This window comes from Dipteris shenzhenensis, chromosome 12 (assembly GCF_047967505.1).
Source record: "Dipteris shenzhenensis isolate YYH24624 ecotype China chromosome 12, Dip_SZ_1.0, whole genome shotgun sequence".
Taxonomy (NCBI): domain Eukaryota; kingdom Viridiplantae; phylum Streptophyta; class Polypodiopsida; order Gleicheniales; family Dipteridaceae; genus Dipteris; species Dipteris shenzhenensis.
The window spans coordinates 26,785,308-26,846,255 of record NC_141607.1 but is presented as its reverse complement, the minus strand read 5'-3'; the positions used below and the strand labels follow the sequence as shown (position 1 = coordinate 26,846,255).

Sequence of the window (60,948 nt, the reverse complement as noted above, 5' to 3'; positions counted from 1 at the left end):
ATTCGGCCTTGCGACACACATAGCTTAATTTGATGGACAAAGGGAATTATACATATAGCAAACAAAAGTGGGGCGAGCGGGCAGCCCTGGCGGATCAACTGTCTGAGACTGGAGGAGGGGACAAGTTAGTCCTCGGACCTCAACACAAACGTTTTCTCAAGGCTGTATTGGGAACATGACGCACGACAAAATTTTTGCATCACTTCCATGAGTGTTTTGACACTGGACTCCTCTTCAATCGCGAAGGCAACCATATCATCTACGAAGAGTTGGGTGACTAGTTGTTGAACCAACAGGAGAGAAACACCCTTGATTCGGCCTTGCGACACAGAGCTTAATTTGATGGACAGAGGGAATTATACATATAGCAAACAAAAGCGGGGCAAGCGGGCAGCCCTGGCGGATCAACCATCTGAGAGGGTAGGTTCCTACAACCCCGCCATTGAGATAGAGAATAGCAGACATATTGCCAAACAGCGTGGCAACCATTCTAGTAAAACCTGAGTTGAAGCCCAAGCAATCTAACGCAGCTAGGATACTTAGACAGCATAATGGTGGCTATCTGTTGATCCTAAGTGTTGGCGAGAAGGATTTATTGCAAGATGTGATGGAGCATATACTAGAGAGTTGGCCGAGCAACACAATTCCCTCGTCTCAATGGCGAGAGGATCAATGGGTGGTACAGAGAACTCACCTCAGGAAGTTTTCAACTAAGGTGGTGTATCATAGGATGCAGTTGAGCCAGCTGATCTAAACTAGGCTTAGTGGGCACACAGATTTGGAAGAGTTGTGTTGGGTAAAGTGAGTTTTCTGCTATGGAAGGTGGCTCACCAGTGGCTCCCTGTTCGGGCCAAACTAGCCAAACATCTCCCTGTATCTCTTGTATGCCCGATGTGCAATAAATACCTTGAATTCATGGATCATTTCCTTTGGCACTGCCCAATTTCTCGTGAAGTTTGGTATAAATTTGAGAGGGTTAAGCGTGAGTTTGGTATTATGCGCAAATTCTACTTGGGTTTGAATTGGAGGATGGTGTTGCTTGGGGAGGACGCTCGGATCGCGTTGACGCTAGCTGTGTGTTGGCCGTACATTTGGGCAGGGGTTTTGCTGGCCATGTGGGAATTCCGTAACAGTTATAGCCTTCAATCACGCCGAGGGTGGTGACAACAAAGAAACAATGATCGTGTTGCAAGTTAAAGGTATCCACAGGGACTTTGCTTGGGTGCTTACTCACAAGGCACCGCTTGTTAGTAGAAACCTCCTTTTGATCAGTGCAGCCCTGACAGGGTAACTTTTTTGCCACGTGTAGTGTAGGCAATGGGCGTGTGGCCCTCCAGATTCTACCAAATTTTGTACCTAGTCTTTTTTTTTTTGCTTGACTAGCCCCTTAATATATCCGGCTTGGTTTTTTTTTTTTAAAAGTATATACCAGAGAGTTGGCCGAGCAACACAATTCCCTCGTCTCAATGGCGAGAGGATCAATGGGTGGGTGGTATAGAGAACTCACCTCAGGAAGCTTTCAACCAGGGTGGTGTATCATAGGATGCTAGGCAATGCAGTTGAGCCAGCTGATCTAAACTAGGCTTAGTGGGCATGCAGATTTGGAAGAGTTGTGTTGGGTAAAGGGAGATTTCTGCTATGGAAGGTGGCTCACCAGTGGCTCCCTGTTCGGGCCAAACTAGCCAAACATCTCCCTGTATCTCTTGTATGCCCGATGTGCAATAAATCCCTTTAATTCGTGGATCATTTCCTTTGGCACTGCCCAATTTCTCGTGAAGTTTGGTATAAATTTGAGAGGGTTAAGCGTGAGTTTGGTATTATGTGCAAATTCTACTTGGGTTTGAATTGGAGGATGGTGTTGCTTGGGGAGGACGCACGGATCGCGTCGACACTAGCTGTGTGTTGGCCGTACATTTGGGCAAGGGTTTTGCTGGCCATGTGGGAATTCCGTAACAGTTATAGCCTTCAATCACGCCGAGGGTGGTGACAACAAAGAAACAACGATCGTGTTGCAAGTTAAAGGTATCCACAGGGACTTTGCTTGGGTGCTTACTCACAAGGCACCGCTTGTTAGTAAAAACCTCCTTTTGATCAGTGCAGCCCTGACAGGGTAACTTTTTTGCCGTGTGTAGCGTAGGCAATGGGCGTGTGGCCCTCCAGATTCTACCAAATTTTGTACCTATTCATTTTTTTTTGCTTGACTAGCCCCTTAATATATCTGGCCTGTTTTTTTTTAATAAAGTATATACTAGAGAGTTGGCCAAGCAACACAATTCCCTCGTCTTAATGGCGAGAGGATCAATGGGTGGGTGGTATAGAGAACTCACCTCAAGAAGCTTTCAACCAGGGTGGTGTATCATAGGATGCTAGGCAATGTAGTTGAGCCGGCTGATCTAAACTAGGCTTAGTGGGCACGCAGATCTGGAAGAGTTGTGTTGGGTAAAGTGAGATTTCTGCTATGGAAGGTGGCTCACCAGTGGCTCCCTGTTCAGGCCAAACTAGCCAAACATCTCCCTGTATCTCTTGTATGCCCGATGTGCAATAAATCCCTTGAATTCGTGGATCATTTCATTTGGCACTGCCCAATTTCTCGTGAAGTTTGGTGTAAATTTGAGAGAGTTAAGCGTGAGTTTGGTATTATGTGCAAATTCTACTTGGGTTTGAATTGGAGGATGGTGTTGCTTGGGGAGGATGCTCGGATCACGTCGATGCTAGTTGTGTGTTGGCCGTACATTGGGGCAGGGGTTTTGCTGGCCATGTGGGAATTTCGTAACAGTTATAGCCTTCAATCACGCCGAGGGTGGTGACAACAAAGAAACAACGATCGTGTTGCAAGTTAAAGGTATCCACAGGGACTCTGCTTGGGTGCTTACTCACAAGGCACCGCTTGTTAGTAGAAACCTCCTTTTGATCAGTGTAGCCCTGACAGGGTAACTTTTTTGCCGCATGTAGCGTAGGCAATGGGCGTGTGGCCCTCCAGATTCTACCAAATTTTATACCTAGTCTTTTTTTTTTTGCTTGACTAGCCCCTTAATATATCCGGGCTGTTTTTTTTTTTAAAAGTATAGGAAAAACAATAATAGATCCCTTCAAGAAGATGGGTAATCAATTTATAGATTGATATGTTGATGCATTATTTATAGAGTTGTGCAAGAAACATACAATGTGGACAAACCTGGGCATACCATAGAAGAACCATAGACAATCTCTTGGAGCTAGGCCCACTGGTTGAAAGCTTGAAAGAACTCAACAAATGCAAAAAATCCTTCACAAAAAATGGGTGCACCTCTTCTATTATGGTACAATGGGGCAATAAACATGGTAAAAGCTATGCAAATGGGTTGTAGAACTCTCCCAATGGCATCAATCTCAAAAAACTAGGGCTTGAATTATTAAAATTAGCTAAACTTAGCTTTCAATACAAAACCAATAACAAGCACATTGTGCCATAGTAAAGCTATCACTTTGTCTAATTTTAATAAAATTAAAAAAGTTTCATAAATTGACATAAATCTTTTTTAGAAGAACACCTCACAAAACATTGCAAAATGAGTTGTTATATCGATGCATTGTCAATTTAAAAATGGGCACGTGTGTAGAGTCATCAGAGGTGCAGTTTGGAGTAGTGACTGTACATCGGTGGGACAATTATCCCATAGTTTCCTCTAAGGTTCCTTTGGCTTTAAGTAACTAACTCATACCACCAACCTATATACTTGTATTGTTGGTGCTTTTCGACACCATGTGCCATTGGTTACTACTGCCATGTTAGTGGTTGTGATTTGGTATGCCAAATATTTGTATCTATTGGTGGTTTTAGCAGCATGCGCCATTGGTTTGCAAGTGCCATGTAGGTGTGATGCATAGGAGGGGAAGTGTGAAGTGATGGCCTTACTCCCATAGGAATGTGAAGTGATGGCCTCACTCCTACAAGGAATGTGGAGGATCACAAATATCTTCAAATTTCCAGCATGGTATTTCAAATATTTTCAACACAATTCTTTGAGATAACTCGAGAAGCGCAAATTTATCTGCTCGGCGAGGGGATAGTAAGGTTGTGTCGTTTGAGAGGAGAGAGAATTCCTGGGTGTGCCATGCAAACATCGGCTTGGTAAGAGAGCTCCATCTGAGGGCCAAGTCTGTGAGCATAAGATAGTATAAGAGTCCTTAGAGTCTGAGAGAGAGAGAGAGAGACAGAGTTTGTTCCATCTGAGAGGCAAGTCTGTGAGCATAAGATAATACGAGTAATTGGGCAGTCTCTTAGAGCGTGCAGTGCTAGGCTGATTGCTTTCTCTGAGAGAGAGAGAGAGAGAGAGAGAGAGAGAGAGAACTACTCTCTTAAGCTTGCAGTGAGGCTGATTGTTTTCTGAGAGAGAGGGAGAGAGAGAGCCAAGTGCTCTCTTAGAGCTTGCAGTGAGGCTGATTGCTTTGTGAGAGAGAGAGAGAGAGAGAGAGAGAGAGAGAGAGAGAGAGCCAAATGCTCTCTTAGAGCTTTGCAGAGGCTGATTGCTTTGAGCGAGCGCGAGAGAGAGAGAGAGAGCGAGCAAGCAAGAACACAGTTATCCTCACGAACGGACCACGATATAAAAAGTTCTTGTGCTTCTTGAGATAGAAGTCTGTTCTTTGTGCTCAAGCCACACATAGAGAAGCAATCTGCAGAGAAATTGAGCCACCCATTTTGTATACAGCCATGCCCCACGCTTTGGGAGCCGGGGCAGGGGCTTCTTCGTCTCTTACCTTCAGCATCGGTCCACACTTCTGTGCCATCTGCTTCCCAGCTCGGTTGGCAACCTTCGTAAACTCTAAGACCACCAAGAACCCGTCTCCATTTGGGTCTGCATTCCCTGGCGTTCGCTGTGCCGGCACGCTCACTGCTAATGGCGGACAACCGCAGGCATTGCAGCCCAAGGCCGCTGAAGAGTCCGACTTGCTTAAGTGGATGCACGAGCAGGGCTTGCCCCCTTGCAAAGTGGAATTGAAAGAGCGATCCTGTCATGCCTTCGACAGCTACCCCATTCATTACGTCGTTGCCAAGGAGGACTTGCAGGTCTCTCAACTTTCTCCGTTTTCTCTATTAATTCTAGTTTTGTGGTAATCGAACGTTGCCCAGCAATTTCTGAGACACGCGCTTAATACACATCACAAGGCTGACTTTGAGGGCAGTTTTGTTACGAGCCTATGTCTAGCGCAGCCCGGGGACGTTGCCTTTGCAGTTCCCAACTCGTTGGTGGTCACTTTGGAAAGAGTATTGGGGAACGAGACTATTGGTAAGCGGATGGCTAACATCTCAACATTTTACATCTTACATTAAGACGTCTTTTCTGCTTTCTTCGTTGTTCATTAAACAGATGTTTACGGCAATGGTAAAAGTTCTCTAATTCCTCCAAGGGTTTGCGCAGCTGAACTTTTGACCACCAACAAACTGTCGGAGCTGGCATGCCTTGCTCTGTATCTGATGTACGAGAAGAAGCGTGGAAAAGAATCATTTTGGTATCCCTTCATACGTGAACTGGACAGGCAAAGAGGGAGGGGGCAACTGGCAGTGGAGTCTCCAATATTGTGGTCTCCTGAGGAACTGGAATATCTCCAGGGGAGTCCAATGAAGGTAAGCTGCCATCGAAAGACAGGTTTGGAATGTGATTAAGGGATAGAAGGCTGCTTGAATCTGGAATCAGACTTTTCCTGGGATGTATTGTTTACATAACATTATTTATTATCTGGATGTTCAGCAAATTGTGTCTGATAGATTAGAAGGCATCCGACGGGAGTATAAAGAGCTGGATACTGTATGGTTCATGGCTGGATCACTTTTCCAGGTGCTATATCTTTTTTCTGTTTTCAGGTTTTTTGTGAGTTGTTCAGAGAGGTTTCCATCAAACCTGGGGAGGTTATGTGAGCACTTTGTGAACCTGTTTGCTGATGTATGACTATGTGCTGCAGCAATATCCATTTGATATACCAACAGAGGCCTTCCCATTCGAAATATTCAAGCAAGCTTTTGTAGCTGTGCAATCATGCGTGGTCCACTTGCAGGTGTGTGTCTCTCACACGAGTCCTAAAAGAATAATGCAGGCTAGTTCACATGTCAGCCTTTTTTTTAACTTTGACGATTTTTTATTTGTTCATACATGCCCTGGACTTTCAGGAGGTTGCTCTTGCAAGGCGATTTGCTTTAGTTCCATTGGGACCACCTTTGTTGGCATACAAGAGCACCTGCAAGGCCATGTTGAAGGCTGTGGGTGATGCTGTCCAAATGCAGGTGGATCGTGCTTACAAAGCTGGAGACCCGCTTGTTGTATGGTGAGGGCTTTCAGTTGATAGTGCTTTTTGATTATGGTCTCATTGGTTTTAGCTTTTGAAACCCATGGAGGAGCTCATCTGTGAGTATGAATGAGAACCTAATCAGTTGCTAAGTAGATTCTATTTTCTAGTGTGATTTTTTTAATTGTCTGGCAAAGGAATGGATAGTGGCATTTTTAGTCCCCTCCAAAACCCTTTTTAGCCCTGTCTAGCTAGAGTGCTCACATACTCTAGTGCCATGCTCCCATAACTTTATTATAGCCATTCCCTTCCCAAAGCGTTTTGCTCTCAATTGTAAGGCACTGTGCCTAGACTGTGTTCTAAAGGACCCAGTCTGTGAAACCCACCGTGTCTAGACTGTATTCTGAAGGAGCCAGTCTCTGAAACCCACGGTGTGCTTGGGAATATAGAGAATGTCCCTGCTTATCCATCTGTTGCAGCTCAGAAAAAGCTTGCATATTCTGATGCACATGTGGTTTCAATAAGGTCACATAAAACACTCCACTCATGTTACTTTCAACCTTTCGGATAATCCACAAAGCCTGTGGGGCCAGTTGGGTATGGGTGTAAGAAGCTTCAAATGCACAAAATATTTCTCTTAAAATTCCACGTACATGCTTCTGCTTGGCCTGGGCATCCTCATATTCTGGGTGGCCAACTGCAACATTGCTTTTATGTTCTATACGCCATCTCTTATTTGGTGAATATCCCAAGGCAATGTCTGCTAGTGTGGAAGCCATCCCAACCTTGCATATGTACACTGCATCAAATGGGCTTGCCTTAATAGAGAAATGGTTGATGCTAGTTCGGGCTTTTATCCCAAGACTTGTAAGAGCACAAGTGCCTTAACAAACTTTCCATCCGTTTGTCTACTCTCTGAGACTGATGTGATGTACATGGAGTGATTATGGTGCCCAAGGTTGTAATTCTTACTGAAAGTGCCTTTCCTTTTTTTTTGGGGGAGAAAGAACTTTCTATTAATCCTTGAAAAACCAACCATACAAATCAGCAATCTGATAGGCACTGATCATGGGAAATAAAGAGAAAACTGGCTGTCAGAAAAACCAGCATGTTTCCGGAGAACCCAGCTCACTGCCTAGGGAATCTCTGGAACAAGCAGGGGGAGGACTATCCATCCAGCAAATACCTTGCTCTGTAAAAGCATAAAAGATACCTGCAGGCCAAGCCTTGCAGAAATGCTTACACCTTTTGATTGTCGCCCTAGATCCTGATGTCCCGCGCTCCCAAATGGCGCGTAGGGTGTAGAACCAAATGGTGATGAGAGTGGCCGTCGGTGGGACTTGGTGGCCTCCCGAGTTGGTTCAGAAGTGCTTGCATCTTGTTAAGGAAAGTTCCCAGACTCTCAGCTTCCTCCATCTGCAAGCTAAAGAGTTCCTGTTTCAGCATGGTCTTGGAGTGTTTCATCCGCATACCAAACGTTGTCTCCAAAATAATCTACTTCTCAGCTGCAGTTTTGCCTGTATCAATATGATGGAAATAATCAGCATCAAGTGCACGTCCCATTAAACCAATGGCCTTCTCATTCTTATTTTCCCACATTGGTATTCGATTAGCTTCATGGCAACCGCTTTTTGGCTTCTTCTTAGTACCTGCAACAATATTCCACAACCCTTGCTGCATAAAGAGCAACCGAGTAGTGAGTTGCCAGCACGGGGATTTTTTTCCATTGAATATCAATGGTAGTCTCTAAATCCTTTTCCTTCTTCATGGACTCCATTTCCACGACACCGAGGAGGTACTTCTTTGATTCTCAACACCTAAATGTCTGACGATGACCAACACAAACACTACACACATGCTCATTGAGTCGATCTGGCTCTGATGCCAATTGTAAGAAAAATTAACGTTATTCACCCAACTCGTAACTTTTCGGATGAAATGATAAAACTGTAAGCATACAGTGTTGGAAAGGTCACCTCCCCATCTGTAAGCCCCCATATGAGGAGAGCATGGGGGGGGTGAACCTAGGGTTTGAGGGAGTGCCACATGGGCAGCATCCTGGCTGCCATGTGGTGCTAGTGAGACAACAAAGAGTGAATTACCTGGAGAGATCAGCATGGCTGCGTCAGAAGATACCTTTGTGAAAGGGAGATGGCGGGGACAGGATGTCTTGGATCTGCCCTGGCAGAAAGGATCTGATGAGGAGCATGATTGCGTGGTGATCAGAAGAAGAGGCGCTTGCAACAAGGATCTGATAAGGAGCATGATTGCGTGGTGATCCAGAAGAAGAGGCGCTTGCAACAGGTGTCTGCAGCAGCAAGGCCAGCACATGGTGCATTAATGGCGGGGGGAACCAGCAGGAGTGTCTGCCATAGAACTGGCTGGTTAGGGCTGGTTGGAGCCAGCCAACCAGGCCAGCTATTGGGCAGAACTAGGGGCTGGACCCGGCCTTGAAGTGTGGGCCAAAGGCCCTAGAAAAGAGGGCCCCAAAGGGGCATTTATAGGCAGACCAGGTCAGGGCCTGGTCGGCCTGTTTGGGTCGGCCATAGGCAGACTGACTGGTCGGTTTTTTTGCCAGCCCCTTGGGGCCTATAAAAGCAGAGGCTCTTGGCCTCATTCCATATCATCTGGAGCAGCAGAGCCTCAGTAGACTGGAGCAGCAGATCAGCACCTATAGGGCCTACATCCAGGAGGTGTATAGGAGGCTGAAGAGCTGCAGACAAGCTGAGTTAGGGCTGCACACCTAGGCTGACATCCAGGGCAGTGTAGAGATTAAGTCACGGTGACCAATTCTACAGAAGCTCGACAAGGAGCACGCGGGCTCGAGTCTAGAGAAGCCGGCAGATAGGAGAAGGACCTTGTGGTAAGATCAGAGGACCACACCATTGGTGGGACTCTGGATCTATCTTTTTTGTATTGGGTCCATAGCTTTGGATGGAAATATATTATTTTGGTGGTTTCTCTATTTGGTTGGTTCATTGTCTATTGATGAGTCTGCACATCTATGTGATGCACATTAAGTAAAGAAGTTTGTGATTCCACACACCCACACCACACTGTGTGAGCTCCTGGGCATTACTATCAGTCTTTCGCTGTGTGTACCCTCTGTTGGGTTATTTCTAACATACATATGCTCACAACTCGAATGTAAATTTAAACAGATTGGCTGAAATTCAAAACAACACTATAAAGATATCAAAGAGACTCTGTATTCAATATGCGACTCACAACAAAGTTCCATGCTCATGCTTACGGGCCTTTTTGCAGAATACATCAGAGTAGCGACACCTCTATGGACCCTAATAGCCAACGCTGCCTCGATTAATGTACTAAAGACCAACAATAGCTATATTGACTCTCATCTGGCTGAGCTGCTACAACTGACAGGGCCATTGACTGAGCCTCAAAAAAGACTCTACACACCGCCATCCTTCCAAAATTATAGAAGCCAGAATGAACCGTCTTCTCAGCCATGTCCTAACTATGTTCCAAGTTGTCGTCATGCAGAGACTTTGTTCCAAGTGGTCTTCTCAGCCATGTCCTAACTCTGTTCCAAGTGGTTGTCATGCAGAGACTTTGTGCCGCGGATCCAGCTCCACGTGAGATATGTGCTTGCCAGCCAATCCCTGCAACCTATATTGCATGACCCAATAAAACCACAAGCTGCCTTTTGCGTCTATTAGATCATCACACAAGGGAACCACCAAGAGGCTTCCCTCTAACAATGCTGACGATGTAGCCGACCTGGGCCAATCTGCCACATAGCAGCTGTGCCATGTCATTGGCTGACCTATCCACTTCATCCCCAGTGCCTAACACATGGCTGCTGCCGGTTGGCAGTAGGTTGGCTACAAGTCGAATGCTGGTTGGTTTTTGCCTAGCGCTTGTCGGCCAGCTTTGCCCATTCTGTGGACTACATATCGTGGGGGCTGGACTCATCATCACACTCACAGGTCTACTCTCCATCAGTCTCACAGGTCTCTTTACCTTCTGTCTCAGAAGTTGTGCAAGAGTGTTTAGGCATTGTGCAAGTGTGGCACATTGTTTTCCTTAACCTTCCATCTTAGGGGTTGTGCAAGGCAGAGACTGCAATCCAGAAGAGTCGAGTGTGGTTTCCAAATTTGTATGTGGTGGAGCTCCAGTTTCCAGCCTATTTGGGCTGTGTCTATATAGACCTGTATTATCTCATCTACCTCTCTCACATGTGAACTATTCTTGGTCAAAGGTTGCTTCTGCTGTAGTTCATTACATGCATAGTGAAATCTCTCACAAGTGTAGTCTCAATAATGTAAAAATCTGAAATTGTATGATTGGATATATTGTAGTCTTACAAAGGTATCATAGTGAAATCTGTAGGCCATCTTCTGGTGGTTCTAGTGATGCCCTATAGGCCATGGTATGTGCCTTGTAGGCATAAGTGTAAGCACTTATAGTGTTAGTGCCTTTTTAGGCCACATAGGACACTTAGTCCTATGTGACACCTAGGACACTTAGTCCTAGGTCTAGGTACAAGTACTTTGTACTTGTGTGTAATCTTTTAACGTGACTACTCAGCAATCGACTCGTTACGTACTTGCACTCTCTCCTTCTTCGCACCGTACCTTCAATGGTATCAGAGCGCTACTGGACCTGTTCCCCTGCCTCCGGATCTGCATCACTCACAGATTTCAACAGTCTGCGCTCCATCCGTACAATCCGTACGATTGTACGGACTTCCATACAGATTCCGAATTCAGTCTCCCAGCTACGTCACTAGCCTTTCTGCCTGTCGCACCTGCTTCGTACAACATCACCTACAGTGATAGATCCGCCGTACAACGGTACCATCGCCGTACAATCGTACCTTCAGGATCACCGTACGTTGCACCGTATCTTCAGTGGCACTGCCGTACGTTGTACCGTACCTTCAGTTGTACCGTACCTTCAGTGGTACATTGTACCGTACCTTCAGTGGGAGCGTACCTGCATCGCTGTACGTTGTATCGTACCTTCAGTGGCATCGTACACCGTACAGCCACCGTACGTCTTCCGTACAGTTTCACACGTGCGACTCTACCTACAGGTTCCGTACCTGTTTTGGCATTGGCTTGAACCAGGTTCTTGGTTCCTGCTTGCTATAACCCTTTTTGGGTCTCACTGCAGTCATCTACAAACATTTGCAGTTTTGGGGCTTCTGCAAGACATTGGCAAATTTGGGGCTTTCAGTTCCTTTCACCTCCTTTGATTGCAATTTCTTGCAAGAATATTGGAGTTTTGGGATTTAGTCTGCAATTTCTTGTTTAGATTGCAATACATTGGGTCAGATTGCAGGACATTAAGTTACATTTGCAGGACATTGAGTCAGATTTGCATACATTTGGTCACATTTGCAAAAAATTTCAGCAAAATTTGGGGCTTTTCTGCATTTGCCCTCTTTTTGGCCTATTTGCCCTCAATAAATTTGGGGCTTGTGCCAAATTTGCTGTTTTTGCAGTGAACATTGCCTGTCACAGTCACATTTGGGTCAGATCTGCATTTGTCCTTTGATTTGGGTCAGAAATTTGCAGATATTTGCTGTCATTTTTGGGACAGCCAGCTTTTTGCAGTGATAGCCTTGAGGCTTTTGGGTTTTCAGGTCTTTTTCAGGGTATCACAGTTGCTATGGCTGGGAACAATCAATATAACCGTCCCCCCCCCCCCCTTCCTTTCGCTCCCCGCTACACCTTCACTCAGCCACTACCCACGTCCCTCCCTCCCTCCTCCTCTTTTTTTTTTTTTCTGGTGGGTCTCTTTTCCGTGGCGGGGGGGAAAAAAAAAAGGGAAACCACAACCACCTTAAAAAAAAAAAAAAAAAAATCCTCACCATCTTAGCCTCTCCTCCTTCTCCACCTCTTGGCTGCCTCTCCACTTCAGGCTTCCGCACTACCTCTCCACCACCTCGCACTGGACGTGCCTCCCATTATGGGGGGGGAACTGGTGCTCCCGCTCCCGGCTGAACATTAACACTAAGATCTGCACCCGCACCCCAAGAGAATGGGGGACAAAGCCAAGAAAGACGAAAGTAACAACAACAAAAAAAGCAAACGACACAACTGAATTTGGAGGATGTGAACACACGTTACAACCGAAGTGGACTCAAAAGGGTATGCCCAACAACAAGGCATTGACTTTGAGAAGACATTTGCTCCCACATCCAGGATTACTACCATTCGATGTGTCATTGCCATTGCAGCCCATCATCATTGGCAAGTGCACCAACTTGACATCAAGACCGCTTTTCTTCATGGGGATCTGCAAGAAGAAGTCTATGTCACACAACCTCCTGGCTTTGAGGTCGTTAATTCTGAAAATAAGGTATGCCGGCTTACAAAAGCCCTTTATGGTTTGAAGCAGGCACCCAGGGCATGGTATGCCAAAATTCATGCACACTTACTATCCCTTGGTTTTCAGAATAGTTCCACAGAACCCACTCTTTATATCCGTGGGAGTGGATCTGATTTTTTAGTGCTGATTTTATATGTGGATGATATGCTTATCACAGGCTCAGATACTCAGCAAATTGCAGCTTTCAAGGCTGATTTGCAGCAGATTTTTGACATGTCAGACATGGGACGGCTCCATTATTATTTGGGCATTTAGTTTGCTCATGTTGAGGGGGGTATCATGATGTCTCAGTCCAAGTATATTGGACAGCTCCTTGATCGTTTTCAGTTTGAGGATTGCAAGCCAATCTCTACTCCAGTGGACCCTGGCTTCAAATTCTCAGCTCATGATGGGAGCCCACCATGTGATATCACTCTTTATCAGCAGGCTGTTGGATGCCTTATGCAACCGACAGTTGCCACGTCTAGTTGTGAGGCTGAGTACAGGGCAGCTTTCACTGCTACAGTAGAGTGTGTTTGGCTTCGACAGTTACTTACAGATCTTGGTATTTGCCAGACATCCTCCACTATTGTCTACACTGACCGCCAGAGTGCTTTGGCCAGTGTGCGTAACCTAGTGTTTCATGCACGTACCAAGCATATTGAAGTTCACTATCATTATGTTCGGGAGCGGTTGTCAGCAGGAGACATAGAGTTGTCCTATCTTCCCACAGAGGACAACATGGCAGATATGTTTACAAAGGCACTTCCTCGTCCCAAGTTTGAAGTCTTCCGACAGGCTTTACACTTGGTTCCCTTTGCTACATGATCTGACATTCCTTGTACATTCATAGGTGGCTATATCCTTTTGGATGAACATGTGCCACCATGACCAGAAACTACCAGGTATTCTGAGACGTTTCCAGAGTACTTCAGCCCATCCCATGGAGGGGGGTTTGTAGGCCATCTTCTGGTGGTTCTAGTGATGCCCTATAGGCCATGGTATGTGCCTTGTTGGCATAAGTGTAAGCACTTATAGTGTTAGTGCCTTTTTAGGCCACATAGGACACTTATTCCTATGTGACACCTAGGACACTTAGTCCTAGGTCTAGGTACAAGTACTTTGTACTTGTGTGTAATCTTTTATCCAAGTTTTGACGTGACTACTCAGCAATCGACTCGTTATATACCTGCACTCTCTCCTTCTTCGCACCGTACCTTCAAAATCTCTCACAACTGTATAATTGTAGGAGACATTTGATGTGACCTTGCTCTCTCCCTATTGTCTTCCATCTCACCCTGCTTCCTATCCTAGAGTACAGAGTCAATGCACAATACAGGTTCTGACATAGCATCAGCCGTGTGTTAGGCACTGCGGATGACCTGGACAGGCCAGCCGATGATGTGGCACAGCTGCCATATGGTTGTTACTAATGTCAGCATTCCCACTTCCGATATCCTCAGGTGTTGTCACCAACCAATTTCCTCGATTGACTATACATGTTAGTGTGTGAGAGTGTGTGTGTGTGTACAGGTCGGCTACATGTCACCTGCTGGTTGCTTTTTGCCTAGGGCTGGTTGCCCTGTGCGGTCCATTCCATGGGCTATATATAGTGGGAGTTGCACTCTCCATTACACTCACATCTCTTCACCTCCTATCTCAGGAGTTGTGCAAGTGTGTTTCGGCATTGTGCAAGTGTGGCACATTGTTCCTTCACCTCCCATCTTAGGAGTTGTGCAAGGAAGCTACTGACATCCAGTAGACTAGAGTGTGGTTTCCAGAATTCGTATTGGAGCTTCACTTTTCAGTGTAATTAGGCTGTGTTTATACAGATTTACGTTATCTCATCTATCTCTGTCTCACGTGTGAACTTTTTGGTCAAAGATTGCTTCCGCTATAGTGCATTACATGCGTCACAAATTATCTCACAACTGTAGAATTGTAGGACTTAAATCTCTCCTGCTTCTGCTGCTTTTTCTACATGTGTTTTCTTCCTCTCCTAACCCTTCCCCTCATTAGCATTTCCTTCCCCTTTTCATCCCCCACGTTCTGCTATCTAGTTCTTCTCCAAATCTGCTCCAACCCCTTGCTTACATTTATATCAGAGCCCTTTATTGGGTTTAATTTCAGAAAGTGTGTCTACTAGTATAACAAATAATCTTTTGTATGTTGCAAATAAGGTAAGGACTGTTCGTGTTAAGGATTCATTGACTGCAGCTGCATATTTGTGATAACATCAAGCAAATGAGATATTAAAGTCATAGTTGCCTAGATATAACTAAATTAATACTGTATTTATCAAGGATTATACCTTGCTACTTGTTGAAAACGTACATCTCCTGCATGCATTAATTTTAGCTAGAGTCATTCTCCTATTCAGGTTTGAGTGCCTATGTATATCAGGTCAATCTATTACGTCAAATATGCCGTGTATTTGTCCATAAAGTACTCATTCAGTGGTTTGCAGGTGTGGCCCTCAAGCAAATGCCAGGCTGCTACTGAATTATGGTTTTGTTGATGAAGACAATCCTTACGATCGATTGTCAGTGGAGGTGACCCATTTATCTTAAACAAATACAAGGCTGCTGTTTTGAAAGTTTTATACTATCATTTCAATTAATGTCTCAGCATTCGATATGGTTTGGTTGCTTTATTCTTGTTGTACAAAGGTAGCACTGGACACACATGATCCTCTATATCAAGACAAACGGTTGATAGCCCAAAGGAACAACAGATTAGCAATCCAGACTTTTCAGGTATAAATATTTTAAAACAAATTTCATTGGGCTTTTTCAAGCATGCACGCTAAAGTATGAAAATGATGTGCCAACTTAAACAGTTGTGGTTAATTGTACATTCGGATCACCTTTTCTTTCGTAGTAGCTTTATGTGTGCAAATCTGCCCTTCATTTTTGAAGGAGAAAGATATGTTAAGCTTTCGTATTTGTGCTATATGTGTACTCCAATGCATATGTGTGTGGCTATACCACAAAATGCTTACCCCAATTTAGTGTGTGTGTGTGTGTGTGTGTGTGTGAACACTATATATGCGATCATAGGATACTGTCTACATACATACATATGTACAATGGATGTATCCAATACTTCGTGTATGTGAAGACTAGATATGCATTCATAGTATACTATCTACATATATACATATGTACAACTGTCACGGGTAAGCTCCTACAAGCCCTCCTCCCCTCGCCATCGCGTCTACCTCCCCTATCTCCCTCTTCCGCCCGTCGCCTCGCCTCGCCATCGCCTCTCTTCTCTCCCCCCAACCCCCGCCCCTCGCGTGCGTCTGCTTCTCCCTCTCCGTCGCCATCTCCTGTTCGAGCTCGCACTAGCCACCTCTCCCCCCCGTTCAGGGCCTCGCCACGCGCAGAGTCTCCTTCAGTACGCCGCTGCCGCTGCCGCCGCCGCCTGCTCATAGCTCAGGGCCTCCCCCCCGTCCAGCTGCTCGAAGCCGCCCAACTGCTCACTGCTTCGCCCAGGTGTTCGAGGTCCCAGTTCGCTGCAGTGCGTGCGGCAGTCCGTCTGCTGCCTCGACGACATCTCCCCCTGGCGTGGCCTTGCTCGGTTGCTGGAGTCGCATCTTTGTGAGCCTCGTTCCCTCATCCACCCCCAGGCTCCACCCCTCGTCTAGCTCTCCTTTTCGGTGGCAGCCTCTTCCTCATTGGAGTTCTCGCAGTTTGTCTCTGCGGTATGGCGGCCCCCTGCCCGGAACCGGAGGCCCAGTCGGACCCCCCCTCTCCAGAAGCCTACCGCGTGATTCTGACAGAGCAGCAATCTTCCCTGGTAAAACAGGCTGCCAATGACTTTGCCCACACGTCAGTTTATGGCAGAGTCATTGGACACTCTCTCTCTAGGCCAGCCATCAGGGATTGGCTACAATCCACCCTTTTGCTAGAGGATAGCCACATCGAGGAGGTGGCCCTTATGGGAAGGGGCATCTTCTGGCTTAAACTCTCCACTGCGAAAGCTGCGAGCAACCTGATTGCTGGTTCCCCCACATCTGTGGATGGAAAGATCATCATGATAGTCCCTTGGTACCAAGGATTCAGCGCAGCGGACTTTGATGCTCGTCTCCGCATACCTCGCCACCCAGTGACGCTAGTATTTCCAGGCCTTGCTGTTGAGTTGCGACCGATAGTCAGGGACCTGGGTTCCCACTTTGGCTGGGTGATGCATGACACTTTTGTCGACGCGGTTGCTGCGGCAGGAGCTCCCAGAGTCCGTGTGGCTGTGGTAGATCCTGCGTCCCTCCCTGCAGAGATCGAGGTTGTGACAGATGCTGGCAGCATTACTCCGAGCATGGTGGTCACAGGACAGCCAGGCAAGTGCCTGCGTTGTCATGGCTTTGGGCACCTGGCTGCTGCTTGCCCGCGCTTCTCCAGCCTCTCGCGCCCCCTCCCCCGCAGCCCCCTCCCCCTCCCTCCAGGCAGCCACGCCAGGCAGAGCAGAGGCAACAGGAGTCCGGTCCAGAGGTGGTTGGTGGCTGGACCGAGGTCAGAAGGAAAAGGGGAAAGAATAAGAAGACTTCTGACAAAGGCAAGGAGGCAGAGGTAACCCAACCTGCAGCAGTGCCTCAGAGACCTGACAGGCAGCCGCCCCAAGGTCTAGGGAGAGCTTCTTCTTCGTCTGTTACCCGCCCCCCGTAGCTTCAGGTCCCCCTCTCTCCCTGTTCCCAGCCCCCCCTCACCCAGTCCCAGCCCCTACCCCAGCCGCAGTCCCCTTCTTCCGCCCCTCAGCCTCAACCCCCGCCTCTTCCCCCTCAGCCCCAGCCCCAGCCCCAGCCCCCCTCCCCCCCGCCCCTCTCAGCTCTCCCGCAGTGTCAGCTTCATCGGTGGTATCTCAGCCGCGTGCAACCCCTACTCTCCCACCTCCGTCTCCCCTGCTAGTCGCTTCAGTGGAGTCAGTGTCGCCTACCCCGCAGCCTCCTCCCCCCTCCTCACCCCAGGCAGGGCACCCCGAGACTGCACCACCCCAGGAGCAGCCTTCCTTGTCTGCTAGCCCGGCCCCCTCAGTTGCAGATTCTGGCGGGCCTCGGCTCCAGGAGAGAGAGCTCCCTCGCGACTTCTACAGGTCCGGTCCCTGGGATTACTTGGATGTGGCCGACCTCAGGACCTTCCCAGCTTGCCTCGACATCAGTATCTTCCTGCTCCGCAAAGGGGCGGATGGGAAGATCGCAGCCTTGGCCCCGAGGGATGGACCCAGCTTTGCCTTCACTTTTCTCAGCGATGGCACCGAGAGTTGGACAGACGACTCGGTCTGGGAGGCTCTCAGAGAGCAGACACACGCTCAGATTTGCTCCTGGATAGGCCCGACAGGTGGACAGCTTCTCGAGACCGAGTGGTCCGAGGGTGACGTGCGCCTGTGGTGGCGATGTGTCGCCAAGCGTTTCAGATAGATTGTGATCCTCAGGCCCCCTCTGCCTTGGCCCCTCCCACAGGATGTCATAGTCTGGACAGCACAGAAACTTCGCGCCTTTCGCGCCTTCTACGGGATGACAACCTCAGAGATCTCGAGCTGGCTCGAGAAAGCGTTCGTCCATGGCACCAAAGGCCTCATGCCTTTGCTAAAAGTTTTGAAGAACGGGCAGGATGACCCCGCCTCCCCCTCAAAACCCTCACAGAAGCGTCTGCGCCTTCATTCCGAACTACCACCCTCTTCATCGACCTCGGCTGCGAGCAGACAGTTGTTCGCAGCCTACCAGTCCTCACCATGAGCTTACACTTTGTTTCCTGGAATGTGAACTTGTTTCATTCTTCTGGCACCCGTGGTCCTAGGAAGCTTATCTTGAGACAGGAACTTCAACCAGCAGTGATTGGTCTCTTGGATATGCTCCTGCTCCAGGAGCATAAGCTTTCAGTGGCTCATACTAGTAGTTGCGGGAAGATCCTCTCTGGGCGCTCTCACACTTATTGGGAGCCCTCGATCGGCGAACAGGGGAGGAGTGGCGGTGTCTGCACGTCCGTCTGCGAGTCGATTGCCCAGGGAGTTTTTGACCATGGTACGTTGATCCCAGGCCGTGCGCTGTGGGTTGGCCTAGAGTTGGAGGGCTCCAGAATAGGAGTCCTCAACATTTATGCACCCACAGATCTCTGACGCAGAGCCATCTTCTGGAGGACACTTACAGAGCTTCTCCCAGACATGGATTCGTGGATTGTTGGAGGTGACTTCAAGAATCTTGAGACCTTGGAGGACCAACAGGGCAGAGGACCAAAGTTTACAGGTATAGCTCAGGCAGAGCAGACCGCTTGGGACTCCTTTCTCTTTGCGACAAGAGGGAGGGACAGCTGGAGAGACCCTGCCTTCCGCCGATGGCAAGGGAGCTTGGACTTCTCGTGGGGTTTCCGCAGGGAAGGGGGCAGACTCCTGGAGAGATTGGGCAGATTTTATGTCAGTGATTGGGCCATCAGCAGAGGTGGTCAGGTGGGTGTAGTGCCAGGGACGACGCTCTCCGACCACGTGCCAGTGCTCTTGACACTAGACTCGGCAGCTTAGTCCCTTGCCCCGTGTTCGTGCAGGATTCCTGATTCCATCTTTTCTAGGGAGGAGGTGCGCAGTCGTATCAGTAGCCTTTGGGACAGAGATTGGGGCGAGTGCGTGGATCTGGCAGAGTCGGTGGCTCAGGCCCTGCAGGAGTCCAGCCAGATTTGCCAGCTAGCAGCCCTTCAGGTTCGTCAGGAGTGGTGGGGCAAAGAAAGAGCTCTTCGTAGGGACCTCGCCTCCATTCAGCGGCTCCAGCAGGCAGCTCCGGGGTCGGAGGAGCTTCGGATCCAGGCCCTTCGAGCCAGAGCCCTTCTTGAGGAGACTCTCCAGCATCGCTCGGAGTTTTCTTATCACGCCTCCCTTTTCACTGGGCTAGGAAGGGCGACAGGATGAGCAGAGAGTTCTTCAGGACGCATGGTCAGAGGGCGGCAGGTGACCAGATCCGGAGTCTTAGGACAACGGAGGGCCACATCATTACCGACCAGGAGGAGGTCATGGGGTTGGCTACCGACTTCTATAGGACTCTTTTCCAGCAGGAGCAGCTTGCCCCCCGTACCAGACGTTCCCGCGAGGAGGTGTGGAGGCACACTCCGGCCCTTGTTCAGCCCAGCATGCAGACGACGCTGATGGCACCGTTTACCACCGTCGAGATGCAGGAGGCTTTGATGGCTATCGATGGGCAGAAATGCCCTGGTGAGGATGGGCTCTCTAGAGCTTTCTTTACTTCATTCTGGGATCAGATCCATCAGCTCCTCCTTGCAGCTCTCCAGAAGATTTTCAGCAGCGGACATATGCCAGAGAGCCTGTCTTCGGGATTGATCTGCCTCATCTCGAAGGGGGGAGATCGGCAGGAGATCCGTCAGTGGCGCCCGATCACTCTCCTCACCACTGCCTATAAAATCCTTGCCAAAATGATCAGCGCCAGAGTTCGGCCACTACTTCCTGACCTCATCCATGACACTTAGACAGGCTTTGTCTAGGATCGCAGTATTCTGGATAATGTCTTCACCTTCTCAGAGGCGACGGAGTGGGCTCAGCACAGCGGGTTTCACTTAGCCATCCTACTTCTCGACTTTGAGAAGGCTTACGATCGAGTGGACTGGTCCTTCCTGGAGGGTACTTTGGAGGGATTTGGATTCCCAGTGGGATGGATTAAGGGTATCTCAGCGTTATACAGGACAGCTTCCAGCAGGGTCATCATCGGCGGCAGGATGGGAGAGCGATTTCGATTGGAGAGATCAGTGCGTCAGGGTTGCCCACTTGCTCCTTACCTGTTTCTCTTCTTCGCCGAGGCGATGACGCACTATCTTCGTGCGAGGTCGACAGGGATTCGGGGTGTTCGCCTTTCCATTAGGGAGGACACTGAGCTCCTGGACTCGGAGTATGCATATGACACGGCGCTGTATGTTCAGGATGATGAGATGACGCTGGAGAGGGTGAGGCTGGCCTTAGAGGTCTTTTGTTCGGCAGTTGGTGCGAAAATCAACTGGAACAAATCAGTTGGTTTTCTCACAGACCCTGGGGCTTGCTCACAGTGGGGGAGGCTTTTGGATTTTAGATGGATTCCGCGGGGGCAGACTACTAGATATCTCGGTTTTCAGGTCGGCCTGGACATCACGCCAGCTCAGCAGTTTCTCCCAGTGCTAGATTCCATTCGACGGAAGCTGGCTTTTTGGAGCACTGCTAAGCTCTCTCTTGCAGGTCGTGCCCTTGTGGTCAATCAGGTTCTCTTGGCCACGGCCTGGTATGTGGCCTCTTGTTGGTGCTTCTCGCGATCTTGCATGGCACAGCTCAGGAGGATGGTTCGGAATTTCCTGTGGTCCGAAGGGGATGGTCTCAGAGATACCAGAGCCAGGGTAGCCTGGCAGACAGTCATTCTTCCGCAGGCGGAGGGTGGCTTGGGGGTCATTGATCCAGAGCTCCAGAGCTCCAGAGTCAGGCCCTGCTGGGCAAGTTAGTTATCCACGGTTTGACCCCGGGGGGGGCAAACGTGGAAGATGCTACTTCAGCAGGAGATCAGTTCTTGCACCCGCGCCGAGGAGGAGAGTGGCTACCGTCCCTCAGGTGGATCTTCACCTCTGCACCGCTTACCCACCCTCGTTCCCCGCTCATTCGTAGCCTGCTCACGGTTTGGAGGCGACTTCGTCTCAGCCTCATTCAGTCGCCTCCTAGCAGTCAAGAGGAGATCGACCGCCAGCCGCTCATCTGGAACGGTCAGGTCAGAGATGTCTCGGGCCTTCAGCTGGGGGAGAGGTTGCATATCTCGTGGGATGGTTGGATGCAGGGGCCCGCTCGGTCCCTTCGAGTTTGGAGGGACACTTACAGACACTTGGAGACTGCTGCACTAGCAGCCGCAGCCGGGGGCGTCTGTGGAGCTCAGGCGAGGCGTACAGAGATAGATGGAGCGATTCCTTCCGGATGGATGGCACCACCGGAGATTCAGACCCTCATGCCTGGTGATGCCCGTTGGCTTGGACAGTTCACCCCCCGTGGCATCCCACTGGTTGTTGCACGTCGGCTAGACGACACCTCTGTCTCCTTCGCCGTTTTGGGGGACGACCGACTCAGGAGAGAGGGTGCGCTCATCGACCCCCTTCTCTCGTGGCAGAGGGTTCGTGTCGTAGGCCTCGTGGGGAAGGTTTGGCAGGTCAATCCTAGAGTAGAGCAGGATCAGCTGCAATTGTGGCGTCTCTGGCTTTGGGAGGGGCGGGCCCTTTCTGAGCTTGATTGGGACCCAGGAGAGTGGAGATGGCCAGAGGTTGTGGCAGACCAGGGGCCGACCCCTTTCTTCGCTTACAGTACGAAACTCGGCAGGAGCGTTCTCGGGAGGATGCAGAGCAAACCGCCCACCCAGCGGCCCAGTTGGTATGCTCAGGGTATTTCCAGGCTATTTCTGCAGGCCTTCTGGAAGGCCTTGTGGGAGAGTTGGCGGCCGCAGAAGATTTCCTACTTCCTTTGGCTACTTGCCCACAAGGGACTTCCAGTGGGGAGCTGGTTGCGGCAGTTTGGTCAGGAAGGACTCTGTCAGATTTGTCACATGAGGACGAGGAGTCACCAAAGCACTGCCTATGGAGCTGCACTCGCGCCCAGGAAGTGTGGAGGTGGGCCTTCGGGATCCTTACTCGTGCAGCACCGGAGTTAGGTTTGATCACTTGGGGCGCGTTCTGCTGGTGCAGCACCACACCTAGCTATCATTAGTTGTTCGAGGTAGGCCCGCAGGACCCTATGTTCCTCATCACACAGGGGACTTGGGGGCCGCTTGAGGGCATCCCGCAGCACTTGGCAGAGGTGGACACAGGATCTCAGGTGAGGCAGCCAGTCTGGGAGATTATTAGCAGCATCGTTGGATGGCACATTTGGACCTCGCGCTGCGCGCAGATCCTCGGAGGTACCTCCCCCTCGACTGCCCAGGTCATAGCCGACATCTGGAGCGAGATTATCCACACGCTCAGAGGTCATTGGGACCAGATCCAGGGGGGACTCCCGGGCCGGCCGGGAGAAGCGGAGACGTTTCCTCCGAGATTGGGACACGCAGGGCCTCTTCTTCGAGCATACATCTCAAGGCCTTCAGTGGCGCTACTCACTGCCTCTCTGGCTGTTTATTCACACCCGCCTGATCCCTCCGTGAGAGAGAGCCTTTTTTGATTCCTCTTAGGGCTGCGTCCGATTTGTTGACGCAGCCCCGTCAGCTGCAAAACTGACCCCATGTATTCTTGTTTTTTCGAAGTAATATAATCAGCACTGTTTTTTCGGAAAAAAAAAACTGTCACGGGTATCTGCAGCTCATGGACATGCTGGCTACTGCCAGTGCAGCTGCCACGTCAACTACCACACAGGCAGACACATCAGTAGGCAGGCATGCGTCAGGATGCCCTGCCAGCACAGCGCCACATCAGTGACACATCAGCACTGTGGTAGGGTTGGTTTGCTGGTGGGCCAGCAGCAGGGATCTGGTCAGGGTTTCCCCCTTGACCAGGTTTGTCAGTTCCAGGCCCAAAGGGGGCCTATAAAAAGGTAGCCCCTGGGCCTCATTTAGCATCCCATCTTCAGTGAAGTTTTGGGGCTTCACCACCTCAGCCAGCAGCAGGGGATCAGCCAGGACCAGGGCAGGACAAGAGCAGCAGATCAGCCTCCTCGCTGCCATCAATCCAGGCCATCTTCAGGACCTGGTTCAGTCAGGACAGTAGCAGTTAAGATCTGCATCAGAGGAGTCCATTCCCTCCATCAGCAATCAGTTCAGCAGTGAGGGTTTAGTCCCTCCTACAGTAATTTTCCTCCTCTTTTGTAGTGAGGGCTCATCCCCTGCATATAGTACTTAGTCCTTTCCGTTATTTACAGTTGTATTCAGCCCTTTGGGAAAGGCATTATTTCAATTATTTTTCCTCTTTGTAGGCCGGGAGTCCTACCCACACAAGAGTAATGGGTGTCATTGAGGATCCCTTGAACTAATGGTAAATATTACTCCCATCTGGACTGTGCATCTACTACATAGCACTTTAGAATGTCGAATGAAAGCTGGTTATAGGCTTCTGACTGGCCATCCGACTGCAGATGGAAAGCTGCTGCAAAAGCTAAGCTTTGTACCAAAGTGGTCGAACAGGGCTCTCCAAAACTGACTAGTCAATTTAAAATCCCTATCTGGTGCAATGATACGCAGCAAACCACACATCAGATATCACCATCTGAGGAAAAGTCGAGCTGTATCCTATCCATCAGTGGTACCCTTGCAAAGAGTAAGCATGACAAATTTGCTAAATCTGTCCACAATGGTCAGGCAGATGGTATTCCTGGAACCAATGGCCGGTGGAAGGTCTGTGACAAAATCCATGCTACTTGAAAGGCTGATTTGGAATCTTAAGGTATTGAAGTAGTCTTGGCAACCTCCCATGGGATACCTTCACTTGCTGGCATATTTGGCAATGACACATACTGGGGGCATCACTGCATAAATGAGGCTAGAAAGATTTGCACGCGATCTTCTTGAGAGTGCTTGCAACCCCTCTGTGTCCTCTAATTGTGGAATCGTGCATGTCATGGAGTATGGTGGCATGGAATTGGGGGTAGCACACAAAGGCGTCCTCTAAAAACCCACTACTCATCATGTGTAGCATAATTGGCTGGCTGGTTATCAAGCATGAACTTGTTTCAATGCACGTGAAAATTTGGATCGGTATGGTATTGGTTGTGCATCTCTTCAAGAAAAGACTTCTAAACTATGGATATGAAGGTGATTTATGCCCCGTCTACTGAGAGCATCAGCAACAACATTCTTTGACCTGGGGTGGTACTCATTCATTCCGCCGAACTGCTGAAAAATTTGGCTCTATTGAATATGGCAATCAAACCACCGGGCTACTGGCATAGTCTGAAGCCATCTAAATGCCTGATGATCTGTTCAAACAATGAAATCCTATCCATAATGAAAATGTTTCCATGTTTTTAAGGCATGGATTGTTGCACGGAGGTCCTTATCATAGATTGAATACTTGGTCTTGGCCATAATCAATTTACATCCCTCGAATGCAACTAAATGGTCGTTTGCTCCAGGATTGCTCCAATTATAGTTGGGAGAAGGCTGAAGTAGCCAGCAGGACTTCAGAGTGAATGGGGCTCAAGGAGGTCTGGAAAACCCTTAGGAGTGCAAGAGTATGAGGCTGAAGGAGCAAAGGGAGTGCAAGCTGAAATTGGAGGCCAAAACACAGGTAGAAACAGCAAAAGGAAGATGGTGGGGGGTGGTTGTCTAAAACGTCCTGTTTCAGAGTTCTGAAACCCGTTTCAGCCAGGCTGAATCGTTTCAAACAGCCGTTTCAGAAGTCTGAAACGTTTCAGACCTGAAACATCATTTCAGGCATGGGACTTCTCTGAAACGGCGTTTCAGGACAAGCTGGGCCCTGAAACGTGTTTCAGCGTAACTATGGCTCCGATGGCATAGTCATTGGCATCGGTCCAAACATCAAAGGGCTGATCCCATTGTGCCAATGCAAGACACGGAGCTGTGGTGACTAGTTCCATCAATTGAGCAAAGGCTGAAAGGGCTACTGGAGTAAAGGTAATGGGCTGCTTCGTGGCTTCAATCCGTGTAAAAGATTGATGATTGGTACCGCAAATTTTGCCAAGTTGTTGATGTGCATATAGAATGCCTAGCGAATGCCATGAACATGCGGACCTATTGAGCTGTAGTAGGCACCTCCCACTCCACTTTCTTTCACTTTGGCTGCATCCAAGGGAACACTTGTCGAAGTGATGATGTATCCCAAGTAATGTACTTCTTTAAAAAAAGAAATTGCTCTTCTTGGGATTGACGTATATCTGGTTGTCCTTCAAAAGCTAAAGAACCCTATCGAAGATGCATCACATGTTGTGTGGGATCCTTGGAAAAAATGAGAACATGCGTTGTGATCTAAAAAAACAAAGACACTTTTACCTATAAGAGGTTTAGAAATCCGCATCATCATGCGGGTGAGTGTCGTTGGTGCCCCTGTGAAACCAAAGGGCATCACCAATGAAGTTGTAATGGGCCTTCTCCATGCAAAAGGCCGACTTTGGGATTCTTCGAAGCAATCTTTGAGAACATCATGACCCCGTTCAGACTCTCCAAAATATGGTCGATCCTCGATATGGGAAACCTACTCTTCATTGTTAGCTTGTTTAGTGCGTGGTAATCCGCACACATCTTGTTTGTGCTATCCTTCTTCTTGACGAAGATGATCAGCGCTGTGTATGGAGAATTAATGGGGAGCCTCTGTGCAACAACTTCTCTAACTGTGTCTCAAGCTCCTCCTCCAACTTCTTACTGAGATGGTAAGGATGTTTGCTAGGGGGTGATGATCCAAGAATCAACTCAATTCGCGTGGTCCTATCGCCGAACTGGAGGTGAGGATGGAGAAAGACTTGACGTGAGAAAATTGTTTTTGGAACTGTTGTAGTAATGCTTTCTATTGGGGCCCCTGAATGGAGTGGCTGTAGTGGTCAAGTTGACATAAACCATGTATGCTTAACCTCCTCGGCGGATCTCTCGAGCTTTTTGAAATGCTTAAATCAAAGGGCGAGGAAGAGTATCCTTGAGCCAAGTAATGAACTTACGCCCGTGGCCTGAGATTTTGAGATCCAAGCCTTGGTGCTGGTAGTCAGGTCAAACCTCAAATTGGTGCGACCATCATGCTCCCAAGATGATATTCGCTGCTTGAGTTGGTGTGACCCTGAGTGGTCGGTTGTCTACCCACCCTGAGATCTTTAGAGTAGCTAAAGTAACCTCCATGTTGCTCTCTGTTTGCTATCCCGTGAATGCGCTATTTAAGGAAATGGTATTTGAGTCAATCGGGCCTGCTTGGCTGCTTTGGTGGAGATGATGTACTTTGATCTCCCCACCTATTTGGCCATGGAACTGAAAAATATGGTGGGAAATGTGTGAGGCTCCCCCTTTTGCTGATCTTCAATCTCCTAGATGACCACTGATGTCGTCTTTGTGGGAGTTAAAACTGTGGATGGACCACTTGACATGGCTCCTTTTGTGGGCAATCTTGCTTCTTGTGACCCTACAATGGTTCTCCTTGCGTAGGTCGCTCGGGTAGCTCTTGCTATCCTTTGTCATTTAATGCTTCTTCTGCTGCCCATTGGCGAACTTCTTCCCACCATCTCCTACGTGGAGTCTTGGAGCTTCTTGCTGTTGCCTAGCTTGGATCCTTAACCCTTGTGCATGAGCTTGAAATTCTGGGCAAGCTCGTATGCACTCTCATAATCCCGTGGCTTGAAATTTCGAACATGCCATTCAATATCTGTACGCAACCCGTGGAGAAACTTACCCTGTGTTCCTCCTGTTGCAATTGTATGGACACTTGTGTAGACCTATTGGTATAATGGTTCATTGTCTTGGTATCCCCCTTGTGCATCTCGAAGAAATGACTTGTCCAAATATTGAATGACAAGAATTGTGTCTTGATATCTTCATGAACTCCGTCCACTCATAATGAGGTGTGTCTAGGTTTGCATCATAACAGTCCTTTTGCCACTTGTGCCTCTAGGTGACCGCCTTGCCTGTGAGGTGCATTGATGCGTCCTCTCGTTGTCTTTTGTAGGCAAAACTGAAAAATTGCTCTTGAACTAGTTGAGCCAAGAAATCAATACTAAAGGTTCGTCTTATCATCATACTAAAGAAGATTGAACTTCTTGGGGAAGAAACTTTGATGAGTTGCGGAGCTCTCTTCCTTTCCTCATCTCCATATGGTCAATTAGAAGAGGTTGGCCCCTTTCTTCCTTCGCCTCTTGAGCTGTGTGCTTTCTGAGCTCCTTGGCTTGTTGAGCCTTGCGATCACACTCTTCTTTGCCTCCCGAGCCGCTCTCTCGCGCTCTCTGGGAGTCTACTCACTATGCAAGCAAAGAGACTCTATGACTACTGTTGCTGCATCTTGCAATGAAGGAGACAAGGGGCAGATTGGAGGAGGGAGAGATAGGAAGAGAGAGAAGGAGAGAAGAGTGAGGAAAGGGGAAAGAGGGAGAGGAAGAGAGACATTCGGAGAGAAGGGAGAAGGAAAGAGAGAAAGATAGAGATTGGGAGAGAGATGTAGGCAGCAAGGAGGTGGGAGTAGATAGGATTAGATGTCACATCAAAAAGTGTACAAATAGGGGTGGATGGGGACTTATATAGTCCCTCAACATTTCCCACCTAAGAGGCCTCTAAAGGTCCTCTAAATTGGCCCCTTTCCCCTCCTTCATTACAGCCATCCCTTTCCCATTGAATTTTGCTCTCAAAATTTCACAGCATGGATGTCCAAAAAGTGCAACAAGCAGCAACTACTAATCAGCCCAGTAGGAGATGGGGGTTGTCACGGGGACGTGAAAAGTGAGGTAAAGTACTTTGTAACTCAACCCACGCTTAAACCGGGGTTAATTGTGGTTAAGTCAAGTAATGGTTTGGCCGTGAGAGACTGGCTAGAGGAAGCACACACTTCCTAGAAGTTCCTGGTCTAAAAGTTGGGCCCAAGGACTACTGCTGCTGCTTCGTGCACTTGGATTGTTGCTCCAAGTGATGCCTTATGAGCCCCAGAAGGGGCCCACCCGCATTCAATGGTGAGGTCGCCTCCTCGAAAAGAGTGAATTACCTCAGTCATCCTATCCGAGAGAAAAGCCCGTCTCTTATGTTGTGTCAGATGTCGGTGTTAGAAATTACCCAACAAAGGGTACCCACAGCGGAAGACTGATAGTTTTGCCCAGGAGCTCACACAGTGTGGTGTGGGGTGTGGAATGACAAACTTCTTAACTTATGTGCATAGATGTGCGAGCCAGTAAATAGACAATGGTCAAAAACAAATATAGAAGCAACTCTTTATATTTCCGTCCATCCACAAAGTAGGACAAGATACAAGACCAAAAGGTTCTCCTACTAGATGTCAAGCACTTCTGGATCTCTGAGCCCGCGTGCTCCACCTCGAGCAAATGTAGACTCTCTGTCTAGAGTGATCCTCTCCACCTTGCTGTCCGGAACCTCAGCCTAGGTGGGCAGCCCTTCTCAACTTAGTCTGTAGCTTCTCTGTACCTCCTTCACCTCCTGGATATAGGCCCAAGGTAGGTCTAGTGCTGCTCCTATCTGTTGGCTGAAGTGCTGCTCCAGATGATGTAGAATGAGGGCATGGAAGCCCTCCTTTTATAGGGCATAAGGCCCCCTTGAATGGACAGACCAGCCAGCCTCATCCTGGCCGACCAGTCTGCTTGCTGGCCGACCTGGTTGGCTGGTCCAACCAGCCCTATATAAGGGCCTTTGGCAGCCCCTTTTGGGCTGCTTTCTTTGCCCATTTGTCATGTGCACGGATCGGTATCTGACGTGTACTAGGTACACAGAACTAGCTCAGGTTAGCCTGGGGAGGCTTAGAGCTAGGCAGGCTTGATTCTCGGGTTGAGTGGCAAGGGTACGAACTATTTATAGGTCTTCGCTATTTTTGGCGCTCGGGGCCCGAGTCTATAAAAGAGGCCCAGGGGGTTCAGTTCTGAGCGGGCAGTTGGGAGCAAGTCTCGTTCCCAGGTGCTAGGTCTGATCCTGGATTGTGTCGCGGACGCGCGCCTGCATCTTAGCGTAGCCCAAGGCCCAGTGGCAGATCCAGGGCTTCACAGCGCCACCTGGTGGTATGGGACACCAGGCTGGTTTGGGATCTGATTGGGAGTTCGTGCCAGTAGCTCAGCTCGTGGCTCGGGGGGACATCTTCTGATTCGGGATCACATCCCGTAGATGTCACGGTTGGGTGGTGAGCAGCCTGCTCAGTTCTGATGTTGTGTGTGGTTATTTTGCAGATCAGGGGTTTCAGGAGTGCTGGGACGTGTCAGTTGGTATCAGAGCCAACTCCTGAGGTAGGAACTTCTGATGCGAGAAATTTGACGGATTTCTCTTCCAGGTATGCCCTAAAATTCGAGATTTCCTGCTGCGTATTTGCTGTCTACCTGGGGTAGAAGGGGTGAGGAAATATCTGGAAAAGGAAGAAGAAGAGGAGTGAAATAGAATCGAAAATTCTGAAGGCTACAGAGAGAAGTCTGAGGGAGGAGAAGGAGAGCAGAAAGGAAGGAGCGTAGGGCAGGAAATTGACAGCCTAGGAGTAGAGTATGCGGGGAGTAGAAGAGGCGAGGCTGTAGGGGTAGGACAGCCTGCGCAACAGGCTGACCACAGCCTGCGCAACAGGCTGCGAACAGCCTGCCTAGGGCTGCGTGCAGCCTGCGCAGGAAGAAGGGCAGGGGGAAGGTGCTTTTTTGCGAAAAAGCACCCCTCCAAAGTTGGAGGGGCTCAGGTGCTTTTTTCGTAAAAGCACCCCTCCAAAGCTGGAGGGGCTCAGCCTTCTTTGGAAGCCTAGCTTCCAAATTAGGCCGCCCTGCACCCTATATAGGTAGGGGCTGGGAGCTAGGCAACCCACAAGCAGCCCCAGTTTCGAGATCTTACCTTGAGATCTGAGCCAGCCCGCCTCGCCCTTCAGCTTCGACCAGCTCCTCTGCTGCAGCCCCTGCCTGCGTCAGCCCAGCGCTGCTCCCAAGGCTCCCGTACCAGCCCGTACAGCTGCAGCTACAGCCGTACAGCCTGTACGGACTGTACTGTCACCTTCGGTACCTGCTGCTGCTCCGTACAGCAGCTGCGCCTGCACCTACAGCCACCGTACGGACTGCGTCAGCAGCCGTACAGGCCACGTCAGCAGTCCGTACAGCCTCCACCATTGACTGCGCATCCGGTTGCAGATTCGGGGAGGCAACAGGGTTCGTGGTCTTCCAGATTTCAGCATCCTTTCTGTCAGATTTATCTGGACGGTTTTCTTCTACTCCATCTCCCTCCGTGCTCCGTTTCAGTTATTTATTTCTCTCAGCCTGTAATCGAGTTAGTATTCAGCCATGTCTGATGCTCCGAATCCCGAGTTCACTATGGGAGAGCAGGAATTAGATTACACTCCAGTGGGGGAGGATGATCAGGGTCTCTATGACGACCTGATCACTAAGAAAGCCTTCAGTGAGTTCACGACTGCTCTAGATGGTAAATTTGAGCAGGTCAACGCTAATCAATCGGGGTTGACACAGCAACTCCAAGGGATACAAGCTACCTTGACTCTTCTGGCTAGCACGGTTCAGGCACTCACGCATGTGGATGCCATGGCCTCCGTGCTAGGCCCGAATATCACTCCGGATCCCTTTCCAGGTGACCAGAAATCAAGAACAAAGGAGGTGGTTGACACTTGGCTGCACAAGTGGCAAGTTCACTTCCAATTTCACCCCTATCCAGACGAGAAAAAGATTCAGCTAGCAGCAGGGTTTATGTCAGGTAAAGCCTTGCTTTGGTGGAAAGAACTCCAGCCTAAGCCTGACACTTGGACAGAATTTGAGGGTATCTTCAGGAAGGAGTTCCTGAAGAAGGAAGATGATTATGATATCGTCGGCAAGCTCAAAGCCCTCGATATGTCAAAGTTGAATTTAACTTTTGAAGTGTATCTTCAGAGATTTAGGGATCTGCAAACCAGGGCCACCAAAATGGATCCTGTAACCTTGTTAGGTTTTTTCGTGGATGGTTTGCCAGACTCCTATAAGTTACAGATTAAGAATAACAAGTGCACAACATTACAGGAGGCCATGACATATGCACGCATATATGATGATACCATGGCCGGTATTAAAACAACCACAGTTACCGAGACCAGCGGAAAGAACAAACGCAAGTTCTTTCAGCATGCGACTGGTATTGGGGAGACGAAGTCTACGGACAACGCCTCCAAGAAAAGCTTAACTCCTGCGAAGAATGGTAAGGCCCGTTTCCTTCGCACTCTCAGGCTCAAGAAAGAGGGCCGGTGTTTTTATTGCGAGGAGCGGGGCCACACGAAGAATGAGTGTCCTAAGCGGAAGAACCAGAAATTGGTGCTAGGACCGAAGCTCCAGGCAGGTCAGCGTACCGCAGCCAAGGGAGCCAACCAGGTTACGATGACAGGTATTTCAGTAAATGTCATTACCTGCCCCCTTTCTTGTAATTGTACCTTTAATACTTCGTTATTTGGTTCCCATGATCTTTTCCGAGTTTATGGAGAAGTTAGGGACCAACGGGTTCACATTCTCTTTGATCCGGGCAGCTCTCACAATTTTGTTAATTACAAATTTGTGCAGAAGATGGGGCTGTCCACAGTACCTAGCGACCACACCTACGAGGTGCAGCTTCCAGCAGGGAAGCAGTTTTGGGATCGCAAGGTTGAAGCGCTTCCCATCCGGATTCAAGCCTACACAGGAGCTCTCACATGTTACGTTATGCATCTAGAGCATGTAGACTTGTTGATCGGGATAGAGTGGTTTAAAACCCACAATATCCAGATCGGATGGACGGAGCATACCCTTTCTTTTGAAGACAAAGGCACCCAATTTTGTATTCAGTGTGATAAGATTATCCCTTCTCAGGGGCCTATTGTATCTGCGATGCAGCTTCGGAATATATTAAACACTTCTCATTATGATGTCTATCAGTGTGTTTTGATTCCACTCTCTTCATTTATTGTTTCGGTAATTAACAAAAATGAATTAAGTGTGTTTGAACACCGAGAATTGAGAACGTTGTTAGATAATTTTAAGGACGTATTCCCAGCTCAACTGCCGGAAGGTTTACCTCCACAAAGGGCAGTAGATCATCGCATAGACTTAATCCCAGGGGCTCAACCTATCAGTGTACCACCGTATAGGATGAGCCAGGTAGAGGAGGATGAGTTAGCTATCCAGCTTGAGGATTACCTGAATATGGGCTATATCCGCCCAAGTAAATCTCCTTGGGGTGCACCTGTCCTCTTGAGAAAGAAAAAGGATTCTTCCTGGAGGATGTGTATAGATTATAAACGACTTAATAAAGTTACAATTAAGAACCGCTATCCTTTACCTCGTTCTGATGATTTGATAGACCGTTTGGCCGGAGCGAAGTATTTCACTAAGATTGATTTGCGTACGGGTTATCACCAAATCCGTATCTATGCTAAACACATAGATAGGACCGCATTCCGGACTAGGTATGGTCATTACGAGTTCCTCGTATTACCTTTTGGTTTGACCAATGCTCCTGCTACTTTTCAGCAGATGATGAACGATTTGTTCAGGGATTATCTGGGCAAATTTGTTGTAGTGTTCTTAGATGATATCTTGGTATATAGTAAAACGCTTGAGGATCATATAGGACACCTTCGGGTTGTCTTACTTGTTCTAAGACAGCATAAGCTTTATGCCAAGATGAGTAAATGTGACTTCTTTATGAAGGAGATCATTTACTTAGGACACAAGATTTCTTCTGAAGGTATTAGCATTGATCTGGATCGTATCCAGAAGGTTTTAGAATGGCCTATCCCTCAGACTGTGAAACAACTTCGTTCTTTCCTAGGATTTACGGTATTTCTTCGGAAGTCAGTCCGTGATTATTCACAAATCACGGTACCCTTGACCAACATATTGAAAGGTCGTGGACGCAGGTCTACTCAACCGATCCCTTGGAATGATGCAATGAACAAGGCTTTTGAAACCTTGAAGTTATCTATCAAGGAAGCACCCGTTCTTGCATTACCCGATCCTACCCGGCCTTATGTTTTAGAGGCCGATGCGAGTGATTATGCGATTGGGGCAGCTCTATTCCAAGAGGGCAGACCTGTAGCTTTTGAGAGTAAGAAGCTAGACGACACCCAGTATCGTTGGCCCACACTGGAGAAGGAACTTTATGCGGTAGTGTATGCTCTCAAGGTTTGGAGACACTACTTGTATGGTTCAAAGTTCCTTGTATTGACTGATCACCAGTCAATCAAGTATGTGTGTGATGGCTCAGAATTGAGAGGAAGGAAAGCTAGATGGGCAGAGCTAATGCAGGATTTTGATTTCGAAATACGTTATCGTAAGGGTTCGCTGAATAGTGTGGCGGATGCCTTAAGTCGAGTTAAGTTTGTAAATGCTTTGTCATTTACGGAAATATCCTCAGACCTATTTCAATCCTTGAGAGGGCTATACGCAACTGATAGTCATTTCAGTTCTTATTGGCAGAGAGTCCAGGATGGGAGCTCCATGGTTGACCAGGACTCAGGGATTGTGCCACCTAGGATACAGGCGGCGGGAGGTCAGTGGATGATTAGGAACGGCTTGCTGTTCCGGAATGAAAAGATTTGTGTGCCTGATCTTCTGGACCTAAAATCCAAGATTCTCTGGGAGTGTCATGATGCTCCTAGTGCGGGACATCCAGGTATACATAGGACTCTGTCTCTTGTGAAGCATACCTTTTATTGGCCTAAGATGCGTGCATTTGTAGAGAACTATGTGGTAGGTTGCCGAGTTTGTCAGGTTACTAAAGCTGAACGCCTTAGGAGCGCGGGCTTATTACAGCCATTACAGATTCCAGGTAATAAATGGGAAAGTATTTCCATGGATTTTATTACTGGTTTGCCTCGTACGCGCAAGGGTCATGACTCTATATGGGTCATAGTCGACCGTTTGACAAAAATGGCTAGATTCTTACCTACAAGAACAACTATTTCAGCTGTTCAGCTGGCTCACGAGTTTGTGGACCACTTGTTCAAGCTGTATGGTTTGCCATCTGACATAGTCAGTGACAGGGACTCAAAGTTTACAAGTAACTTCTGGACACTTGTATTTGAGAAGTTGGAAACTACTCTAAGTATGAGTTCCTCGGATCATGCACAATCCGATGGCAGTACAGAGAAGGTCAACCAGTTGGTTGAAGACATGCTTCGGGCATATGTATCTAAGAGACAGTCTTCGTGGGAAGATTATCTACCCATGATTGAATTTGCTTACAACAGTGCAAAGCATTCTAGTACAGGTTATAGTCCTTTTATGCTTATGTACGGGTTTCAACCTAAGTCACCAGTTATGGTAGGATTACAAGGGATTCAAAATGATGCTGCTAAGAATTTCTTGCAAGACATGCAGGAAATGTTGCAGTTTGCCAAGGAGTCTATTAGAAGTGCCCAAGATCGGGACAGATTTTATGCTAATAGACATCGTTCACATAGAGAGTTCTCTGAAGGAACGATGGTATATTTGAGAATTCCTAAGGAATCCAAGAGCCTAAGTACTGGTTTGGTTCCGAAATTATCCCCCAGATCCTGTGGCCCATTCAAGGTCATTAAAAGAATTGGACCAGTTGCATATCGACTAGAATTGCCTCCTGATGTTAAGGTACATCCAGTCTTTCATGTCAGTAGATTGAAAGAAGTATTGGGTGCAGATGATCAAATTGTTTCTCCTCATGAGATTATAGAAGTTACAGATTTAACTTTTATTCCTCACGAACCTGAATCTATTCTTGAATTCCGTGAAAGACAGATTCGAAATCGTACTATCACGGAATACAAGATTAAGTGGAAGGATCGTGTTGAGGAGGATGCAACATGGGAGACATTACAAAACCTCCAAAGAACATTTCCCGATTTCTTAGCGAACTCAGGAGTGAGTTCTTAGAGGAGGGGGAGTATGTCATGTGCACGGATCGGTATCTGACGTGTACTAGGTACACAGAACTAGCTCAGGTTAGCCTGGGGAGGCTTAGAGCTAGGCAGGCTTGATTCTCGGGTTGAGTGGCAAGGGTACGAACTATTTATAGGTCTTCGCTATTTTTGGCGCTCGGGGCCCGAGTCTATAAAAGAGGCCCAGGGGGTTCAGTTCTGAGCGGGCAGTTGGGAGCAAGTCTCGTTCCCAGGTGCTAGGTCTGATCCTGGATTGTGTCGCGGACGCGCGCCTGCATCTTAGCGTAGCCCAAGGCCCAGTGGCAGATCCAGGGCTTCACAGCGCCACCTGGTGGTATGGGACACCAGGCTGGTTTGGGATCTGATTGGGAGTTCGTGCCAGTAGCTCAGCTCGTGGCTCGGGGGGACATCTTCTGATTCGGGATCACATCCCGTGGATGTCACGGTTGGGTGGTGAGCAGCCTGCTCAGTTCTGATGTTGTGTGTGGTTATTTTGCAGATCAGGGGTTTCAGGAGTGCTGGGACGTGTCACCATTCCTGCGCCCATTGCAGGCCTGTTTGCAGACCTTATGCCTGCCCATAGACCCCCGCCATGCAGCCGTACTGCAGCCGTACAGGTCCGCGCCCTGTTCAGGACCTGCTGCAGGCAATAACCCTGCGCACAAGCCTGGCCAAACAGGTCGCCATGCTGCGCCTTCAATTGCAGGTCCATGGCCTGCCCTTTGCCTTGACAGCTGCCCATGTGGCAGCCCCAATATTTCTAGGTCTACCTCCCCCATGCTCTCCTCATATGGGGGCTTATAGATGGGGAGGTGACCATTCCAACAGTCAGATCTCGTCAAGTGCCCCAAAGCCTGCTCTTGTATGAGGTGGGATCTCAGCTCTCGGCACTCATCATCAAACCATGGGTTTTGTGGCATCTTCCTGGTGGGGGAGCATGTTGTAGAGCGGGTCATGGGGAATGATCTGATGGCTGCATCCTGAACCAATGAGACAAGTGTATCTGAGGAGTAAGGTCTGCATCATCTCCAAAGGCAGTTGCTAGCCCCTGGGGCAGCTATACATGATACCACATCAAGAGCATGGTCAAAGTGTTCTCGGACGTGAATATTGGCGGCAGGGGGATCACAACCTATGTCTGGCAGTGCATTTGAGATATTGAGAGAGAGAGAGAGAGAGAGAGAGAGAGAGAGAGAGAGGAGAGAGATTATTCCTATTTTTTGGTCCCTCTTGCTTCTCAATTTTTATTTTTGCTTAGTCACCTTCTTCCTTACCTCTTTATTTCTTGTTATCTTTCCCTTTTGTTTAATTGACGTATTTAGAAACCCAGTGTAGCTACTTAATGCTTGGGCACTGATGACGACATAAGCGTTGCTTTGCTTGCTAGGTATATCTTCCCTTTTTTTTTGGTAGGTCACTTTTCATTTTCTCTTTTAATTTCAGTGTAGAATTTTGAACTTTAAAACAACAAAAATCTGAATTTCTACGATGTGATATATTCTAGTCTTACAAAGGTATACACATTGTGACACATCATCTGGCCAGTCTAAGTCCTGCTTTTGCTTACTTGGCTTTTGTGCCATTTTGGGTTGTGTAGGTATTTCTGATGAAGCATCCTTCCTCTTGAGTATAGAGAGTTTCTTGTCTTCCACTGCAAATGGGTGACTTTCTAAGAGTGCTTTCCTCCCCCCTAGAACATTCTTCTTTAACTCTCTCAGCTTTCTAGTACGTGAGCAAATGTTGCCTAGATGGGAGCAATGATCCTTGCGACATGACACAAAGAAATTAAGTTTACTTGATTTTGAAATGGTTCAGTAATACAAATACCTGCATCTGGAGTCGTAGAGAATTACAAATGCAACACAAGTGTTTGTGCAAGTCACTCTTATCTCTTACAAATACAGCCACATCATCTACTGACGACAGCAGCAAGGTGTTGCAGCCTTCAATCTCTACCCTTGCCTCACTCTGTATCCCCAACCACTCTTCTAGTCTGTCAATATAGAGCTGAGGAGAGGGGGCATTCTTGCTCGACACCGATTTTATTTTGTATAGTGGCTATTTCATTTGAATCTGAGATAAACGAAGCAATTACCTTTTACGCCCTTTGCTTTTGGCCTTGTCGTGACTAGATGGCCAACTGTGGAATGTTTTGTTCTGAACCTGCCTTTCATTTCTCCCCAACTACTCTTCTAGTCTGTGAATATAGAGCTGAGGAGAGGGGTCATTCTTGCTTGACACCGATTTTATTTTGTATAGTGGCTATTTCATTTGAATCTGAAATAAACAAAGCAATTACCTTTTACGCCTTTTTCTTTTTCTCTTATCGTGACTAGATGGCCAACTGTGGAATGTTTTGTTTTGAAGCTGCCTTTCATGGTGATCTGTTGCCATGGTTTTCTGCTAGGTAGAGGTCCCATCGTCCCAAAGTATCTATGGTATCAGAATATACAACTCAAACATAGATCTATGCGTTAGAGATGCCATTTTCATTTGTAATTTGTAGACTTCATAAAAGTAAATAATTCAATGCTGTACGAAGAATCATTTTGAGTACTACCACGAATACATGAGTATGTTTGTTGTTGTTGACTGGGTATTGTTGAAGCTGAAATAACAACTGCAACTGTTGATTTGACCACTGCCACTTTTAACAGATTTATAAAGGGAAGGAGAGGGAAGCAGTGCTGGATATGTTGCCATACCTCCGACTTGGTCATGTTTCTGAGTCAGATGATATGCAGTCAGTGCTTTCTTCAGAAGGACCTGTTTGTCCAGTAAGTGATACCATCCTGCAGTAGAAGGCTGTGTGGCTTGAAGGATTTGTGAAATCTTACTTACCGATTGACGTAAAATTAACCAACGTTCTTGCATGAAAAGGTAAGGCATTATAATCACACCAGTAAGTGAAAGTATGTTTTTGTTTTTTCTTCGGTATGGTGACAACAATGATGTCAAAGAGAAGAACTTGATGATGCAGTGAATAGGCACCTGAGAAAATGTGCTTACTTGGCTTGCATTGGGTGCTACCCTCAATTTTGTCATGCCATATAGATATCATACAGGGAATCCGGTTATGTATGTGAGTCACTTCAAGCTTGCATGATTGGGCAAGGATCGACTTAGGGTACAGATGGTTTGATATTTAGATAAGTTTTTGGTCATATCAATAATCCACTTTCGGGTTTATGGGTTGGCGTACTAACTGTTGACTTTCCTCGTCCTCTTTAAAGGAACAGAAAACTGGAGAATAACATTGTTGATTAAAAATGCTTTTCATGAAATAATTTTGGTATTATGTATCATTGGAATGAGCATGCATATGACGATACTTCACATCCTTGCAATGCTAGTTCTTAAATATGCCCGAGGATATGACGTGTTGCATGTCTGGGTGATGTCGTAGATAGTGACATGAATCCTATGTGCATATGACGATAATTCACATCCTTGCAATGCTAGTTTTTAAATACGCCTAAGTAGTAAGGATATGGCGTGTTGCCTGTCTGGGTGATGTCGTAGAGAGTGACATGAATCCTATGCAACAGTTCTTGCTGTTGGTAATGATCATCTATCTTCAGGGATGAAGATAATCGCTGTGAGTTTTAGTTTCCTGCTTGGTGATATTGGAAATTCACCTGCTGGTGATTGTTTGTAGTGTTTTTTTGTCAGACACTTCTCTGTTGATGGGAATTTTTAGTTTTAATCTTGTTGATGGATAGCACCAAACGCTTATAATTCAGACTGCAACCCCTACTCTTTTGGAGGGGGAAGGTAGTTGTTTAATGATTATCCAAATTTGAATTAGATGTGAGTCAATTATAGTGAGGTCCAATGCAATTCGTGATCGAAATCAATGATTCAATAATGTGTGAGGTAATCAATGATCTGTGTGAAGATACCATGTGAAGGTGGCAGTACAAGTGATAGATGGGGCATGAAGATATTTTGGGTTGGACGTCTATGTAAAGGATGCTTATCCTAATGAATGAGGTGTGAGCTGTATTTTACTACCTACTTCCTCTCATGATGGTCTTTTGTGTGTGGAGGTCTCTCTCAGCTCTATGATCGTTGCTATTATTTCTCTCTTCTTTCCTAGTGCCTGTCTCAACCTATTTGTGCATTCTCTTAGTTAGTTGCGGATACAACTTTGGTTCGCACCTTATAGTGGTAACTCTCTCCCTTCAGTGGATGTGATATCCTTGCATAAATTCCAGCGAAAGTTTGTGATTTCTTATGTAGACAAATGCTCAAATAATTTTGTCTTCACTTGTAAAAAGTTTTATTTGGAATCCCTACTAGGAGAAGTTAACGTTGCAGCGAAGACATTCCTAGTTGCTCTATAGCTCGAAAGGATTTTTTGCAAGTCTTTTGGGCTCGTTTGCAATCCAAGTCTTCCTTATCTCTGTGCAGCCTGGAAGTTTCATAAAAATCCTAAGAAACCTAGATTCATTGCAGGGGCTTCTAAGACTTCTCTAATGGATGTCTCAAAGTGGTTTACCAACTGTCCATTGACTTTGGAGAAACTTTTTGAGAGAAGCTGATGTTCCTGCAGATTTAAGTTGGATTTTGAATGATTCGGTGGGAGTTATACCAGTCATAAAGTTTTTAAACTGTTCTCGGAGTGTAGAAGATAATTGAGCTCCAACCTTGCTTGAAACATTTGGATTTACTTACTACTCTATACTAAGATAGACTTGGAAGATAATTGAACTCCAACCTTGCTTGAAACATTTGGATTTACTACTACTCTATACTGTTGGTATTGCGATAATTCTTTCTATCTTAAATGGTGCGTTGCCCTATCAGCTAGATTTAGATTTAGATGCTCGTTTGGGAGAGACTAAAATGAAATCGTTTAGACTTCACAAGCAGTTGTAGCTTGAATGAAGAGATTTGGACTACTTTTTGATTAGCCTTCTCCTTTAGTGCTAGCCTTCGTCATGGCTGAGTTTGCCCTTCACCTCCGGAGTGCCGACAGAAACTCAATACGAAGACTTTGTATAAATGGATGCTCAAGTATGTGTGGGTGTGTGGATTTGTATGTGTGAGAGCATACTTTTATACTATGGTCTACACCCAATGTTGGGCGCTGATGACGTCAGTGGGGATGTCATAGTAGCTAGTCCTTGCTATGCGTGATGGAGTTTATGGTTTTCAATCTTATGAGTGACTATCGTGAGATTGAAACTGCACTATGTTGTGTTTTTAGAGGATGAGTTTGGGAATGTTCCTGGATTCATCTAGGTATAAGATAGACTTGGAAGATTTGAAGTCACGAAGAGAAAAGCTTGTTTCACAAGTTTTCAACTGTAGATATGAAAAAGATAAGATGCAAATCAGCCTTGCATTTTTTATTTTCCTTGGATGAAATCTAAAAACCAAGGCCTGAATTTGAAAAAGAAAAGGTGCACAAAAGTTGTAGATGTTGAAAATGTCCTTTGTCGGTCGAACTTCCATCTAGACAATTTGTTCCTAACTATAGGAGACTCTTTATTTCAGCAAAGCATTAGTATTCCAATGGGCACTAATTGTGCTGTTTTCTTAGCAAACTTCGACCTTTTTACTTATGAATAATTTGTAAGATTGGATATATGAACAATAGCTCAGAATAGAGCACAGAACTTCCAGCCAAGGAGCTAGGCAGAAAGCAGTAATCCCACATGATTACACTGCTGAGATTTCTCCTTTAGAACAGTCCCCTATGTTGGGGTAAAGGCACATTGCCACCCCTTTATTAAAGATAAGACATCTATGACTGTCTTAAGACAGTCATAGGGTAAAACCTAATCCTAATAAAACTAATGAGTTTTGTGGTGTGGCTCATCACTTCACACCCGCACACTTGAGTCTTCTCTCTTACACACTCTCTCTCTCTTGCTCTTCTTCCCTCTACAGGCCCTTCAACTGGTATCAGAGCCACTTCTCCCTCTACCCTTGCCTACCCACCCCCCTCGACCTCTACCTAGCCTCTGCAAGGGCCAACGGGCTAGCAGGCGGCAGCGCAGGCCAGCAGGCGACAGCGCGAGCCATCAGGCGGCAGTGTGAGCAGGGCTCGGGCGCGAGCGCGGGCATAGAGCAGGGCGCGGGTGCGGGCGCGGGCACGGAGCAGGGCGCGGGCAGTAGCGCAGCTACTAGCTGCAGCAGGGTGGCGGCGCCGCGTCACGCCAGCAGCTGCATAGCAGCTGCTAGCTAATGAGCCCTCGGGCTTCTTCCGGGCGTCGCACAGGTTCGTGCAGGTACACGGCCGTACGGCCGTCCGTACTATCGTACGGACTTCGTACGGGCGTCCGTACAGTACGGATGCCGCCGTACCTGCAGGGAGCTGCATTAGGGGAAAACTTTCGAAAAAAAATTTTTCCCCTCTTCTGGGATTCCGTACACTGCGCAGGTACAGGAAGTACAGCAGGCGCAGATTTTTTTTGAAGAAGAGAAGGAGAAAGAGCTCTCTGCTCTTCATTCAGGATAATCTTTCACTTCTAAAACTGTGTTTTCTTGAAAGTACAGCAAGTACCTTCATTTGCCTCGTGCTTGAGGTGAAGAGAACCACAGTGTGTGGTTGATTGCACAGTTATCTGTTTTCGTGAAGTAAATGCCTTGATTTTGCAGAGGACTTTTATGCTTTTACTGGGCTTGAATCTTAGTTTCCGGGTGAGCAGATCATAGGGCTTTTGCCTGGCAGTTGATGCTTTGTATGCCTTGAGGTAGTGTGGTGCCAGAGAGCACACATTTGCCTCGATTTCCGCAGAGTGGAGGTGACATTTTCTTGCAGGTCACATTTCTTGTGCAACACTCAGAGAACCTCAGTTGAGCCACGCTTGGCCAGGGCGCATCGAGTTTACTCGGTCCCTAACTGTCCATCGTTGACAGTGCTCAAAAGGTCCCTCATTGAGTGTTTGTACGTTGGGATCTGTGTATGTCATTTCTACACAGGGCAGTATATGCATTACACTGTTGGTTGATTCTGTCAGAGAGATTTTCACATTGCATGCTACCTCAGTGTTGAGGTGTTCTTCACTTGGTTCAAGTGTCAGATAAAGGGGCTTTTGCCCAGATTTTGTTTGATAGCACTTGGGTTACCGACAGAGATCTTCAGATGCATTTTATCCCCTTGGCAGAAGGGTGATTGCTTGGGATTTATCCCATTTTCTGTTGCAGGTTTTGTGACAGGCTGAAGTGTCTTTTTTTTTGGGTGTTTGCCAAGTGGTTTATGCATATTAACTCAGTGCAATACCTCATCTGAGGTGGGAGAAGTGATCAGTACAGCCAGTACAGCAGTGTTTACAGCAGTGTTTTGTGTTTTGTCAGCCAATGATGCATTGTTAAAGCACTTGTGGAGCAGTTGCAGCATTCTGAAATTACTGTTTATGCCTATTTGAGCACGGTACAGTGTGTCAGAAGGTACAGTATTTGCAGGGACATTTACTGTTTTGCTGCAGATTTTCCTGACAGTAAAAAACAGCACTATTGTGAGTGGTCCTGGCTCTTGATAGAGCAGGTTTTTTTTTGAGAAATCAGAATTTTTATTCAGTCTTTTTTACTTCCAGGGAGTCAGATACTTTCCTTATCTGATATGGCATCAGGGGGAAGTGAATCTTCAATTCTGAACATAAAGAAACTGGAAGGAGCACACAATTATGCATTATGGGCAGAACAGTGCTTGAATGTACTTCTGTTAAAGAAGATTTCTAAGCCCATAAGGGTGAAGGGTGTCAAGCCATCTGACATGGCAGCTGATGACTGGGAAGAGCTTGATTTGTCCGCAAGGGCAGCTATCATGCTCACTATTTCTGATACCCTTGTGTTCAATGTTCAGGCTGAAAAGACCTCTTATGGCCTATGGCAGAGGCTAGAAGAATTGTATGCCCAAAAGAGCTCAGCCAGTAAGGTTTATTGGTTGAAGAAGGTGGTTGATCTTCGCATGAAGGAAGGTACAGCTATGACCTCACACTTGAGTGAGTTCAATGCCATCTTTACACAGCTGATTGCACAGGGATTGAACCTTGATGAGGAGTTCAAGGCTACTTTCTTGCTGTGTACCCTCCCTGAGAGTTGGGACACTTTCAAGACCTCCCTGTCAAATTCGAATGTCACTCTCATTTATGCTGATGTAGAGAGCTCTCTCCTTATGGAGGAGATGAGCAGGAAGAATAATGCGAGCAGCAAGTCTTCAAATGCCTTGCAGGTACAGGATAGAGGCAGGATTCAGCAGAAGGGGAGATCTGCTAGTAAGTCCAAATCCCGCAGTCAGTCCCGTGGCAAAAAGGATATTGAATGCTTTTATTGTGGCAAGAAAGGACATGTGAAGTCTAAGTGCTTCAAGTTCATACGGGATCAGAAAGCCAAGAAGGCTGAAACAAAGGATGCAGGCAATGGAAGCAAAGGCAAAGGCAAGGCCAAGGCAGATGACTTGGATGCAGTGAATGTTGCAGCAGAGGACAGTGACAGTGACATACATGATGTTTTATGCTCTTCTGCTGTAATAGCACATGCTTTGGTTATTAATGGCCATGACATGCACACCTGGCTCTTGGACTCAGGTGCTTCTTTTCATGTTACTCCTCATAGGGAGTGGTTTACTTCCTACACAGGTACTTATGGAGTTGTTCATCTTGGGAACAACTATGCATGTCAGATTGCAGGGATTGGCAGTATACAGATAGTATTCCCTGATGGACGCATATTTATGCTTGATGGTGTCCGCCATGTGCCGCAAATCAAGAAAAATCTGATTAGCACTGGCTTATTGGATGACAGTGGTTACCACACCACATTTGGGGATTCCAAATGGGTGATTACTGATGGCTAGGCTGTAGTGGCTGAGGGTTTTAAGAGTGATACCTTGTACCCTCTTTATGTTTCCAGTGTGGGTAATCATGTTGTTGCCATAACCGAGCTGCCAAAGGTTTCATTGTGGCATAGCCGGTTGGGACACATGTCTGTTAAAGGAATGCAAGAACTGTCACGTTTGGGTTATCTGCCGTCTCTTTCTTTTTCAGATTTGCCTACTTGTGATCATTGCATATTTGGCAAGCATTCTGTGACTCCTCATAAGAGGAGAACTCCCCAAAATAGAGCACCGCTTGATCTAGTGCACACTGATTTGTGTGAGATGCCACAGTTATCACTAGGGGGTGCAAAATATTTTATTACTTTCATTGATGATGCCACACGCAAAGTGTGGGTCTATTTCTTGAAGCATAAGGGTGATGCCTTAGATGCTTTCAAGAAGTTTGTCGCTCAGGTTGAGAATCGGACAGGTCGTAGGCTGAAATGCCTCAGATCCGATAATGGGGGTGAGTATGTGTCACATGCTTTTGTGCAGTTTTGCGAAGCTAAGGGCATCAAACAGGAACTCACAGCCCCTCATAATGCATCTCAAAATGGTGCAAGTGAGCGGATGAATCGAACTATTCAGGAGAAGGTTCGATGTATGTTGTCTTATGCTGCATTGCCCCATGGCTTTTGGGCAGAAGCCGTGCAAACAGCAGTTCACATTATTAACAGGTCGCCAAACAAGGCTTTGGAGTTGAAAGTGCCAGAGGAGATGTGGTCTGGCAAGCCACCTTCATATAAGCACTTACGTGTGTTTGGCTGCGAGTGCTTTGCTCATATACGCAAAGAACTGCGCACCAAACTGGAGCCAAAGTCTTCCAGATGCATCTTTATGGGTTATGGTGACGAAGGTGAAATGGGGTACAGGTTATGGGATGCCGTTAAACGGAAGATTATACGCAGCAATGATGTCATCTTTAAAGAGGATAGTGTACACAAGGAACCCTTGCAACCTGTGGAATACAGGAGGTTATTTATGATGATGTTGGACAGCAAGGAATGCCCATTTATATGCAGCAGCAGGCTGCTGCAGATAACCCTGTTCAAGAGGGTATACAGGCTGAAAATCAGCCAGATAATTTTGCCAATGATGCATTACTGGATATGCCAGCAGATGGGGCTGTAGAACAGCCAGATATGGTGGTACAGCCACCCGTCATGCATGACCAACAGGCTGGACAGCAGCCTAATCCGGAACATTTTGTTAGGAGGAGCACCCGTGTACAATGGCCTCCTGCCAGGTTTGTTCCAGGAGCCAATAATGTGGCTGATTTTATCATGCTGACAGATTGTGGTGAGCCTTCCAGCTTCAAGGAAGCTATGGGAAGAACAGAGAAAAAGAAGTGGGAGAAAGCCATGCAGTCAGAAATGGACTCCCTACTTCAAAATGATACATGGGACTTGGTGCAGCTACCTGCAAGCAGAAGGGTTTTGCCATGCAAGTGGGTTTACAAAGTCAAAGTGGATTCAAATGCTTTACCGAGGTATAAGGCCAGATTGGTTGCCAAGGGATTTAAGCAGGAGAAGGGCATTGACTTTGATGAGATCTTTTCCCCTGTAGTCAAGATGACTACTTTGAGAGCAGTGTTAGCTCTTGTTGCTCATGATGACATGGATTTATGTCAGATGGATGTGAAGACAGCCTTTCTTCACGGAGATCTCCATGATGAGATCTATATGAGTCAGCCAGAGGGATATGCTGTTAAAGGGAAAGAGCAGCTTGTGTGTAAGCTCAAGAGGAGCTTGTATGGACTCAAGCAGGCACCAAGAGAATGGTACAAGAAGTTTGATGCCTTCATGCAGTCCCAAGGGTATCATAGGTGTGAGACCGATCATTGCTTGTACACCAAACGGGCAAAGGATGGCAGTTTGATGCTACTCATTCTATATGTGGATGACATGCTTATTGCCAGTAAATCTCAGCATGAGATTAGTGCTTTGAAGAAACAACTGCATAAGTCTTTTGACATGAAAGACTTGGGTGATGCAAATCATATTCTTGGCATGCGGATTACTCGTGACAGGTCCAAGGGACTTTTGTTTCTGTCACAGAAGGAGTACATTGACAAAGTACTGCAGAGGTTTAAAATGGAGGGGGGGAAGTCTATTAGTACCCCGTTGCCTCCTCATTTAAAACTCAGCAGTAATGACAGCCCCAGATCAGATGATGATAAGGCTGAAATGGCCAAGGTTCCGTATGCATCTGCAGTTGGTTCTTTGATGTATGCCATGGTTGCCACTCGTTCGGATATTGCTTTTGCGGTGGGAGTCATCAGCAGGTATATGGCAAATCCAGGCAAGAGGCACTGGGAAGCAGTGAAAGGTGTCTTGAGGTATCTCAAGGGTACCAAAGACTTGTGCATATGCTATGGTAGGCAGGATGCATTGGTGCATGGTTTTACAGATTCAGACTATGCAGGGAATGCAGATAACCGGAAGTCTACTACCGGTTATATTTTCACATTTGCAGGAGGTGCTATATCATGGGTGTCTCGGTTGCAGAAATGCATTGCACTGTCAACTACTGAAGCTGAATATGTTGCAGCCACTGAGGCTTGCAAGGAAGCAATATGGCTTACTCGGCTGGTGGGAGACTTGGGCATTACAGGAGATATGCCAGTTTTGCATTGTGATAGTCAGAGTGCTATCATGTTGGCAAAGAATCCGGTCTTCATCAGAAGACCAAGCACATAGATGTGAAATATCATTTCATCAGGGAGGTACTGGTGGAAGACAAGCGACTTGAGCTTGTGAAGGTGCATACTGATGATAATCCTGCAGATTTGCTCACTAAGAGCTTGCCTACTGAGCGGTTTGCACATTGCCGCCACATCATGGGATTAGGATGAGACCATTCTTATTTTATGGTCTTGTATACAGTAACTGTATATTGCTGTAATTTTTTATTCTTTTCTCCCCTTTAGGCACATTGGCCTTTAGGTGGGAGGTTGTTGGGGTAAAGGCACATTGCCACCCCTTTATTAAAGATAAGACATCTATGACTGTCTTAAGACAGTCATAGGGTAAAACCTAATCCTAATAAAACTAATGAGTTTTGTGGTGTGGCTCATCACTTCACACCTGCACACTTGAGTCTTCTCTCTTACACACTCTCTCTCTCTTGCTCTTCTTCCCTCTACAGGCCCTTCACCCTACTCTTTCCAAGTCCACACTGCCTTGTAGAAGGGATCTAGTGAATGTGAAAGTGTGGACAGTGTAGGGGGGTTTATATATGCTGGAAACCAGCCCCTACCACCTGACTTCAGCTGCTGCTGCAACGACTGGCCCTGCAGACTGCCAGTGACCAGGTCTGCTGCTCAACCGACTGCCTACACCCTGGTTTAAGCCAGGGCTAGGTTGCGGGTACAGGCAGCTGCTGCCAGGGCTATAAACGATGTTCCAGCCTGTTTGTTGTGCCATCTGACACATAGACCTGTCTAGATCCATCGCGGCAGATCAAGGTCTTTCCTCCCTGCAGCCAGCCCTCTGTACTGATGCAGACTTGCTGTGCAAGCATATGGTTCAGGTACCCTTCAACCCCCTACAGTCTATTGACCCTTGTCCTCCTCATTTGGGGGCTCACGGGTGGGTCAGTGACTCTAAACATAGTAGGCGCGGAGTTTCGAAACGAGTTTCGGAAACGTTTTGGTGCAAACCTGAAACGTCTGTAAGAAAGTTTCGTGCATAATAGGGTACTTAAATATATATATTTTTTACAAAAAAATAAAAACATTTTAGATTATTACCACCAGAGCTCCATTACTTGAAAAAAACTCTTGAAACATAGTGCACAGACATGTGATACGTCGTTGAGAAGTGAGAACTTGAAATTTTATTCTTGAAACATATTACTAATTCTAAAAATTAACAACACATCATTGTACATTCAAGAGTCAATGGTGACATGCTCATCTTTCAGAATTGAGAAAATACATAAATGATGAATCATGGATCATGATTCATGTCATTGTATCACGAGAGTCATGACAAGTCACAAGAGGTTCAATTTTCAAAGCTGGAATGATGCTAATACTAAATAGGTACTCCGATGTTGGAAAATATAAGAAAAGAGTATGTAGCAAAATATGAAAGTACTAAAGTAGTCAAGGCTCAAAACATGAAAGTACTAGAGTAACAAAAAGAGTCCTCAGTTTGAACGGGTTCAAGAGCTTGTACGGGATATGCCGTACAGGATATACAGCCAACGGGTTGCTACAGCATGTACAGCGTGTACAGGCGAGCTGCACAGCATGTACGGTGTGTACAGATGTCGGGTGTACGGGATGAAGGCGAATTGACGCACGGAGCAAGTACGGGCGAATGTAAGAAACCCCAAAAACGGCATTTTTGGGGCTTTTCAACATTTGGGGTTTTTTTGGGGCCCTGAAACACGAGTTTCAAAACCGAAACGTTTCAGAAACATTTTGTATGTTTCGGGCCAACTATGCTTCTAAAACTCAAGTCTTCAGAATTGTGCTGCAGGCTCTATCAGAAACGTTTCTCTTTGCTCTGGTGGGCTGTGGAGGCATCCTTGATTCTTGGTGTTGGGGAACTTTTCTTTTTTGCTCTGATGGGCTGTGTAAGTTCCCCTTCGCCCAAGTGTCATCTTGCCATCAATCACATGCGATGTGTCACGTGTGACATTTTATATGGTGACAAATGGCACGTGTCATGGCTGATTCTTGCCACGTGTCACTTATGCTATGTGTCAAGTGACACATGTCACTTGCTGAATTTTGCCATGCGTTACTTTCTTAATTGTAGGAATTTTCAACCTTCTTTAGAATCTAAAATTATTTTGATTGGGCCTGGACTTTGGGGTTTTGTTCGCTAAAGCAGCCATGATCTCACACCCACAGCCATGATCAGCCTAGCCAGGCGCCATAGTAGCTCTCCTATGAGCAGCAAAGATATGTCGTATGAGAGAGAGAGAGAGAGAGAGAGAGAGAGAGAGAGAGAGAGAGAGGTTAAAAGCCTTCGAAAGACCGAAGGGTCTATGAGACTGAAAGAACCTAATACAACGAGTTGAAGGGGTTGAGACGCGAAGCGGGCATCAACACACATAATGAATACTTGTAACTTTTTCTGTTTTGATTTTGCAGGTCAGTCCTTGCAGGGAAAGGGCAGTTTTGGACCAAGTTGTTTCTTATTTCAGTGCGCGGATAGCATACTATCCATCATCTTTGTCTGAAGACATCTCTGTGGTAAGTCATGAAGGGATGCTTTGTTGTCACATGCTAATAAAAGGGGTCGGCCTCTAGAATATTCGAAAATATGAATTGCCACACACTTCTCCTGTATAAGCTGTGGGTTGGCTTTGTAAAATGCACAGAGTAGTAGGATTTGTACTGTTTCCCAATTAGTGAATTTGCGGTAATCATATCCTAAAGACCCAGTTGCTTGGTTCTTCTTTATCTTGTACCATGGATGTACTGTTTTTTTCCCGGATTACATGTGTTTCTTTTTTACAACTTACAAGCTTTTTTTTTACTTTGATCTGTATGTAGCTAGCTGATCCTGCCACTGTACCAAAGAAGCGAGTAGCGACACAGCTTGTCAAAATTGAGAAAGAGATACTGCATAGCTGTTTGGCCTTAGCAAGGGAAATGATTGAACAGCTCCCAAGCCATACTCCACTCCCTTGCAGTGGGCCTTATATTCCGAGATTGAAATAGGGGAATGAGTTCTGATAGTACAATCTTCCTGCATGTATATGTTTCCCATGTTCCATTATTTGCCCAAGGGCTTAATGATGGCGTTTAGTAATGAAATTGGCTGTAATTTCAACAACTATTTGTTTGCCTCTCATACTACATTTTATCTTTAGAGCTGACGTTCTGCCAGTTTAATCATTAGTGAAGGGGCTGTCCATGGAGATTAGACTCGAGTGGCCCTCTGCACTTTTGGGCCAGTAATCACTACCCCCATGTGGGGTCCTTGGGGGGAGAGGGGAAGGGTTTTTACCTATTATTGGCTATAGCTGAGGTTACAGGATAGTATTCCCTTTAAGCAAAGAAAGCTTTAAATATCTTTAATGATTGCCTTGTGGAAGAGTTTCCATTACAGTAATTGACTGTTACTCTGCTTCCTTTTAATATGGCATAACCCGAACTTTCGCTGCTGTGCAATTGCATGGTGTATGCTAGAGGCCGATTCTAGGCTTGTGTCTGAAGTACCTTCTGATTGAAAAATCTGAGGGCCAAGCTAGCATGAATGTGCTGAGTGTGCCTGGGTTAGAGTCGTGTGCTGCATATTCAAGCTCGTTCAAGCCAAGCTAACACTACTGAAGTCTAAACCCAAGTTGCGGCGTGTTGGTATTGCGATAATTCTTTCTATCTTAAATGGTGCGTTGCCCTATCAGCTAGATTTAGATGCTCGTTTGGGAGAGACTAAAATAAAATCGTTTAGACTTCACAAGCAGTTGTAGCTTGAATGAAGAGATTTGGACTACTTTTTGATTAGCCTTCTCCTTTAGTGCTAGCCTTCGTCATGGCTGAGTTTGCCTTTCACCTTCGGAGTGCCGACAGAAACTCAGTACGAAGACTTTGTATAAATGGATGCTCAAGTATGTGTGGGTGTGTGGATTTGTATGTGTGAGAGCGTATTTTAAACTATGGTCTACACCCACTGTTGGGTGCTGATGACGTCAGTGGGGATGTCATAGTAGCTAGTCCGTGCTATGCATGATGGAGTTTATGGTTTTCAATCTTATGAGTGACTATCGTGAGATTGAAACTGCACTATGTTGTGTTTTTAGAGGATGAGTTTGGGAATGTTCCTGGATTCCATCTAGGTATAAACCCAAGATTTGCAAAATGCAAAAGGAGGCCTGGTTTTATGATTTCAGTTTTCCTATTTGGATGCCTTGATTTTCTCGTGTTTTTCTAGTGTCTCAGGTTGGACCTAGACACAGACAGAAGTATGGTTGTCGGTTTACAGTAGTTGGTTTTTGACAAGGTCTTATGCCAGCTTTCTGCAGTAGCCTTTTGCGTTTAACCATAACAGCATTCAAAGCGACCGTGTGTTCAATAATCATGGGGATGAAAGAAGGGAATACATTTTGTATAATTATCCTAGTTTTGAAGCTTCGCAATAAGAGAATGTTTGAAGTGAGAGGGGAAGAGCAAGGTCAAAACAAGTAGTACGGCTATGTGTAGTGATGACATGGAGAAGCTACATGAGCCATGATCCAAAGCATCTTGGTTTCAAGTACCTAGAGATAGGCCTCATGTATACTTGAGGGATAAGGTCCTATGAGGCTAAAGTGTAAATATAGAAGTTTCTATTGGCATGGAGCACTGAAATTGAGACCTACAGCTAGCCAAGCCGCATTAACACTATTATGGAGAAGCTACAGAGGTCTACTACTCTGCATTACTATCCGAGGTACTTTCCTCCCCCTCACTACTAGATGGGTCACTCGGGACCTCATCTTTCACTTCTTCTAATATATAATTATACTCTTCTTGGACTATCTATTCGCGGTCCAAGAAGAAGTCTACACAAACCATCATGTCTTTAATAGTGTCCTCCTTGCTAAGTAGTCAGCGGTCTCTCCAAAGCTTACAAAGATCCCATAGGTTGTTTCGTCAAAATGCCGATCCATGCACGATCGATTTGGACCCCACCCACACTCATGCACCTAAACGTTAAACATTGTCCAATCTACATCATGCGCAATCTTTTTTGCTACATGTGATAGCAAAGTTTGGATTTCTCGAATGACAACATGGGGAACCGGGTTGGGGTTTATAGAAGTGTCGTGGAGGAGGGCATTCCATTTTTAATCTGTTTGAAATAAAAGAACCAAATACGGGCATATAAAACACATTACAAATCATATTAGGGCACTCATTCAAGAGATGTAAAATAATTCAAGGTACAAACAAGCTACATTCACATTCACTTCTATTCAAAACGTTATGTATATCGCACAAGTCATTATATTTCAAAAAGATAATTCTAGGAAATTTTACAGCATCCACTCTTCTTTATTTCACAATCTGCGCCAATTACATCCCCTATCACCCTATCCGACTTTATTCTCATCAGCTTTTGTACGTCTGATTCTTTGCTTTTGTCTTCTCCGCTTCATCCTCAATCTTTAAAGTCTCCCCTCCTCTCTTCTTTGTCTCATACTACTCTTGTGCTATATCCCTTCTCACACCACTCCCTTCTCGTCGTTCCCCTCCTTCCCCTCCTTCCACTCTGCTACTCCTCATTGCTCATGCATGGGCGGCTCTTGTAATAAAATGCCACTAGCACATATAGGGTTAGTTCATTGAACAAGGCGTTGACTTCATGGAGATTGTCCTGCAACAAAAGAGAGCAATCTGAGCTCAGCTCAAAGTTGTTAATGGCTTGTGACTACTGGCCAGTTGGGTGGATATATGATTGCTAATTCTGATTGTTGAAGCTTCTTAATGGTGTGTGATGGATAGTTTCAAGACTTACCTTCGAAATGTAAATGGCTAGTTTTTGTGGATCTTGGTGGTTGCTAATAATTTTAGAGTGGGTGCATTTGGATCACGGTGGCTGGTCTTTCCCTTTCTACCATTTTTTCTCACACTTTGAAAGGTTAGTCAAAAAATGTAGAGGGATGAATGCTTGCATACATTCTTTTCCCTCATTGGAACTAGCTTAGTTTAAAGATTGGCTTGCTTTTTCTTCTTAAAGTGCAAGGTGATTGTTGCTTGAGAATCGATAATCATGGGTTGAGAAGCCTTTCTACTTTATAGATGGTAGTGGCTTATTAAAATTGGCTTGCTTGCTCGAGTTTGAGTTGCAAAGTTAATGGCTTTTTGATGCTAGCTCATTGATGAGTAGTGGTGGTGGTTAAAAGGTATACTTCTACTTTCAATTTGGAGCATTTTTCTAAAAAATTTTGTATCTTAGCAAACGAAGAGGCAACATTACATCTTTTGTCTCGATTAATCAAGGGAAGAGTTATCAGGTTGGACAAAACAAAGAGGTACTTGATGAAAAACCCATCAAAGTTCTTCAAGCTTTTTATAAAATTGAGTAGTTTCAAACTTCAAGATGAGCAATTAGTTAATTTGTCATGTTGCACATGGATGTGTGTATTCTGTTGATATGGTAGGCAAAAAACCCAATGCTTGCTTAAGCAGACCTCTAATGTGTTTTTTATTGGTTATAGATTTTCCTTCTCTATCATGTTTAAAATATACGTGCATGCTAGTTCAAAATTTGACAATTCATGTATCCAACGAACATGGAAAGATTTTCTTTATTTTTTGAGGGTCCAAAAGAGGTCTTCTTCTAGCACTAGGTGAGGCTTATGGTGATGTTGTAGCCCATGTAGACCTCAAAGAGAAGCCAACCCATAAGGTAAGTTGTGTGTCAAGAAAAGAAAATTTGAGAAAATAAGAAGGGAGTGTACATCTTCCCATGAAGAGAGCTCTTGGAGCATAGATAGCTGTCGAGAAGACACAAAATTTGCAATCACTAGCATGGTATCATGCATAGAAGTTTCAAAGTAATATCAAAACTCAAAATTGCAACAATGCTGGCTTCCCCTTATGCAAAGCTTCAGAAGCAAGGAATCACTTTAGACCCACAGGAGTAGATCCATTACCTACAGTAGGAACTATAGGAGCTTAAGCTCCAACTTGTAGCTCTTAAAAGGAAAATATAAGACATGGAGTGCAGTGGAAAATAGGATTTTACTATAGAAGTACTACACAAATGCAAGTATCTCCATCAGCATCACAATTTGTCTCCACGGTTACTAAGCAAGTAAGTTCTATCAAAGAAGAGATGATCCCTTAGGCTAGTAACAGAGTAAATAAAGCTGATCTTTATATGGAAGTAAAAGAGCAAGAATCTGTGAACAATAGAATGATCTTACGCGTTGGGTCATGATGATGAGGAGAAAGGCATAGCATGCATGCACGGGGGGGGGGGCGCATGAGATGATATGATCATATGCCTTAAGAAGGAAGTACAAGTTGAATGCAATGAAAATGATGTATCCTATATTAGTCAAAATAGCACACAAGCATATGTCTACTTCAGAAGGAGGACAACTAGAGTTAAGATCCTCAGACAAACACATGTGGTGAAGGGTACAAACATTGGGATATTTGTGGAGCCCACCTTGATCTAGCTTAAACAAAGAAAGAAATAGTGAATTAGACAAGTAAAGGAAGCACAAAAGTAGGAAAATGGGTGCTTTATCAAGATAGGCAAGCACTAATTAGGGATTTCAAATCCAAACCAAAAGACTCTCAGTGTTAAATCGATGTTATGAAGGCCACCTTATGATATTATTAGAATGTAGTTATGCCCTATAATAACTTGGGAGAAGCTGGGCTTTGCGCACTCCCCCGATTCTCTGGTTATCTTGATGTCACATTTTGGTTATTTGTACTTTCTTTCATAGACCTGTGAGGTGTTCTATAGACGTTAATAGATCTTTCTTTCTTTCTTCCTTGCCTAACATCACTTCCCCTCCCAAAAACCGTGAGGTTGTAGAAGCATTCATGCTATATTGTTTATCATCCAAATGCACAAAATTCAGAGGGAAAATAATAAACGTTTCTTTAGCATAAAAGAACACAAAATGCTCTTTAGATATAAATTAAGTCAAGCTAATCATGCCATGCTAGTTTACATTCATATCAGGGTTGATGAATCTATTCTAGGTCTAATTCTACTCTTTCGACTATAGTATCTCATGCTACTTTGATATCCTTGTTCTTTCTTAACAATCACCCTTGATCATGGAACTTCTTCTCCGTTGCCTTCTTATTGGGTGGAGGTTCATAACTTGGCTCACAAATTCCTTGGACAGCTAATACTCATGCTACTTTGATATCCTGGTTCTTTCTTAACAATCAGGAGGCCATCCTACTTTGATCACCCTTCATCATGGAACTTCTTCTCCTTTGCCTTCTTATTGGGTGAAGGTTCATAACTTGGCTCACAAATTCCTTGGACAGCTAATATTCTTTCCTCTTGGATAGTTTTGACAAGCAAGCACGGTGACTTTATCAATGACCTAGGCAATGACATTACAAAGTCTACATTTTGATGTCTTCACGAAAATCCTAAAGAAAAACACATGGAAAGAGTTGCCACACTATGGCTATTGGATCTAGCACACATTTATGATATGTACATGTTCTGCTACACTCACCTCCCTCTTACATCTCAAGAGGGTAACTTTCGGTTTAAAGAATGTTGTTTGAAAATCAATATCTCATTTTGCTCCTTGGCAAGGTGTTATCTTGATTATTGCCTCGCTGAACCTAAAGGTGAAGATATTCCCCTTCAGTAGCGCCACGTGAAAAATATATTGTGCAACATGACAAACCCTACAAAGTGTACTGAAGAAGGATAGAAAGCAAAAATGGAGAGTATCTCCTAAAAACCGGAATCTTGGTGTTGCCACTCGATTAAAAGGGAGTTTATAACAATGATGATTTTCTCAGTTTTATTTGTTTGTTAGGTAGAGTGATCCTTTTTGCATTCAACCTTTTGAAGCTCACAAGAGTTGTGAGCTTCCCATTTTTCTTCGGTGAGATACAATAGGAGATAACCAATTAGACTCCTCAATTATAAAGATGAAACTCACATCCAAAAGCTTGTCAATCTTGACTGAGAGAAGTTGGGATTCATGTGATATGATTATTGTCTTACCAATTTGGCATCATGCAGAAGATTACTTGGTAGTTCACCATTGTAAATTGCTTGATCTTCTTCCCATTAAAATAAACAAGTGAACAAAATGGTAAAAAAAGAATAAAATTGTTGTTCACTTCCATACTAATGTTTCACTATATTGTATGGGTTTGAGTCATTCTTCAATTTTTTTCATTTAAAAGATTATGCTGATTTGGGGAGTCCTTCTTGTGGAATTATTGTTAATTTATGTAATTCCACTTCTATATCTTCACTCATCTCTGTGTTGACATGACTTTCACTTATATATTGACATACTCATCATCAACATCCATTGTAGCTCTATATTGACATCACTTTCACCCATATAGCAAGAAGAGCTATCATACTCATCATCATCATCACTTTCAGAAGAAAAAGTAGTAGATGAGATGGGAATCTTTTCTTTGTGGGGTGCTTAGCAATGGTCTTGGCCTTCACTCCAATAATAGCTTGCATGACGACCTTTTTAGCCATGGTCTCCCAAGTAGCATAGGATAAGATGTGACTTATTCATGATCATGGAATCCAAAGAACTTGATACAACAACCACATTAGTTACCACGGCCTCAAGCTCCACACTTTCCTTGTTTTCCATCCCAAAGGTAATACTTGACTTTGTATCATTTCAAAGGTCTAATGTTTTAAAAAGACTTTAGAGATGACATGTACTATAGAAACTCCATTCACCAATACCTGTTTCATATGTAAACCATTGCATACATCAAATTATGGGGTATAGATATCTAAATCTCTACTAGTTGTGTTGGCCCCTCTTTCTTCCTTCTTGCATTTATACCGCTCCTTAGCTCCCTCTGTATTAATGGAGCTAGCACAAACAAATGTCCATAGTTTATGTTTGCCCTTTCCAAATGTGTGTCCCCAAAATGGAATAGGGCTTTTGACCATAAGAGAGACCAAAATCATGCACATCCAAGTGCCATCTTCTACTCTTAGTTTTAATGCTTTCTACTTTTTCCTTCGTAACACACTTTTTCGAAGGCTTGCCTTCTTCACTTCCTTTCTCCTTTCTTGTTCTTTTCTTGTGCTTCTCATCATCTAAGCTGATGTATTCAAGGCTAGATCCTTGGAGAGTGGACACCTTCAAGGCATCCTCTAGGCTTTCAACTCCTTCATATCATGTCATCTGTCAAATCTTTGGATTTGTCCTAGAGATAAAGTGCTACCCATCAATACCCACCATGATTGATGTAGATTCTTTGACCCCAAATCTTTGTAGATGGCATTGAATTCACTCACTCAACTTCATTGCTATTTTTCCATAGCATTTCACCTTCTCATCTTTTCCATTGAAGAAGATGTGAGACATCAATTCTTTGGGAAATGATTTATCCCGTAATGCATTACATAAAATTTCCCATTTCTCCCTAATCTTTTTCTTTTACCTATTACACCATTTCAAGGCCTCACCTTCTTAGAGAGAAGGTAAGAGTTTTAACTAATCTTCACACTTTTTATCACCATTCCCTTCTAAACTCATGCAAGATTGTCCTTGGATCCTCATCAAAAGAATAGAATCTTTCCCATCTCTCTCTCTTTTTATGCTTACTATTGTTTAGCTACCTAACTTATGGATCGACTTGCCTAGAACAATATAGTTCTCATAGTTCAACTACACATTGTATTATTTTTCTTGATAAAAGGATCAAAATAAACACATCCAATGTTCAATTGTAGAAGTGGAAGGATGAGGGTTTAGTAGAATGTCAAATTTTGGTCAATCTTTGTGCTTGACATAGAAGATCGATCCTTTGTTGAAAGTAGAGTGTTTGATCCACTCACATAGTTATCAAAAGAGTAGGAGAAGGTTGATATGGTTGGGAAATTTTGGGCAAAACATAGTTACTAATGGTGTATCACATTAAAATATAGTACTAATGTTGTATCACATCATAATTCTTGCCCTTCTATAAATCATACCAATGCAAAAATGGATGGATGGTAGGATTTTTGGGCAAAACATAGCTACTAATGCTGCATCATATCAAAATTATTGCCTCCATAGATGTGTCCATAAGTCATACCAATGAAAAATTCATTAATACACATGATATTTGCCTGAACAAAATCTTACTTCAACATTTATCTTGGAGATAGAGATCATGTTGTTAATCTCTCCCAAATTGCAATACCCATGAATGATGCCAACTTCATCTTACATAACTCTTTCCTACCAAATATATATTTCTCAATATCACACATACATCTATTCTCCTTGAAAACATGGATGTGTGCATAAATTTTTTGTTGCAAGCAGATGCCGTAGTGAAATTTGTGACACTTTAACTATGGACCAATAAAATTGCACTAGGTAAATTCTTTATTTTGAGAAAACATCAATGAAGTTTTATGTAATTGCTTAAAACAAACAGTTAAAGTAGCGGATATAGCTCAAAGAGACAAATACTTTAACATAAAATTTGTCAAAAATAGGGTATTGAGCTTGTTTAGTAATCACTGTCAAAAGTATCCATACCTAGCCTGAAATGTGCCTTTGGATTGAGAGACAATGATCTCCTTTAGTATTGGAATAGAATCCACAATTTATAATGAGACAAGGTCTCCCAAGAGAGTAAAATATCATCTCATAATAGATTTGGAGAAGACTCTCATGTGGATGCACTAAGGATTGAAGCAAAGAGAGCTTTAAGAATGAATTCCTCTCTTCTTGGATATAGAACAAAAATTTGACAAACCTTGGCATTCTACTAAGGCTTGGATCATGTTGTGCCCTTTTTGGGTGCACAAGAGTTGACATGTATTAGTGACAGGGGAGAAATTCTCATGACACACAAGATTGGACTCAAAAGCTAAAGCAATTCTCATGAGTTGAAGCACAAGATTTGAAATACATTAGTGACAAGAGAGATATTCTCATGAAAGCACAAGATTAGACTCACAAGAAAAAGAGAAAAAAAGAGGAGACTAGAGCATAGACTCTTCTTCAAGCTAAAAGAGAACATCCAATTGGATAAGAGTACAAGAGTAAGAGCCTCATGCTTTAGGTAGAGGAAGAAGCATGGAAGGAGCAATATACATGGATATGGCATAGCTACAAGGAGAAAATGTGGTCCTTGCTAGGGAGGAAATCTAGCAAAACATATCTCTTAGAACTTCCATCCAATAATTATTTATCTCTTTCCATCAAGAAAATCTAGCAACAAGCTCAACAAATGATGGGATGCATAATAGTATGATGGTTTTGCATAATAGTATGATGGTCTTGCATCAACTTAGTGCATGGTTGTATTTTAAATTGGGTTTAGCTTGGTACAATTAAACTAGGAAAAACTCAAATAACAAGATCACATCATCATATGGCTAACATGAGATAACAAAGATATCCATATGAGAAGAATGAGTTGCATCTCATAAACATTTCTACTAAGGTAACAAAATCATGACAAATTCTTGCTTGTGCTTAGGAAGATACAATAACATGTACATAAAACTAATAATATAACCTAACCTAACATAATGCAAACCAGTTATATTCATGCTTCGTAGGTTGATGTCTAAAATTTATGTTCATAATCTGATTGAATGATTACAAAGATATAGATCTAGTATCTATATTTGTAAAGATGATGTTAGTTACAATATGTTCCATTTTAAGCATTATATGAATATTACACAATTTCATATCAAAGGTCTTTAGTGGGAAGCCATTGTACATCTCTATGTCATATAGATCTGCCAATTTTACATTTGCACATTTAGATAATCCATTGTATCAATAAATGAGTAAGCTTTGCAAACACACATGACCATAGTCATGAGTTCATGATCAACTTCGTGAATGGCATGCCTGCTGGATACCCTTGAACTCCTTGATGGCTCTAAACTATAGCGGGATATAATTATATGTCATATATTTAAGGACTCAAAGGACCTCAAACAAATCATTTTGGTGGTTAAAAAATGCACTTGGTCCTCATGAATCAACAATAGGCTAAAAGAACATCTGAGCATTCTTGCAAGGGAAGAATATGCACTTGCTTGGGGGGTGTCTCATCCAAGCTTATATATAGTTATGACCCAATTTTGAGGTTGTCTCATATGAAACCAGTTATTGGTTGTTTTCAATTTGAACAGTTCAAAGAAAAGGTAAACAACATGAGCTTTTGGTCCATATCATGCATGCTAAGAAGTCCTATTCACCAATGCTTTTATGGGCATTTACTGTTATTAAAAACAAATGTAATGATGGTTTTTACCCAAAAATATTGATAATTGTTTGTGCATAAGCATGGAAACAACCATCTCCATGAGGTTCCTATTCTCTCTTTCAACTAGGTCTCATTCTATAATGGCATGTAGAGCACTATATATTGATGATGTATTGCATGGGCTTTGCAAAATTAATAAAAATCATGCAGTAAATACTCTCCCCTTTTGTAATTTTTTCTTTTTTTTGTGCTAGGATTCATTTCATTCGACACTCACAATTTTTGAAGCGATTAAGCATTTCCATGGAAATCTTTATTTCAAAAGAAACACCCATGTTGAGTGAAATCATCCATGGAATTGGATAAATATGAGTTGCCTCCAATAGAGAGAGCGTTCATAGACCCAATGTCTGCATCATTGCCTAGAACTTGGGTTTAACATGTGCAACAGTCAAAGTGGGAGGCTCAAGGCTGGGCAAAATTATAGCTATGTCACCTCTTTTCATAGTGACCAAAAAAATCATATTTTATAGGACCATTGTGCACTAATAGGTGCCCATGATGAGTTTTAATGGGTTACTAGTTAATAGGAGTGGGGAGTGTGCCTCGCTTGCAAATGATTAACGTAGGTTTCCTATGATAAACATAGTTGAAACTGTAAATGCATTTTGGACATTCTCTCATAGCTTGGCACATACCAACATCTCGAAGTATTGAACATCATGACTAATATGACTTGAAGCATCCCCAATACCATGTGCATCTTTGGTGCATTTGAATGTCTATGGCCACAAAGTTATAAACTATGTAAAGAAAAATTGTGGAGGTTGGTTGATGATCCAAGATGATATGAGCCTTTAGAAGCAATGAGTTTCTTACATTTGAAATTGACCTACCTGCACTTTTGCTAATAGGTGCGATTTCAATTGTCATATTAGAGGCTTTCTTGACGATAAGTGCCCATCTTTAAAATGTGTTTTCTATGAAAAGCATATGAAGTGCCTAGTTTTGTGTTTTGATTCTAAAATTTTCTCTTGGAGTTTGTTTCTCATTGGCATTATAAGTGCCTAGAAATAATGATCTTCAAATCCTGTTGCAAAACTATGCCAATATCTTCCAAAGTGTGACAACGCCTCTCAATGAGATCCTCTAAAAATAGATAAAGCTTTCCTAAAGATGATTGCCCATTTCTAAAA

The 60,948-nt window shown here is 45.2% G+C and overlaps 1 protein-coding gene across 2 annotated transcripts; it reads left to right on the top strand.

The window, feature by feature from the left end:
- The first annotated feature begins 4,044 nt into the window (after nucleotides 1–4,044).
- Nucleotides 4,045–49,888, top strand: LOC147896043 (Rubisco methyltransferase family protein). Of its 2 annotated transcripts, none has more exons than XM_087382540.1 (11): nucleotides 4,045–5,047; nucleotides 5,192–5,267; nucleotides 5,400–5,605; nucleotides 5,730–5,816; nucleotides 5,941–6,033; nucleotides 6,146–6,300; nucleotides 15,071–15,155; nucleotides 15,273–15,359; nucleotides 37,703–37,822; nucleotides 48,983–49,084; nucleotides 49,388–49,884. In XM_087382540.1, exons 1-11 carry the CDS (start codon nucleotides 4,691–4,693, stop codon nucleotides 49,553–49,555), a joined length of 1,536 nt encoding a protein of 511 aa, XP_087238666.1. In that variant the 5' UTR covers nucleotides 4,045–4,690; the 3' UTR covers nucleotides 49,556–49,884. The 2 variants fall into 2 exon arrangements, with proteins under 2 accessions (XP_087238666.1, XP_087238667.1); XM_087382541.1 differs by having other exon boundaries at nucleotides 4,853–5,047; nucleotides 5,164–5,267; nucleotides 49,388–49,888.
- Nucleotides 49,889–60,948: the final 11,060 nt, after the last annotated feature.

Coding starts and splice junctions, on each gene's coding strand:
- LOC147896043 (XM_087382540.1), top strand. CDS start 4,691: ATGCCCCACGCTTTGGGAGCCGGGGCAGGGGCTTCTTCGTCTCTTACC. Junction 6,034..6,145: donor CATGCGTGGTCCACTTGCAG/GTGTGTGTCTCT, acceptor CTGGACTTTCAG/GAGGTTGCTCTTGCAAGGCG. Junction 15,360..37,702: donor TAGCAATCCAGACTTTTCAG/GTATAAATATTT, acceptor CACTTTTAACAG/ATTTATAAAGGGAAGGAGAG.